This window comes from Prionailurus bengalensis, chromosome C1 (genome assembly GCF_016509475.1).
Source record: "Prionailurus bengalensis isolate Pbe53 chromosome C1, Fcat_Pben_1.1_paternal_pri, whole genome shotgun sequence".
Lineage (NCBI taxonomy): Eukaryota > Metazoa > Chordata > Mammalia > Carnivora > Felidae > Prionailurus > Prionailurus bengalensis.
The window spans coordinates 72,008,641-72,080,729 of NC_057345.1; the positions used below are offsets into that span (position 1 = coordinate 72,008,641).

The following is a 72,089-nucleotide window of genomic DNA, read 5'->3' on the forward strand; positions in this document are numbered from 1 at the left end:
AAGCAGGATTGGTGTGAATGGCAGGGAGGCACACTTTTATGTTTTATTTTCTATCCATACGGATTGCTTGAAATTTTATTCAGGTACATGCACTAAAATTAAGATTGTTTTTAATCCTAAAAAACATTGGGGCAAGTAGACTTAGAAGGGAATGACAGCTGGTAGTCTGTGTAGAGAGATCCCAGGAGTTTATAAAAAGCAGGTATGAAAACCCAAAAAAGATTTGAAGTTAAGAGCCATTTAAAGTAAAGGCGTAAATTACAGAGCACTACTAAACACAGCAAAGTCAACAAAAGAGATTTACAGTTAGGACTCGGTGATCCAGACAAAATAAATGCTTAGTATTTTCTATTTAAGACAGCAGAGATGAAACTATTCCCATCCAAATTTATATAACAAAATAAATCTGGCCTTTAAGGTATTTCAGATTCTGGAAAATTCAATTCTGCACAAAAAGGATTTGTTACATGGATTTATGGATAACATTTGATTGTCCAATACTTTAACATGTTTAAAAACAATGACATTAAAATAAGTGATCCTTAAAATCATGATGATAATTAATAGCATGACACCAAGGTTATAATTCTTTAATAAAACTTTTACATTTCTGGAACAACTTATTCAATTCATACAATATACATGATATAGCAAACAAAGTCTTCCTATAAAACATTTAAAATACATTTCTTTTGACTGTTTCCTCTAGATATATACCTGTCACAAATTCTTTTGGTATTCTTCTGAATTGTTATACAAAGCTTTAAAAAATGAAATTTTCATATAAAAATAATTATTTATCTGGATTTTTAACAATTGAGTTTTCAAATTAAATAACAAGGTGTTCTGTTTATCAGTGTATATTTAACATAGAAATAGTTAAATACTTTAATATTTAGAAAAACATCAAGAAGTGTTTTCTACTGGCTGCTACATCTTTAAGTTGGTAATTCAAATTTTATTTATAATTTTAAAATTACATGTTCTGTGGGTATAAAAGTTTAAAAAAATACATTCCAATTTAATAAAAAGTCTTCTAAATTTACATTTTTCAAACACTGCTGTGACTGCTATAATGCCTATCTGGTAGATACACTTAGCCAAAATAAGTTATTTTTAAAAATCAATAACATGGACTATGCCGGCAAGATTTCTTTAGATACATATGAGGGCAATTATAAAGTCAATGTTATCAATGTACTACTACAAATAAATAATACATTTAAAGCACAATTACTCTGTTTTAAAAAAGCAGAACATAAAAATGCATAGAATAGGTAAAGATTTTTGAAGTGTAAATCACTAGTGCAGAAATCTGGGCACTTAATCCCTTAAGAAGTTAGAGAATTTCAATTTAAAAGATGACTTCTCACTAGGGATACTGTGACTTTCTGTGAATAAAAAAAAGAAAGTCTATTATTTCTATTCAGATGCCTCTAGTGTTTTGGTTCAAGTGTTTCTACAGAACTCCTCCTTTAACTTAAATATTCTTTCCCTGAAAAAGACATTTGAAGCTAATAATTTTGGCCTCATGACATATATACTTTAAAGATACATGTGATTCTGTAGCCCATGCCTCCTCTCATTCTAACATCTATCCATATATGCACTTATAAATATACACATTTCAGGTTTATAAAAATATTTAGTTTTCATAAGCTTAAATAATTACTGAACGCTAATAAGAATACATTAATATTTGTATAACTTTACTTTTATTTATAAAAAGTTTTTTAGAGCAGCATTTGCATTGCAAATGAAATATGATCAAAGGATGCTGCAGTGTACATGGGCTCACACCGCAAACCAGACGGAGCAGCTACCACGTTCCTCTGAAAGAAACACCTGTTTCAGCTACAAAAGAGCAGTTCCTATAAAGTACAAAAACCATGAGGGGCCAATAACTTATCTGAACCTTGTAAGTGCATTTAAAAGTCATCTCCACAGAATTGGCCATATTTGTTAAAATATCCACAAGTCCAAGTTATCTTTGCCCCAAGAAAAATTTTCTATTGAGATAAGTAAAAATTGTATTATTGATAGCATTTTTAATGGAATCACATGAACTTATTAGAAATTAATGGAATTTTTGAAAGTAAAAAAATAAAACCATTGTGAGAGGTATAAGAAAATGAGAAAGACTGATTTAAAATTTAAAACATTACAAAAAAGCAAATAAAACCTCTCAATCTCAAACACTCATATTAAGCTTGTTTTTGTTGAGTTCACGCTCCAGATTTCCAATCAAAGTATCAATACTTTCCTGTAGATCTTTGAGATTGACTTTTCGGTCCACTGTAGACTCAATTGTCTGCATTGTCAAATACGTCTGAAATGTGTACTCTTCGGACAAGGGTACTGGCTGTTCAATCATTATATCTGGTCCATACATTTTGCTACAATTTTCTCCGTTTTCTCTGTCTTCTGAAGGGACATCATCATAATCTACGTCATTTAAATTTTCTTTTGTATTTAAAAAGTAGTTTTCTCCACAGCTGCTCCAGTCGCCTGCATACCGATTGCTAACTGGACTGTCTAATCTGGTTTGTCTCGGTCTAAGTATTCTTGATGAATCAGTACCACTCAAATTTAACATGCAAGGTCGTTCTTTCTTCCTCCTCAAATAACTTAGAGAAGACTTCTGCTCTGGGAACAAATTATCTGTTGATTCTTTGACAGTTAAACGTTGCGCTAGAAACAAACAATAAATTTGCTTAGTCACAGCCATCCAACTGGCCTTTAAAAAACAGAGCTAAAGATAAGCCATTTAATAATCAACTACAAACATGCATTAAAAACAAAACATGCACACTATTTTAAAAAAAGCATTCCATAATTACTTTTTTCTAACCAGACATAATCAAGATTAGGGGCAGAAGCTAGTAGAGTGGTCAATGGTGCTAATTCATGCCATATCATAACATCCCCAAACAAATAAAATTTCCAATGCTGATTAACTTTCTGTGCAAGTTAATTATTATCTAGCTGTAATTCAAACAGTAGCTAAGCTGGTAGCTTCTTGTATATTAAAAGCTAGAGCAAAAAGCAGGCAAGGCATGTTGGTGTAAAAAAACAAAACAAAAAGTTCCTTCTTCTGCAAACATCTAAATGAGGCAAAGACATCTAAAGTGCTCACTCTAACCTTTGTGCTTTTTTGCAATTCTATTAGCAGCTGTGTCATAATTTATTTTACTAAGCAGCCCAAATTTCACTTTGATAAAATGCACAAATACTAAATTTGACCACTGGTTACCTGAGTTTGATTATACAGCATTAGCTACTAATAGTCTTCATTTATTGCCTGAAAATAGTACAGATATTTTATTTTCCCATTCTAGTTAGATATCTAACAATCTCAAATAACATTCCTCATATTAATTTCTTCTAAGAGTATGCATTGTGCTGGCCATATAGATTACCACAGATATACACATACCTTCATGACAAACCAAGGCTTCACTGCTTACCCTTTAGTGCATATTGAACAAAACATTTGCCTATGGCTCTTCTGTATATAAGATGGACTTGAATGTTGAGGCATAGCTTTTGAAAACTACCCGTAATACTTTCCTCTTTTTGCTTATTTTCCACTAATAAATGCCTCTTCATGTACACTTTCTTTCACTGAGATACTTATTTTCAGTATGAATATATTATCAGTAATAACACACCCACTTTACACTCTCCAACATATAACGAATGCTTGTTCCTTACTGTACAAAACAAGATAATTGCAAAGTAATACAAACTTGTATATAGTGCTAGTTTTGCAGACTTACAGTGATCTTAACAGCATTTTTCAGGGGCACCTGGGTGGTTCAGCCGGTTGAGCCTCTGACTTCAGCTCAGGTCATGATCTCACAGTTCATGAGTTTGAGCCACATCAGGCTCTGTGCTGATAGCTTCAAGCCTGAAGCCAGCTTCTGATTCTGTATCTCCCTCACTCTCTGCCCCTCCCCTGCTCACACTGTGTCTCTATCTCTCAAAAATAAACTTAAAATACATTTTTCAGAGATTACATAATTTTTTGTACTTAGATTTTATTAAAATACTTGATAACTATCTATAGGTATGTCTCTAACATTTCCATTTGTCTATATTTTTATGATGGCTATTATATATAATTATGAATAGCTAAAATCTCTTGAGCTAAAATTTTCTGGAAAACAAAGGCCTGATATTTATTTTTTTAATGTTTTATTTTTGAGAGAGAGTGCATGCGAGTGTGCCCATGAGTGGGGGAGGAGCAGAGAGGGAAAGAGAGAGATCCCAAGCAGGCTCTGTACTGCCAGCACAGAGCCCAAAGCAGAGCTCAATCCCACGCCTGAGAGATCATGACCTGAGTCAACACTTAGCCAGCTGAGCCATCCAGGTGCCTCTGATATTTACCTTAAATTGATCTTTAATAACAGTATTAATATAGAATGCCCCATGCCATTAACTGAAGCAACTGCAGAATAAATAGCTGATTTTTTCCACTGCTTAATTATTCATATTCCTTTTTCTCCTCTAGCTGCTAATCTCTGCTAAGTCTCCTGGCTTTTCTCCCTCATTTTCTTGCTATTCCTGTTCTTAGTGCTTAAGTGGCATGCCTGTTGTTTTCATTACAGTACTTTGCTAACCTTGAAGTAATCTGGTTTGTGATCCAACCAAAGTAAAACTTTTTTTTTTCTTTTTGAAGTAAGCTCTATGACTTGGCAACGTGGGGCCTGAACTCATGACCCCGAGATCAAGAGTTGCATGCTCTATCGACTGAGCCAGCCAGGTGCCCCTAAGTAACGCATTTTTGACTCTGGATTGAGCCTGTCTTGTCGTGCTCCCATCTTCTGACATTCACCTTCAAAACCCAGATTTGTTTTGTTGCCAGTTACTTAAACCAAATCCCTATTCAAACATTATTGTTCTGTATTTTCTTGGAAAGGATTTAAGAAACCAATTATAGTAATATTTTATATCTTTTGGACTAAGAATTCAATTTCTGAAAAAATCAACCTCACTGACTTTTTAAACTACTGATGGTGGAATGCTTTCCTATTAAAAATGCAGAGAAACTGGCTAATTTTGACCCCAAAAGTTCTGGTTTTTCTAGTACTATGACTGTCCGTCTTCAACAGAATAAAATTAAAAATGCAATCTATAAAGTTGCTGAAAATGTTTCAAAATGTAATGGTATGTACTAAGAATCTTAATTTTCTTATCTTGTTTTCTACTGGTAGATTTATATTTTCAACCATCACCTAATATTATTAGCCTTTTGTCTAGAGTATAATTGCCTTATTTAATAGAATATATTGAGTGCCTCGTTAGTGCCAAGCACTGTCTTAGGACTTGGGTGTATAAGGGTAAGCAAAATATAGTCCCTGACCTCATAAAGCTTAGTCTAGTGAGAAAAGTGAAACAAAAAGGAATAGGAAAAAATTGATAGCTTTTTCCCAAAAAAACCTGCCCAAAATTTACTCATCATAGAAAATGTGATACAGCAAACAGCTAGTCTAGGAGTTACACTCTCTCTAAAGCTATTTCCCCTTCTATAAAGAGAAAGAGTGGCCTATCAGTAAATTTCAATATTCTTCTTACAACAGCAAGACCATTTTTAAAAAGCAACAATTTATAAAAATCCAATACATATAAAAGATGAAACAAAAACTGTTTTGATCAAAAGGGAAGTGTGTTTCCATTTTGTTCCCTCACCTGTTGCCAATCTGGCTCCAAAGCTGCTTCCAAAGAACCTTAGGGCTTGGCAGAAGACAATCTGAAATACCACTGGCAGGATGATTTTTACCTCTCGGTGCCAATATGCTAGGATTTTAACTGATCACTTTGAAGATAAGATTTTTCAAATGGAAAGCTCAAAGCAAATTTCACTATTGCCCCAAATGAAAAAACAAAAATTAACACAAAAGTTAAAGTAAAAACGAAGGTGGATGGGAGAAATGTGGAACCAACTCTTTTTTTTACCTCCAGAGTAGGGGAAATTCCAAAAACAAAAATATGTAAGATATGCATAGCAAGGAGTCAAACCTTCTATCTAACACATAGAGATGGGCATTTACCAAGTTAATGCGCTATGGCTCATTCTCTGTATCACTATCAACTTTCTCACGCACAGTCACTACACTACTTTTATTTGATGTCTGCCTTCTCTTGAATCCAAAAACAAATGATTTAGAGGGCAAAACTAACTGGTATTTACTCTCATCTTTCCGCCCTTTGTCTGAGGTACTATAACTAAAGTACAGGTTATAGAAAAGGAGGCAGATTTTTTTTTAATTGAAGTATAGGTGACATGTAATGCTATATCACTTTCAGGTGAATCAACTCTATACATTACACAGTGCTCACCACAATAAGTGTAGTTATCATCTGTCACCAACATTATCACAATATTGTTGACTATACTCCCCATACCATACTTTTCATCCCTGTGACCTTATTTATTTTATAACCAGAAGTCTGTATTTCTCCCATCCAAGTACTAACCAGGCCCTACCCTGCTTAGCTTCCAAGATCAGACGAGATCCGGCACGTTCAGGGTGGTATGGCCGTAGACTGGAAGTCTGTATTTCTTAGTCCCCTTTACCTATATCACTCCTTCCTCCATGCCATCTCCTCCCTGGCAACCCCCAGTTTGTTCTCTGTATTTATGAGTCTGTTTCCAGTTTTTTCGTTTGTTTGTTCATTTGTTTTGGTTTTTAGATTCCATATATATGTGAAATTATATGGTATTTGCCTTTGTCTGACTTCTTTCACTTAACATGATACCCTCTTGGTCCATTGATATTGTTGTGAATGGCAAGATCGCTTTTTTTTTTTTTTAATAGCAGAGTAATAGTCCATAATTAGTATATACACCACATCTTCTTTATCCATTCATCTACTGATGGGCACTTTACGCTGCTTCCATATCTTGGCTATTGTAAAGCTGCAATAAACTTTTCAAATTAGTATTTTCATTCTCTTTGGGTAAATACCCCATAGTGGAATTACTGTATTGTATGGTATTTCTATTTTTAATTTTTTGAGGATCCTCCATACTGTTTTCCATAGCAGCTACACCAATTTACATTCCCACCAACACTGCACAAGGGTTCCCTTTTTTCCACATCCTCACCAACACTTGTTATTTCTTGTTTTTTTTGATGCTAGCCATTCTGACAGGTGTGAGATGATATCTAATTGTGGTTTTGATTTGCATGTCCCTAATGACAAGTGATGTTCAGCATCTTTTCATGTGTCTGTTGGCCATCCATTTGTCTTCTTTGGAAAAATGTGTATTCAGGTCCTTAGAGGAGTTATTTTTAAATAACATTAACCTCTGACACAGAAGTAATGATAAAGAAATCAGGTACTGATAGTAAACTGTGTTTATCTCTCCAGGTAAGCAAGTTTTAATTTGTGATTAGAACAAAGATGGCTCCTTTCCCAATTCCTGATGTTTATTACAATTAAAGCAGTTGTAGGAAAAACTATAGAAAACATATTTAAAACTTTAACCTCAGAGATCCCTTATGTTGGGCACCAAATGCAGAAATCAAACCAATTAGCCAAAGAATCTTGATTCAGGATTTTTGAATAATTAATTATATATACCAATTCAGTTAAAAGACACATTAGAAATGACTTTTAAGCTTGTGTTTGAAAGAAAGCAAAAATTTTAACTTTCCAAATTTAAAAGTTGAAGTTTTTTATCCACTTTTTAAAATTAGTTAGATGTATTTTAAGACTAAATCAAGCATTTTGTTGCACTTTGGTCCATCCTTACATGTATCATTAAAAGAGTAACGAAGAGCTAACTTTATGCAAAACACTTTGGTCACTATCTTTGATGCTTTATCTGCAGAATCTTCACAACAACCCTGAGGTAGGCGCTATTTATAGAGAAGCATACTGAGGGGAATTAAAGTACGTGCCTGGGCCACAATGGATCTGAATCCAAGCCTGACTCCAGGGGCCAACCACTTTTACCACTGTATGCTACATAGAGCTCCTAAGTACTTTCATGTTTGGTACTATGCAGGGTAGGGAAGGGAAGCAGGCATTACTATAGGATAAGAAAAATTTGGAACCTAAATACAGCATTAGAACATCTAATTAAACATGTATTCCTTTTAGCTCTGAAACTATATAAGAGATATAGTAGGAAAATAACTGTCAGCTTTTTGTTCTTGACTGGAACAAGGAATGGATAAGAAAGATGGAAAGATCAAAGATAACTGTCAAGTCAAGCCTGGGTAATTTGAAGAATGACCATGAATACAGTAAAAATGTCAGGAAGAAAAACTGATTGAAGGACTAAAGAAGTTAATATTTACAGAGTACCTATTCTGTGACAAGAACTGCACTGAGCAGCTTAACATACGTAACTCCTTATTTTTTTTTAAATTTTTTTTTTTAATGTTTATTTTTGAGACAGGGAGAGACAGCATGAACGGGGGAGGGTCAGAGAGAGAGAGAGAGACACAGAATCTGAAACAGGCTCCAGGCTCTGAGCTGTCAGCACAAAGCCTGATGCGGGGCTCGAACTCACGGACCGTGAGATCATGACCTGAGCCGAAGTCGGACGCTTAACTGACTGAGCCACCCAGGTGCCCCCGTAACTCCTTATTTAACCCTCCTATAAATTCCATAAACATTATTAAAGTCCATATAACAAAAGACGATACTGAGGCTCTAAGATGTTAAAGAACCTGCCCAAGACCAGACTGCTAATAAGTAACACAACCAGGATACAAATCCTGATCTGACCAAATCCAAAATGTGCACATTGATCTATAGGTCTATTATATTATCAGCAAAAGCAAAAAATTTAAACAGAAAAAGCAAAATCTAGGAAATATTTTCTGCAATCATATATGGGCATATTTAGTGATTAGCTAATTCAAACACTTTGTCCTTGAAAGAGAAAAGTATTTCCAGAGAATCATTTACCTGGCCAGAGTTGAAGTAAATAATGAAGAACTTCAATATGTTTTTTGAAATCCAAAGCACTTGCAAGTTCTTCTGAATCAGTAAAGACTCTGTTGTTATGGTTAGTGTCTTGCTTCTGACTTAATAACACCGGTCCGAAGCACACAGCCAGGTTCTGGCACGTCATCTTATTCACTTCATGATAAGAAGCCACCAATTTCAAATGATCCAGCAACATCTTTAGGGTTGCCTAAATTAAGTTAAATTACATTTCACTTAGTAAAGTCATACACAGGAGCAAATTTAAGGACACAATTTACAGCAGAAAATATAAACAGACATTCTGTTACTTTTCAAAAGATTGTTTCAAAGCTTGGACCCTTAGGTTCCAATGACATAATTTGATCGATTAGATGGTTAAAATGTATAGTCTTTATAAAGGCTCATGAATGCATTCCAAATTTCAACAGGCGAACCTAGGAAAATATACATCAACGTTTTCTTCTCTTCCCTCCTCTAAAATGACAATAGCAAAGGCTGTGATGGAAAAGGGATTAGGTAAGAGTGTTTATCTTTAAGAACAGATAAATCCTCTAGTCATAATCAGGGGACTGCCAACCTTAAACTTAGGAAGCTAACAATTTCAAACGTGGCCAGGGTCTATCATGATACAGGATAGGAAAAAGGCCAATGTGCTTAACTAACAAATACTTTAAGTAGACAAACCATGGAAAAAAGAATAGAATAGCTAGAGATGAAAAAAAAAAAGTTTTTTTGTTGAAAAAAAATACTTTTTTAAAGTATTTTTATTTATTTAAGTAATCTCCACACCCAACATAGGGCTTGAACTCACGATCCTGAGGATCAAGGATCCAACTGAGCCAGCCAGGTGCCCCCAAAAAGAATATTTTTTAAAACTTGAAGAAACTAGTAAGGGGTGGAAGGTTATTTAGGTCTAAGCAATTATGGAAAGAAATATGATGTTTTTGAAGTACTGGCATGTGATCAATCATTTAACAAATAAAATGAGTGTATAATTTCTTCTTCATAATTGTATTAAAGAAATGAATGCCAAGTAAAACTGTAATTTTAAAAATTATTAAAAAAGAAAAAATCAAAATGACTTAATTTTAGAGCCAAAAGTAAAAAATGGATTCAGTGATCAGAAGGTCATTAGTAACCTTGGCAAAAATAAGTCCAGAAAGATAGGGTAGGGAGCCAGATTACAATGTGTTGAGTAGTCAAGGGTGGTGAAGAAATAAGGACAGCCGAAATAAATATTCTTCTAATGTTCGGCTGAGGAAGAAAGGAATAAAGAAAGAAGAAAAGTTAGAGGAGACTGTAATTAATATTTTGAAATCAAAACAAATCAAATATATGAATCATAAAAGCAATGTCAATAATAAATATCCATTCTTCATCTCCACTCACTATACATTTGCTAACACAAGTGGGATTCTACATATGTTGACATCTTAAGGCTACTTTCAGCATACCATGCTGTGACCAACACACACACACACACACACACACACACACACACACACACACACACCTGGCTAAATATCTTAGATTTAATCTCAATAGCAAACCAAGAAATACAATTTAAAGTAAAATATTTTTTTGTCTACTAAATAAAGATGAGCCAAAAAGTGCAATTGTTGTGTCCCTTTTGAAAAGTAATATGAAAACATATTAAGAGCCTTTGAGGGGCACCTGGGTGGCTCAGTCGGTTGAGCGTCCGACTTCGGCTCAGGTCATGATCTCGCGATCCGTGAGTTTGAGCCCCGTGTCGGGCTCTGTGCTGACAGCTCGGAGCCCGGGGCCTGTTTCAGATTCTGTGTCTCCCTCTCTCTCTGACCCTCCCCTGTTCACACTCTGTCTCTCTCTGTCTCAAAAATAAATAAATATTTAAAAAAATTAAAAAAAAAAAGAGCCTTTGAATGTTCACATCATTTAAATCAACAATTCCATTATTTCTACTCCAAATAAGTAATTCTAACTGAAAAGAAATCTCTGCATAAAAATATATACAAATAGACTCAAAACCTAAATATTATACAAAAGAGAATAGTGATTAATTATGTCAAATCCACTCAATGGAATATTATGAAGCCTTTTTAGAAAGGATGATAATAGCAAGAGCTTTAGGACCAGAAAGACCTATAAATTCAGGTGACAGACTACAGCACTCATAAAAGCTATATAACTGGAGCAGGCGATTTAAATTTCCACTCATTTCCTCACGTGTAAGTCAAATGATACCTGGCAATCAAACTTTACCTGGCAACGAAGAAGGAATATGTCTACCCCTTCATTCCACCCTTCTAATTCTGCTTATTTCTTTGTAGTTGTTCCCTTCTTCTCACCCACAGGAGTATACTTACTAATCTAACTGGACCGAGCACAGGGAAGGGGACAGTAAAGGTGAATGAAGTTTTGGGGCTTAATATTTTCACACATTCACTCTTGCCCTTTCTACCCTCACATAATAAGAAATATAGGCAAAGTTGACCTCATCTGGACAAGCTCAGCCATCTCTCTCTTATTTTCTCTTTTGTTCTAAGGAACAACAGTTAAAGTTAGGTTGAGACTGGTTCTGCAGACCCAGCTACCCTCTTATCTCCTCTGGTCCTGAGGATACTGGTCCCAAGATTTAGATCGTGAGGAGGTAAATGGGAAGATGCAAGAAGGAAAGCGATGGTGGTGGTGAGGGTTACTTAAGTCTTAAGGCTAAGCCATGTACACTGAAACAGTTACCGTATTTTTCAAATACTAAAAGGAAATACATTAACTACATATAGTTAATTAACTAACACGTTAATTATTGTTGCCTTTGGTTATTGATAATTGCAATTTTCCATTTTCTTTACTATATCCTCTCAATTTTTCTATAATAAGCATATATTATTTTAATAAGGTAGCCATACTCTTTAAAAACATATAGGAAGTACCTGTGCCTAGACTAAAATTATATACAGAAAAGATAAAATTGTCATCTATATTTATGCTGTTTAAGGAGTCTTTAGTAAAGGCAGAGCTTAAACTCCTAAGTGCCACAAATGTGAAACAGCTGAAAAACTATTTGTAGCTCTGGAGCTAAGTATATATTCATTAGCTGGCTTTCAGGGAAAAAGGTATACCACTGATGCTCACCCTCTCAACATCAGGAAGACAATCAAGCAGGTCAACAGTATACTTAGAGTCACTTGGGTCATTCTCACATCCACTTGATGACATTTTCAAAGGATTTTTTGCCATTGCATCTATTACAGCCTCATAAAGCTGCTTTGTTATCAGAGGAGAAGGAAGTTCTCTTAGATAGTCCTTAAGAACACCTTTAGAAAACAAAGACAGATAGCAATTGGTCTTCAAAATAAAATAAACTGTGGTGAATTATTTTTAACTGAAGTATTGTTAACCTTTAATATTCTGAAAATAACAAAAGCAACAAAAAACTATTATGCTAGTGAACATTTTGTATTCTTATAAATTGCTTTGGTAATTGACTTCTTGTTTTGCAACCATGCTAAAAATGCACACACAGAATTTCCAATTATCATACATATTATTAGGTTTGTTACTCATAAAGTAAGCAGTTCGCAGTACATACACTTTATTGATTCTGGCCCTCTATAAATGCATGTGAAACAAAAGCTGAGAAAGCAAGGCATACTAATATAATTGTAAATTATTCCAATTACATGGATTTTTAATTTCTAGACTCTTATTTGGTAAAGAATACCAATTGTCCATGTACAACATGTTTCATAATAGTGTGTTGTATATTTGCAAGTTGTTTTGTTTATTTACTGATGAGAAACAGGATTCTCCCTTACATTATTTTGTAGATTTTGGGGTTGTATCCAAAGAAGGTTGGATCAAAATACCTGTTTGCATAAACTGAAATCACATCTTCCTGCTATGCCATCAGATTTTTTTTTTTAATTTTTTTTTTCAACGTTTATTTATTTTTGGGATGGAGAGAGACAGAGCATGAACGGGGAAGGGGCAGAGAGAGAGGGAGACACAGAATCGGAAACAGGCTCCAGGCTCTGAGCCATCGGCCCAGAGCCCGACGCGGGGCTCGAACTCACGGACCGCAAGATCGTGACCTGGCTGAAGTCGGACGCTTAACCGACTGCGCCACCCAGGCGCCCCGCCATCAGATTTTTTAAAGTGGGGTTGGGAATTTTGATAAATTTGGAGTAACTTATTTTGGGAAAGAATAAATTTTAAATGTTTTCTATTTTCTTCTTCTAAATGAGGCATAACTGACATACAAGAGTAAATCTTAAAAGTTCTCATCACAGAAAAAAAAAAATTCTAACTATTCATGGTAATGGATTTGTAACTATGTATGGTTAAGTAGACTTTTTGTGTTGATCATTTCATAATACATACAAATACTGAATCACTATGTTGTACACCTGAAACTAATATAATGTTATACATTAATTATACCTCAATAGGAAAAAAAGTGGTCAAAAGGCCTTGCAAATAAATGAGTTATATATATTTCCCCTTTAATACTCTTATGTGTCTTAAACATATTTATGAGTGGTTGGATAATCTCAAATGCTACAGCGTTGTATGAGGGGGAAAATCATTCTTAATATCAAATAATAAAACCAAAAGCCAAGAACACAAATCATCACACTTGTCACTATAACAAGAGCGAGGGAAGTCAATTCCAAACACACCACAGCGGTCATGAACTAAGAGAGATCACCTACGGTAGAGGAAACAGGAAAGTGTGATTTATGGTTGTTACATATAAGCAAGGTAGGTAAGGCAGTAGCTAAAATCTACAATGTGATCACAAGGGAGAACAGGAGATTTTCGGACACCAAAAACCTAAAACTAAACAATATCAATTCAGAACATGCTCTCAGCTAAACTGAGAACTTAGACTGCTTTTTGTGGTTATCCCAAATGATTTTATGAATTTCGTAATTTTTATATGCTTGACTGGTATCCATGAAATAACAAAAGTACAATTCTCATCCAAAGAAACACAAGTATTGTACTTACTGAAAGGCTGTAGCAAATTGATTATTTTCAAGAATAAAAGTATATACTCTTTCATTAATTAGATGGCGGTTTAGTAAAATTTTTACAGACTTGTAATGATTTATGGTTTTCCATGATGTTTTCTTAGGCCACATTCCACCAAATTACAGATTTCCAGAAATTGTAGTACTGCTTTATATGTTTTAGTGTAATAATGCTTTAGTGTAATAGCATCTTCATTTTAAAACCAGAATCAGGCTGAATATGGTTTTCACATTTATGTGAAGCTAAAATTTATGCTTTAGTTTTAAGACACTGATATCCTAGTGTCCCATTACCTTTAATCAAAAGTAATTACATTCTTGTTGAAAAGTAAATTATGCATCAAATAAGGAAACTTCAGGTTGTAGTAAAAGGGAAAAACAGTACAGAAAAAAAAAACCTATCTTTTTGATAAGACTTTATGGAACAGAATTTGTATTTAATAAGAATGACTAAAGACCCTTTTTTGGTGATGAAAGCAAAAGAAGCAAGTGGAAGTGTTAGATCTCTTGGTTTTTTCATCTACAGTATTTATATTGCAATCTCAACTAGGTATAGTGCATTAATATAAAATACTTTTGAAATATATCATCTTTTTTTTTTAATGGAACCTATTCAAAAATCACATACTGCTAGATAGGATATTGAAATGATTGGTGTGCATTATTTTTTAAAATCTTCATTTTTGGTCAGCATAAATTTCCTTTAATTTTCATTTCCAGTAGGACTTCATTTTGAGGTTTAATGTCTATGAAGCCAGTATAAAGTTTTACAAAGTAGTAATTATGGATTCCAAGTCATTTAAGATGAAAAATGAAATGTGAGAGGTGCCTGGGTGGTTCAGTTGGTTAAACGCCTGACTTTGTTTGGCTCAGGTCATGATCTCACAGTTGGTGAGTTCAAGCCCTGTGTCAGACTCTGCATTGTGTCAGGCTGATAGCACAGAGCCTGCTTGGGATTCTCTCTCTGTCCCTTCCCTGCTCTCTCTCTCTCAAAAATAAACATTAAAAAAAAAAAAAAGAAAAATGAAATGTGAAATTACTTAAGAAAACTAATTTTATTCTGTAACATCTAAGTCCTCATCATCCTCTTCATCATCATCTTTTGCTTGTTGATCCTTTATTAGTTATCTGTCCTATTGCAGATACACACTTAGCTGACAGTGATCTTTGAAGAGATGACTTTGGATCTGCTCTGACAATATCTAAACAGGATGAAAAATCTGGTTGATATGGACAATTTCGAAAAACCTCTAAATCTTCATCAATGTTTTGTATAAATTGGTAGATAGCAGTGCAGACCTTTAAAACTTTGCCATGAAGTAACATTTCAATAGTGATAAATTCTAAAAATATAGTCTTTATGTCCTTTATTTTCTGCTTTTCAAAATTGTCAATAGTTTCCTCCAGATGACGAGTTGTTCAGGTAGCATCCATTGTGGCTCTCTGCAATTAAGTTTCTGCCTTACAAAACATTTTTTTAAAGATCAAAAGTCAGATGCTCAGTCAGTTGAGCATCCAACTTCGGCTCGGGTCATGATCTCACAATTTGTGAGTTCAAGCCCCATATCGGGCTCGCTGCTATGAGAGCAGAGCCCACTTCCGATCATCTGTCCCCCTCATTCTGCCCCTCCCCCACTTGCACTCTCTCAAAAATAAACAAACATTAAAAAGCAAACAAACAAAACAAACAAAAAAGATCAAAAGTCAAAGGATACAATAATATGTATTCCTTCTGAGTTAACTGATTGGCTTCCCAATTCATTGCTACTAATGTTGCTCTGAGATCCTCTCATTTCATTTTCACAATGGTTCCATAAGCTTTCAAAGGTTCAACTACTCTGGCTTCAAGTCTTTCAACCTCTGCTTGTTGATAATACTGAAGTTTGGCAAACTAATCAGAAACGTTTTCTAGGCCCTGCTTTCTTCCTTTCTTTGTCTCTCTCCTCCCTTCCTTCCTTCCCTCCCTCCCACCCTCCTTACCTCCCTCCCTCCCTCCCTCCCTCCCTCCTTTATTTTTTTCAGGCCCTGCTCTAAACCTGGGGTCTCTGTAGAGGCATACACGTTGATTTCATTCACCAGTAGGTCTGCTTTGTCTCACAGTCTGGCATTTTTCCGCACATAAGCAGCAAAGATTTGGCACAGCTCTCCGAAATGCTTCTCCGCATTTGCGACAGCATCTTGCAGTTGTCTGGTTTGAGTATCCTCGTTTTCCAACCTATGCCTCAACACCCTGCCTTGTGCATGGCCGGGGACCCCGGGCTGGCATCCAATGACCTGGGCTCTGACATGACTGAGCGTGAACTACAGTGCAAGATGCCACCTCCTGGAGCCCCCACCACCTTCTGATAATCTTTTCAATTTTGATAGTAATATGATTCATTAGTTTCTTATGGATCCTTCCATGTTTGTTTATGTAAATATAAATAATGTATTACTATTATTATCATTTGTTACATAATAGATAGTGCATATCATGTCCTGTTCTGTTTCTTGGTGTTTCATTTAACATCATATCCTTGAGATCTTTTCAGTATACAGAAAGCTTCCTCAATCAGTTTAAAGCCACAACACAGTATTTCAAAGCAGCTTGCACTGGGGCCAGAAAAACAGAAAAACAGCTGTTCTAACCAACACAGAGCAATGGGGACCAGATCTAACTTCCTGCCTGTAACAACTGGGAACACCAGATAAAATATCTGAAAAAAAAAAATTAAAAAACTGTGTCCAACATATTAGACATCAGTCAAAGAAGGATAGTGATCCCTAAGGGATGGGAATCTAATGAGGTGTGCTCATAACTGCCTTATTACCCGAAAACCTTTCCAAGTCACTGTGAGGGGGTGCAAACACAGGTAGCTAGTAGGTCCAGCTAAGTTGAGGAGAGGAAGCTAGAAGACTAAGGAAGTCAAAGCAGCTAGAGCTTGCAGGACAGAGTATTAGAGAATAGATAGCTGCTCAAAAAAACAAAAACAAAAACAAAAAACAAACAAACAAAAAAACACCTCTGGAGATTTCCAAGAATCCCCCTGAGTCTCTGAGTACTGATCAGCATGTGCAGGTGAGGAAACTAACCAAGGCTGGAAAAGGAACCACCCAAAAAGATTAAAGGGAACAATTTCAGGAGCTTATACTAGCAGGCAATAAATAGCTCCTGTTCTGAGCAACCAAAGTGAAAAACTTCGTAACTTACGATATTTGGGTATAGTACTGTTACAGCTTGAATTGTGTCTTCCACAAACATATATTTGAGTCTTATCCCTCAGCACTTCAGAATGTGGCCGTGTTTGGAACAGGATCTTTACAGAGATAATCAAGTTAAAATGAAGTCAGTAGGGTAGGCCCTAATACATTCTGACTGGTGTTCTTATAAAAGGGGAATTTAGACACAGAGACAGACATACAAAAAGGCAAGAGGATGTGAAGAAGCAGGGGAGAAGTGTGTGAAGCCAGAGAACTGGAGTGATGCATCTATAAATGAAGGAATGCCAAAGATCGCCAGCAAAAAAACAAAGGCTACGATGAAGCAAGGAAGAATTTCCCTACAGGTTTCAGAGGGAGCAAGATCCTGCTGACAACTTGATTTTGGACTTCCAGCCTCCAGAACCATGAGGCAATACATTTCTGTTGTTTTAATCACCTAGTTTGTGGCACTTAGCAGCCATAGGAAACTAATATGAATGCAAAGAAGGGTTTTGCTTCAGTAGTGAATCAAAGAAATATAAAAAGAGAAGACTTATTTAAAAGCTGCTCTCTTGGGGCGCCTGGGTGGCGCAGTCGGTTAAGCGTCCGACTTCAGCCAGGTCACGATCTCGCGGTCTGTGAGTTCGAGCCCCGCGTCAGGCTCTGGGCTGATGGCTCAGAGCCTGGAGCCTGTTTCCGATTCTGTGTCTCCCTCTCTCTCTGACCCTCCCCTGTTCATGCTCTGTCTCTCTCTGTCCCAAAAATAAATAAACGTTGAAAAAAAAAAGTTAAAAAAAAAAAAAAAAAAAAAGCTGCTCTCTTTCTGCTTACAAGCACACCTACAAAAAATCTAACGGTTCCCAAGTAACTTCATTGTATACTAGAACAAAGCCCAAGAGTGTCTATAAAATTAAAAAAAATATATATATATAGCACCCAAGAAGGTAAAATTCACACCTGACATCCAATAAAAAATGACCATGTGTATAAAGAAGCAAATATGATCTATAATGCGGAGAAAAATCAATTGTGAACCAACCCAGAAATGACATAGCTGATAGAATTAGTAGACAAGGACATTGCAACAGTTATTATATGGTATTTCATATGTTTAAGAAGCTAGAAGAAAGACCGAACATGCCAAGTAGAGAGACAGAATGTTTGAAAAAAAGATCAAATTTCTAATAGTGAAAATTAAAATATCAGAGATTAAAAATACAATGAGTTAAATTAATATTAGCAGAGAAGATTAATGACTTGAAGACACAGCAATAGAAATAACTAAAATTAAACAGAGAGATTAAAAAAAAAGACTGGAAAAATGAACAGAATATAGGTGAGCTGTAAAACAAATACCAGTGACCTAATACATGTGTAAGTCTTTAAAGGAAAACGGGAGGTAGAAAATGGGTGAGTCAAAACCACAATCGTAATTGAAGATTTCAACATGCCTCTCTTAACAAGAAGAAAGAAAACACATAAAGACATGGAAGACTGGAACAACATTATTAATCAACTTGACTGCATTGGTAATTATAGTATATTACATCTCCAAACACCAGAACACACATTCTTCTCAAGGGTTCAAATGAAACATTTACCACACAGAAGAGCATATCTTGACCTTAGAATAAGTTTAAATAAATACAAAAAGATTCAAGTCACATGAAGTATGTACTATGATTATAATGGAATTAAATGAGAAATTAATAATAAAAAAGTATCTGGAAAATTCTGTAAATATTTTGACACAAACGAACATACTTCTAAATAATCCATGAATCAAAGAAGAAAGAAAAAGGAAAATCAGAAAATGAGGGATGCCTGGGTGGCTCAGTTGGTTGGGTGTCTGACTTAGGTTCAGGTCACGATCTCACGGTTCGTGGGTTTGAGCCCTGTGTCAGGGAGCCTACTTAGGATTCTGTGTCTCCGTCTCTCTCTGCCCCTCCCGATCCCTCGCTCTCCCTCTCCCTCTCTCTCTCAAAAATAAATAAACATTAAAAAAAAATTTTTAAAGGGGCGCCTGGGTGGCTCAGTTGGTTGAGTATCCGACTTCAGCTCAGGTATGATCTCACTGCTGGTGAGTTCAAGCCCTACATCGGGCTCTGTGCTGACAGCTCAGAGCCTGAAGCCTGCCTCAGATTCTGTGTCTCCCTCTCTCTCTCTGCCCCTCCCCACTCACACTGTCTCTCTCTCTCTCTCTCTCTCTCTCAAAAAATAAACATTAAAAAAAATGTTTTTTTAATTAAAAAGTGTTTGAACTGAGTGAAAATGAAAACAAAACACATCGGAATTTGTGGGATGAGGTTTAGAATTTAGAAAGAAATCTATAGCACTAAGTGTTTACATTAGAAAAGAAGGAAGGTCCCAAATAAATGATTTCAGTTTCCCTTAAGAAAATAGAAAAAAGGGAGGAAGTTATACTCAAAGTGAGCAGAAGAAAAGAAAATATAAAGATTAGAGTAGAAATTAATGAAATAGATAATAGAAAGCAATAGACAAAATAAAATCAAAATTTGTTTCTTTGAAAAGATCAACAAAATTGACAAACCTTCAACTAAGCTGACCAAGGAAAAAAGAAGACTCACATTACTAAAATCAGTAATGAAAGAGGGCATCATTACCAACCTTCTAGAAATAAAAAGGATTATAAGTGAATATTATGAATAACTATATGGCAATAAATTAGGTAACTCAGATGAAAGCTAGAACTCATAGAAAGAGGTAAACTATTGAAAGTGACTTAAGAAGAAATAGAAAATCTGAATATATTTATAGTTAAACAATTTCTTAAGTTTATTTATTTTGAGAGAGAGAGAGAGAGAGAGAGAGAGAGAGAGAGAGAGAGAGAGAGAAAGAGAGAGAGCATGAGCAGGGTGGGGGCAGAGAGAGCGGGAGAGAGAGAATCTCAAGCAGGCTCTGTGCTGTCAGTGCAGAGCCCAATGCAAGGCTGGAACTCATGAACCATGAGACCATCATGATCTGAGCCTGAATCAAGAGTCAAATGCTTAACCAACTAAGCCACCCAGGTGCCCCTGAGGAGATTTATAATAAGACACTGAATTAGTAATTTTTGAAACTTCGCACAAAAGAAAGCCCGGCCCCAGATAGTTTAAGTGATAGTTGAATACTACCAAATACTGAAAGAAGAACTAATACTAATTTTTCACAAACTCTTACCAAAAATAGAAAACACTTCTCAACTCATTCTACAAGACCAGTATTATGCTGACACCAAAACCAGACAAAGACATTACAAGAAAACTATAGACCAATATCGTGTAGGACACAAAACTCCTCAACAAAATACTAGCAACTAAATCCAGCAACATATTAAAAAGGAAAAAAAAAAAGAATATACATCAGGACTAAGTGGGATTTATCTCAGGAATGCAAAGGTTGGCTTAACATCTGAAAACCAATTCATGTAATATACTATATCAATAGAATAAAGGACAAAACCACACGATCATTTCAGCAGAGTCATAAAAGTCATTGAGCAAAATTCAACACACTGTCATGATAAAAACACCCAAAAAACTTGGAATAGAAGGGAACTTCCTCAACTTGCTAAAGGGGATCTATGAAAAACTCAGTTAATATCGTAAGTAATGGTCAAAAGCTGAATGCTTTTCTCCTAAAATCAAGAACAAAATAAGAATGTTCAGCTCTCGCCACTGCTGTTCAACATTACATTGGAGGTTCTAGCCAGGGTTAATTAAGCAAGAAAAAGAAATAAGAAGGATCCACCTTGGAAAGAGAGAAGTAAAAATATCTCTATTTGCAGGTAACATAATCTTGCATATAGAAAATCCTAAGGAATCCACTAAAAAAACAGAATAATTGAGTTTAGCAAAGTACAAGATCAATATGCAAAAATCAACTGTATTGTGTTTTAATTTTTATTTTAGAGAGAGAACATGGGGAGAAGGGCAGAGGGAGAAAGAGAGAAAATCTTAAGCAGTCTCCATGCTCAGTGCAAAGCCCAGCGTGGGAGCTCTCACAATGGTGAGATCAAGACCTAAGCAGAAATCAAGAGTCAGATGCTTAACCAACTGAGCCACCCAGGTGCCCCTCAACTGTATTTCTATGCACTAAAAATGAACAGTCCAAAAAAAAAAAAAAAAAAAAAAAAGATAATTCCTTTTACAACAGCATCAAAATAATTAAATACTTAGGAATAAATTTAACAAAAGAAATACAAAACTTGTGCTCTGAAAACTAAAAATCATTTATGAAAAAAATTTAAAAACTTAAATAAATGGACAGCTATCCCATGTTCATAGATCACAACACCTAATACTGTTAAAATGAAAATACTCTCCAAACTGACTATAGATCCAACATAAAACCTATCAAAATCCTATGTAGCTTTTTCACAGAGATTTACAAGCTGATCCTAAAATTAGTATGAAAAAGCCAAAATAGCCCAAAAAAATCTTAAAAAAAAAAAAAGAACATCGGTAGCCTAACACCTCCAAATTTCAAATTTTACTATAAAATTTCATTAATCAAAACAATGTGGTACTGATATAAGGATAGACATACAGATCTATGAAACAGAACTGAGAGTCCAGAAATAAACCCTCATATTTATGGTCAATAAATTCTTGATAAGGTGTAAAGACAATCCAATGGAAAGAAAGTAGTCTTTTAATAGATTTTGGATGGGTCATTTGCATGTTAAAATCACTTAGGACAAAGACAGGACTTTCGTTTGAAATATAACCATTGGTAAGATATCCAAATTGTTCACTGGAAGCGCCTGGGTGGCTCGGTCAGTCAGTTGAGTATCTAACTCTTGATTTTGGCTTGGGTCATGATCCCAAAGTCATAGTCTAGAGCCCTGCATCTGGCTCTGCCTTAAATGTGGAGCCTGCTTGGGATTCTCTCTCCCTCTCCCTCCCTCTCTCTCCTTCTCTCTCCCTCGCCTTTTCTCTCTCTTTCCCTCTCCCTCTCTCCCCTGCTCATTCTCTCTAAAATTTAAAAAAAACTTTAAAAAAGTATTCACTGAATAAATGGGAATGTCCAAGAGTTCTGCAGATAATCTTAAATAGGAAAGACAGAGGCAGTGTAGGTATGCACCATGAAACTTTAGAGAGCTTTATTCTCAGAAGAGCGTAAGTTTCTGTTCAACAGTGAAAAGATAACAATCTGGAAATAGTGCTGGGAAACCAAGAGTATATTGACCAGACTTCTAACTGACATATAAGAAGAAACAGAATATGTATAAAGAGCCTGACATATCCCAACAATCAATACATGCTAGATGTACAGTGATGATAACAATAAAGCATTTTATACACCGTAGACATGTAGTAATTGTTTATTCCCATTCCTTAACTTATATCATGTGACTTTTTTTACTACCATCATTAGTTTTGCAGTCTAAACCTATCTACAATGAATAGCAACATGTGGTGTAAAGAGGACAACTGAGTTACAGTTAGAAAGAGAAAACCCAATTTTCTGTAGCTGCCAAATAAAGACAGCTACCAACCCTCTAGGGCATGATTTAAAAAAATAAAAATAAAAAAGATTCCATGTGTGTTCCTTGACAAAAAGCAAGACTTGTTAGTTCTAACGAAACTTAATATGCCCTGGCAGTTTGAGACTCACCCTATAATGCAATTAAATTAAATTAAAACCTAAAAGATCTCCAGAAAAGATAATGTTATAGTTTAGTAAAACACATATTTCAAATACCATTATCCTTTGTCTAATACACTAAGCAACCATTAATATAAATGAAATTTTAAATTAACACAAGTTCAAGATTACTTACTTCACTATAATTTGAGGGCAAATAAGGGAGAATTATTACTAACAAATACTAAGCATTTAAAGTCTGTTCAATGCACATTATGTTCAACAAAGTAAGTTATCGCTCCTTTTCTGTATGTAGACATTAGAAAATTCTATATATAGAATAATTAAGTTCATTAGAAAAATTAAAAGATTTTATAAAATGATATAGAAAGGAGGTATTTTTACTATATGGTGACATATACTATGTAACTACCTATCAATCTAGAAGTTACCTATATGACCTTATCCCAAAAAGTTAGTGATATGAGTATCTTAAGCCATACTGCCAGGTTAACATCTTTTTTTTTTTTTTTTTTTTGAGAGAGAGAGAGAGAGAGAGAGAGAGAGAGAGAGAGTAGGAGAGCAAGCAAGCATGAGTGGGGGAAGGGCAGAGAGAGAGGAAACAGTGAATCCCAAGCAGGCTCCGTGCTGTCAGTGCAGAACCTGATGAGAGGCTCGAACTCACAAACAAGATCATGACTTGAGCTAAAGTCAAGAGTCAGACACTTAACCAACTGAGCCAGACAGGCGCCCCCAACCTTAACATTTTCGAATACTTTGGGGACATAAAAACCATAAGATAACAAGTTTGTGGTGACAGTCTTTAATGCTACAGAAACTATGTAAGGGAGACTTGGGGAAAATTTACATGGAAAAATTTATTTAGTGCAACATAGTACATCTTTTACCATGTACCTGAAGAAAATGCAGGCAATTATAGGTAAATAAAGAAGGGGTTCTTGGCTAACATCTAAGTTGCTCTGTAATAGTTAGATACTATGAAACCATATGCCTCTCACCTTCATTTAGGCACAAGGACCAACACAGGAAAATTCTACTCATCCCCATGATAAAATAGGTATCATCACACTAAAAAAAAAAAAAAAAAAAAAAAAAAGGCATTCTGATAACTAAAACTACTTCTATTTCTCAGAGACTGGTCTGTAGTACCTATATTTTATTAATTCTCAATTTGCAAAATTCACTCTGTTCCTCTACCTAGAACTCTAGCCCCAAATCTTCCAATGGTTAACTCTGTATTATATAGATTTTAGCTCAAAAGGCACTACTCGTATCAATTTTCTTCTCTGATCACTCCAACCATGGGAGTCACCAAGTTGACTACTACCTCCAATCAGTATCATTCCCATTGCCCTACTTATCATGCATAAGTTACTATATCTTACTATTCATTGATTACTGATTCTCTTCCCTTACAAGAATACATATATGAGGACTGAGATACTGTTCATCTTGTTCACTTGTCCCTGGTGCCTAGAAGAATGCCTGACATATAGTAAATGACATCAATAAATATTTAGTAAGTAAACCAATTAACTTCTAGATAGGGAAGGATAAGTGATTAAGTGGACTCTCTATACTGCCTCAGTATATTTTGATTGCTAAATCTATTACTATTCCTCAGTGTTTTGCATTCCTTAGTATTTATACAATTTAGGTGTCTATGTTCAATGCAGGTAAAGAAAAACAAAAATAATTTGAAAGTTAATGTGCCAGAGATCAGAGAACATATAATATGCATGGTGGGGGAAATGCATATTTAATATACATAAATGAAGAAAATTATTAATGGTTTAAAGATAATTTCGGGGTTATTACTGATCAAGTATTCTTCTGAGCAAAATAAAAGAATTAAAGATAATTTGGGGGTTATTGCTGATAAAGTTTTCTTTTGAGGCAAAATAAAAGAATTAAGAATTTAAAAAGAATTAAAATTAGAAAAGTCATGGTCAAATGAATGTCTAAGTATTGAACTTAGATAGTGACTGTATAACCCTGCAATATGATGTCTATTTTATAAAGGGCAGATACATTCAAATTGGATTTTCCTTCTTAGGAGGAAGGAAAGATTATTATTCTTTTCTAATAATCACTAAATAATAAATATTTTTACTTTTCTAATTTCTTGTTCCTTTGATAAATAAGAGCTATAAACAAATATGAATAGATTTCATACCTTAAATTTTGTACCCCATGAAAAATATGGTTGTCTAGAGCACTTCATTATGTGTTTTAGACAAACCAACTACTAATAACACATTAAACTGTGAGTAAAGTACAGGCTGTGTGCTGACAGCTCAGAGCCTGGATCCTGCTTCAGATTCTGTGTGTGTCTCTCTCTCTGCCCCTCCCCCACTCATGTCTCTCTCTGTCTCAAAAATAAAATAAACATTAAACTGTGAGTAAACTCTATCATTCATTAATATCTCATTTTTTTAGAACTACTGAATTGCTAATTATATTTCAAGTTTACTTAGAAATTTGAGTTCAAATGGAACACATGAGGCAACATTATTACCGGCAAATTCTACAAATCAACAATATCCTTTATACTGAGACATGATGAGACCTTGCATATAATTCATTGTAATCTCAATGATATTTGTCAGACAACTTTTACATCATTTCATTGTTGTTGTTTTTTTTTATCAAGAAAGAAAATAGCTCTAGGTTCTTTTGAAAAACAGCTTTCCTGAAATGAAAGAGTATAAACAATAGAGCAAAAAAATACCCAATTCATAAACTATGGAGACACTCAATTTTAGAAACAAATGATACAAATCTAACATTCATTGACCTATTGTTCATATCATCTCCACATGCTGCAAATTTCTAACTAAGGACCTTGTCTTATAATAAATAATCAAATCAAGCCACGTCATGTTATCTTTTTAATTCATACATATTTGCACAATTTTTTTAAGATAATGCCTCAACAAGATTAAATATTTCATTTAGTTATAGAGTGTAATTTCCTGGGAACTGCTATTTATAAAATCTCTCTTTAATGGATTCTTTACTAATTTTGTTAATTACATATTATTAAGGGAAAAATTCTACTTTCTTTTTTGTAGACATAATTCATTTTTTGTAGAAAGAATAAGCTTTTTTCCTTTACAAAAATAAAAGTAACCATTATCTCTGGTTTGCTAAAATTTAGAAGAAAGAAAAAGTTCCTTGATTTATTGTCTGTTAGAATTAAAATGGTAGGATCAAAGTTTTGATTATCTAAGAGTATATATTAAATACATGAAAATATAGTCATTCAGAATTCAGAGATTGGGAATCTCAACTATTTGAAAAGCCTCAATCCTAAAAGTAAGCTTTAAAGGATTCCAACCAACAAAAACCTCTTTAATATGTGAAGGTTGAACCTTCCTCAAATTCTCTCCGAGGCAATTAATTGCATGTAAAATGACAAATCAAATTAGAGAGATAAATAATATTACAGCATGAAAAAAAAATGGCAGTTACCAGTAGAGGGAAGACAAAGAACTATCAAAATACAAAGAAGATCTGAAGATACATACCAAACCATCTATAGGTGAAAGGATAGGATACTGAAGATATACTTCAAAATAATCCATGTCTAGGGGAGAATCAAATGAGGGGTATAAAAGAGACAGGTATGGTCATGGGTTGATTATGGAAGCCAGGTAATAGATATAGAGGGTTTGTCACAGTATTCTACTTTTATATATGCTTGACAACTTTGCTAATAAAATACAACAAAAACACGGAATTATAAGTCAAGAGTCCCTGAAGATATCGATTAGTGATAAACAATCTCATAATGGCCAAATTCAAAGGCCTTATTTCTGTTCCCATCTTATATGATCTCTCCATCAAATGACACTGCCTCATACCTTTCCTTAAACTATTGTCTTTCGTTTCCCAAACTTTCTGACTCCTATCCTCTCAATCTCTTCAGCTGGATCTTCTTTGTCTTCGTGCCTCCAAAGTTTGGAGATCCTCAAAGATCTTGTCTCTTCAAACTTTACCGACAATCACAAAGTGTTAATTACAATTATATGCTAATGACCCGCACATTGCCATTTCCCACCTCCACGTCTCAGGAGTACTAGAAGTATATTTCCAATGTTATATATTGGAATATACTCACCACTTGGTAAATTTTACTATATCCTCTCCTTAGCTGTAGATGAGCACTTTCTACTTTGCCTGATATATCCATGTAGATCACCTACTAGTACCTCAAATTCAGTATATAAGTTTGAAACAAAACCCAATTCATAGTTTTTTGTGTTTTTTTTTTTTTTTTTCACATTTCTCCACCAAAAGCAGTAGCTCTCCTCTCAGCTTCTTAGTTTCTGCAAATGGTACCAAATCAACAAGGCGTCAAAGTCATGCTTGTCTGGGCCCTCTCTTTCTTCATATCTTTTCAGTTCTATTCTTTCCTATTGTTACTGCTACAAGACTCCTTCAGCTCTTATCACCTCTTTGCTGGTACTACTGCTAAGGCTTCCTAATTGGTCTTCTGTCCTCTGGTTTCTTTTAATTACAATCCGTCACATAGAGTTGCCAGATTAATATTCCTGAAGACTATCTCTCTAAAGATTTCACTCCCCTGCTGAAAAATCTTTGATGGGGGGCGCCTGGGTGGCTCAGTCGGTTGAGGGTCCGACTTCAGCTCAGGTCATGGTCTTGCAGTTTGTGAGTTTGGGCCCCGCGCTAACAAACAGCTCCGAACCTGGAGCCTGCTTCAGATTCTGTATCTCTCTCTCTCTCTCCCCCTCCCCTGCTCATGCTCTGCCTCTCTCTGTCTCTCAAAAATAAATAAAAAAATCTTTGATGGGTCCCCTCTGCCTAGTAAATAAATCTGAATTCTCTATCCAAATAGTCAATGCCCTTTACATGACCTGGCGACAATCAAACTGAACTCTGATGGTGTTTTATTTATCCTTCTATGAAGAAAATGTACCTTTTTCCTTCTGCTACCTAGTAATAGCTAATTTAACATAGGTCGTATTTTCCCCCCAATATTTATTGGTTGTTTGAGGGCAAGGACCATATCTTGGTACTACCTCCCCACAGAAAATAATACAATGTTTGTAAAGGAAGGAAAATAAGACTTCAGAATAAAACCCAATTAAATTTAGGCTACAAAATAGTATTTTAAGTCCTTTTCCTACAGATGTATTCTTTCCAGAATGTGTATAGAGAATAAAAACTATTTATTACCTGTTATTACATTTATATCTGGGTACTGGTTTTCACACAGACCAACAGCTTTGCTATCTCTCTCAAAAGCCTCTCGAAGTTCTTTCTTGACTGCTGCCGAACCACATAATCGGTACAGGCCTACTACCTAGAAATAAAATTATGGCCACATTATGATAAATTTGATAAGGAGAAGATATAACAGCACAAAATATTTAAGTCACATGAACTTGGTAATCAAATATGTTCTAATGACATTTAATTAAAAATACCTCAAACAGCTTTTGAAATCTCACCATAGACTATATTCATCAGTTTAATAAAAACATTCTATATTCTTTCATTTAAATTCAGACAATATACTATGATTTCTATAATGCTGGCTATCTTAAGATACAAGCCCTTCCCTTTAGTCTTATATGCTCAACCAATATCTCCATGCCCCAAGGTCATGCCTTTTCACATCTTTTCCCTGAAGAAGAAATGCAGCACAGTGGTTAAACAAGGGTTTGGGATTTCATATGGTCCCACTCTGTAACTACTTGCTTAGTGAATTTGGGCAAATTATTTAATCTCTTTAAACTCAATTTATTTATCCATAAAAAAAGTAATACCATTGAAATAAAATTCCAATATACTATTTGTGTGAAGTTACCTTTTTAGAAGGAAAAAAAGATCCTCAGGAAGAAATGAATTTTTTAACTTACTAAGTTAATTGATTATAAAGGGACAGAGGAAATTCAATTAAAATATATTAAAATTAAAATTAAACCTTTAGTTCAAAATGTATATAAGATACACAGATACCACCCACCCTACATTAAAAAGATTCATTTTTTAAACACAGTTCATATAGGAGATAAAATACTAAGTCTTAGGAAGTTCACCAGAAAGTCACTGAGAAGAAATCAGCACTGTATCTGTAAAGAGAAAACATGACTGATTAAGCAATCAGAGTTAAAAAAAAAAAAAAAAAAAAACCTTCAAGAAAATTAAGAAAAATACGTAGTTGTTGATTATATTTCCACATCAAAGACTGTTTAGGAAGCCAAATCACCTTGAGTTGAAGGAAGTTATAAAGAAATTATTTCAAGACAGAAAAAAGTAAAAACAAACAGTGAGGATCCCCAAAGATTTGAACCAGGAATCACTTTAAAATCATATAAACAATCTAGGAAAAGGAGTACACAAATGAAATTTCCAGGTGTACTTACGACACAAACCTCTCCAAGTCATTATATAACTGATAGAATACAAAAGGTGGGTCTTGATATAGGAAAATGTTACTAATGGACATAGAGAAATATTATCCAAAATAGTTGAGATGATAAGCTATTAAGTATTAATTGAAAGATACTAAGGAAACTACAACTATTTCTGAGAGAAGGTAATGCAAGGTGCTGCTACATTCAAAAGGATCGATGTAATATGGGAAACTAAGGAATGTACTTAGAAGGAAATTTCCTATTCTTATACAAATTCATAGTGCATTTGCATTGAGAATAGCATCTCCTATGTTGGTCACATCATCACAAGACATGGTAGAACCACAGATGATCCAGAAAATGAAACTAAAATTTTAACAGGATCAAAGAAAATGCTATCATATTAGAAGAAACTAATTTGATTGAGTGGAGCCCTTCTGGTGTAGGCACACTTAAGTGTCACAAAATCCCATAATAAAGATGTATCCCCTTGAACTTGGTGAAGGAGGTGAACCTAGAACAAGTTAAAGAAAGCAATACTTCAATAGTAAGTAATAAATTAATGGTAACATGTTGTCCACAAAGCTGAAAATACAAAGGTAATTTTTAAAGGTGAATAAAAGAAGACAGATCTAATACAGAGATTTCAAGGAAAAGACACTTTAGGATATACCCCTAATTTCAGAGGCTGACTTCTTAAACACTTCAAGTACATGCTTAATGCCCCTATCAGGGATAGAATCTGTACTGGATAAATCAGGAGTATGATTTCCATCGTAATTTTTCCCATTGAAAGCAGGGGATAGGTGGTAATAGCCTTCAAAGCATTTGGAAGATGCCACAAACTATTTTTGTATGACTGTTAAAACCTGACGCTCCTGATAACAAACACAAGAATAATTACTGCCTAAAAAGGTAACCAAAATTTAAGCAGCGTGCTAGTCTGTAAAATACAGACACAATAAGCCTCTTTCTCTGGCAGGGCAGGGGAGAGAGAGAAAAAGCAAAAGAAACAAAACAAACAAACAAACAAAAAAAGGTGTTTAAAAATTGCAGTTCTAAATGGACTACTATAAATTTTATTTTTTAGTTCACAGGAAATAATTCTTTATTAAAATAACCATTTCTAAACTTTAAGTATAGAAATAAAAAGCATTGCTAAAAATATTTTCTGGGTATTTAAAATAAATTACAAGTCTTAGTCATAAAGAAAAGAAATGCTCAAACGCTACTGGGGATATAACAAAGCAATCAGTAGCTAGTTGCAAGAGGCACTCCCTAGCCAAACCTGGGATAATTTAAGCTTCATAGAATAATGACTATAATTGATTGTAACAAATTGAATAAATTAAAACTCATGAAAAAATTATAAGTTTTATATACCCATTCTTTATAAACTATCTCAGAAAATAGATTGTAAAAGTACAGTGCTATTGGAGTTACTTATTTTAAAATTCAGTTGTAAAAGTTTGTTTAATAATTTGAAATTGGCCTAATCTCTGACCTTTCTACATATTGCCTGAAAAAAAAAAAAGGGAGAAAAACAGAGAACCTTAAGAAAAAGTAACTGGACCAAAAGTTGGATTGGAAACTAAAAGCCGTATTCTCATATAGAAAATATAAACTCTACCTGAATAATAGAGAAGAGGTTTCAAAAGCTCAGATGTACCTCTTACCTTCAGGAAACTACTGCATCTACTTTTATAGATATAAGCAAATAAGGCCCACAGAGATTAAGTGACTTGCCCAACATCACACAGCTAATTAATAATGGAGGAGAAACCGGTACCCAAGTTTCCTGTATCTTAATACAAAACCCCACTAACTTACACTGTTTCTGTAGTTTCCACATCAAGGTTCAAGGTGAGTTATTTTAAAACTCTTTTCTACACATAAAGAAATCATAATTCTGATTCGTTGACATTTACCTCTGATGTTTTTAATCAATGTCATAAATTCTGATAGTATTAAAGCAGAAATACTTCAGAATATCTAATTTTAGGCTTAATTTTTGAATTTAAACTATTACTTGCACCTCAGAATAACATCCTGAATGATATGCTGTTTCTCATTGTCACAGTCCACATGTATTAATGAAAAAAAGATAAGGTCTACAACTGGTTAACATTACATATCTTATTATATATAACACCAGGGTTTTTGTTTCTTTTAATGGGCTGCTTTTACATTTTATTTTACTATTTTATTTTATTTTATTTTATTTTATTTTATTTTATTTTATTTTATTTTATTTTATTTTACCTTCTCACTTAAAAGGAAGAGAGAATGAGACATGTTATTAGTAGGACCTCTCCTCATCCTCCACACTATCCCAAAGTTTAGACACAAATAAGCTTATGTATGCTTTCTGAAGTGTGGGATGAGGGAGAGTAGGGAACAAGGACAGGGAGTTAGTTTTAGGAGTACAGCAGGGTTTTAAGATTCACTGTTGGAATTTTGTACCACAGGAATGCCAAACCATGCAGAAACATTCCTTAAATGAATTAGTCTTTGCCTATCATAGCTCTGGCTTTTCTTAGGAATGTCATTGTAAAGCAATCCTGATAGCGAGGTATAAAACCCACATAACTCTGCATCACAACATAAATTGTGGAACCATCTAGCATGCTCTTAATTGCTCACTGACAATGTAGGTGAAGATGTGAATTATACCCTAAACAATAATGGGATAAATTTTAAAAATAGGAATGAGAAAATGTCTAAATTAGATTTTTTTTTAACCTTACCTTGAATCCCTTCCCTCAAGACCTACTATAAATTTAATTAATTAAGGTAGATAAATACATCGGGAGGTAGTAGAGAAACTGAAATAATACCTGACAGCCTCTCTTTTCAATTTCCATAATACATTTTTGTATCAGAAGTGGCACCATCAGTCCTGTATTTTCTTTCTCTACAACTTTTCGAATATCAACACCAAATATTACTGGTTCTCGATTTATAGCCAGTCCAGGAAGAGAATTATCCCACTGTTCCAGAAGAGTCACTTTCACATAAATAAGACCTCTAGGCTCAAGTTTGACAGCCAACTGATGTGTCTTTGTCACTCTGAATAAGGTGGGGAGAACAACAGTTCCGTGACAACACACTCGATTTTTTCTTGGAGTCGGTTCCCAACTGAATACTACTAATTTCAAATGCTGCGCATTTTCAATTTCTATGTTGAAAGTATGATCCATGTCTAAAAATGTTGTCCGACATGTGAGCAAAGCTGTTCTTGCTTTGTTTACTGAATCTACCTGAATTGCACAAAAGACATCTTTTGAATCTATCCGAGGTGGTTTTAAATCCTCAGCACCATAGAAATGCACACTCATGAGCCCAGATATGTACTGAGAACACTTAGGTTGATCAGAAAAACTATAATGTCTAAAAGCATCAATGTCTATTTCACTCTTGCTGCAACTACTTGGAATTATTTCTTTTCCCTTTCCAAATTTGTTGTCAGATCCATGTTTGCTAGATTTAGTTATAAGTTCAGGTGAATCTCCATCACTGAGGTAACCACCTTTGCAGGAATACTTGGAACTCACAGATGTTTTCTTCTGGTAGCTGTGCTGAGAAGATACACTGGTATCCAGATGGTACCGACTTATGACATTCCTCTTAGCAGCTGTGGTTGTGTTCCCAGAAGGTAGAATATTGGCATGATGAATTTCTCGACAGGTACATTTAGACAAGGAAGGAGTATTATCTGGATTGTTCATGTAATTCAAAGTTCCTTTAACGCTCAGCTTTCGGCTAAGTTCTGGCAACCTTTTCATTTTCATGGAAAGTTTCCTCACAGTTCGTGGAGATTTTATTTTATCTGGGAAAGACCAGTTAATTGAACCGCTTTTTTTCACAGGGCTAGGGCTTGGAGAAGATAATTCGGTAGCTCCCAATTCAGTCTTATTTGTAGCACCTAGGATCCCAGGACCTTTAAAAAAAAAAAAAAAGATATTATAAGGTGATATGTTTTGATTCCTACTTTATAAATCATCAACTAAACAGACTCTCCCATGGACAGAAATTTCTCCCTTGTTTTATCACACTGGGGAGATTTAGTAAGTTACAAGTTTAGGTAAATCTCCATTACTACCTTCAAACACAATATCAAGGATTTCCAGGGGTGCCTGGATGGCTCAGTAGGTAGAGCAAGTGACTCTCGATCTTGAGATTGTGGGTTTTAGCCTCATGCTGAGTGTAGAGATTACATAAAAATAAAATCTTAAAGAAAGGGGGGTCGGGATTTCCAAATGGCTTAGGGTGGAAAGAAGCATCTTCATCTCCATCTTCTTTTCTACTTTAAAGGTCTGGAGGAAGGGTAATATATATTCCTTTTAAATCTTTCCCACTGCAATATAATTCAGGGAGTATGTTATTTTATAACCATGAACAGTGGATATCAGAGGAAACTAGGAAAGCTTCCTATTTTGATGTTTATTTTGGCATATTATCTATTTGAGTGTTTATTTAGAAATCCTATTCCAATTTTAAAAAGAAAAAAGAAATCCTACTCTAATAAAAGAACATTTGTTTATACTTCTCTAAAAACTAAATTTTATCACATAGCAGTGGTTTTTTTTTTTAAAGTTAAAAACAAAACAAGCTTATTATTATTATTTATTTACTTTTTTTTTTTTTAAGTAGGCTTAATGCCCAATGCAGAGCCCAACACGGGGCTTGAACTCACCACCCTGAGATTAAGACCTGAGCTGAGATCAAGTCAGATGCTTTATGACTGAGCCACCCAGGCACCCCAAAAAACAAGTAAGTTTATAATTTTGACAACTAAGAGCCCTTTCTTTCTTCGATGTTCCCTCAGAACATATCACGAAAGATTATACATAGAATGAAACACAGTTAATCAAGAATAATTGAATATTGATTAATCAGTCAGAGAAAAACAAATATCATAGGACTTTACTCATATGAGGACTTTAAGAGACAAAACAGATGAACGTAAGGGAAGGGAAACAAAAATAATATAAAAACAGGGAGGGGACAAAGCACAAGAGACTCATAAATATGGTGAACAAACAGGGTTACTGGAGGGGGTGTGGGAGGGGGGATGGGCTAAATGGGTAAGGGGCACTAAGGAATTCACTCCTGAAATCATTGTTGTACTATATGGTAACTAATGTGGATGTAAATTTAAAAAATAAAACTTAAAAAAAAAAGAAAAAAAGAATAACTGAATATTGAATATCACAAAGCTAACTGAATAATTTTAAAAACTATAAAGACATTTTCTTTCTTTTATTATTTATATACAATAATTCTCTGGAACTTCAAAAGCTAAATTAGGGCCTTTCCTTGCAATTTCAATATATTAAGTAATAGTACAGAAACATAAATAAGTTTTGTTATCTTCTCAGTTTTCATGAAGAGTAAAGCATTGAAATGTTTTTGATTTTTTTCTCCACACAAAAATAGCTTTTTTCCCCCCTGAATGTCAAAATTATCCAGGTTTACAATAAAAAGTTTTTAAAAGACACAAAGAAATCCAAATAGCCTAAACTGAGCTATTAAGAGATGAGTCATTATAAATAGTGAGGTGAAAATAATATCCAAAGTAGTTTAACAGTAAATTGTTAATATTTATAGCACTAGCCAACATTTATTGAGCTAGACAAAGTATGAAAAATTAATTTAACACTTAGTATGCACAGATTCTGATTTAATTCTTGAAATAGCCCTAAGAGTTAAGATACCACAAGCATCCCATCTTCCAGACAAGGACCTCATGCACAGAGCTGATTTGTTTAAGATCACAAAGCAGCTAAGTGGCAGAAACAGGTACAATTCAAACCTAAGCATAGGCCTTCAGAGCCTATATTCTTAAATACTGTACTTTAGAGTACTTCCATCCTTCTAAACATTTTTCTGTCTATACATATACATTAAATTGATTTTTAATGGTGGCTTCTTAACCATTATTAGTAAGTTAAGGGGCACCTGGATGGCTCAGTACGTTAAGCATCTAACTTCAGGTCAGGTCACGATCTCATGGTTCATGAGTTTGGGCGCATTAGGCTCTCTGCTGTCAGCCCAGAGCCCACTTCAGATCCTCTGTCTCCCTCTCTCTCTGCCCCTCCCCCAACCCTTCCCTCTCCCTCTCTCAAAAATAAATAAATGTTTGCTTTTAAATAAAATATTCCATTTAACCTTAAACTTTCTTTTTTCTTTTTTTTAAGTTTGTTTATTTACTTATTTATTTAGAGAGAGGGAGAGAGGGAGGGAGGGAAGGGGGGAAAAGAGAGGGAAAGACAGAATCCCAGCCAGGCTCCAGGCTGTCAGCACCAGCCGGACGCAGGGCTCAAACTCACAAACTCACAAACTCAAGACCTGAGCCAAAATCAAGAGTCAGACGCATAACCCACTTAACTGACTGAGGAGCCACCCAGGGGCCCCTCAACCTTAAACTTTCAATCCCTCAGTTAAAAAAAAAAAATGTATAAACTGACTAATCAATTTTATTTTAAAATGTGAAACTGTTCCTATTTAAGTGTTTAATAAAGCAAAATGAAAATAACTTCTAAAATCTATTATGTAAGTTTAAACTGTTTCTTTAAAGAAACAATTTAGGGGTGCCTGGCTGGCTCACTCAGGACAGCATGTGACTCTTGATCTTGGGGCTGGGCCTCGAGCTTCTTAAAAAAAAGAAAAAAAAAAAAAGAATGAATGAATGAAACAATCTATGATTTAAATTATTTAAAATTTAAATGAGTTTTTCACACTTCCTCTAACTATTCCTTACAAAGATCTCTAATGACCCTAATATCAGAGGTTACTCTATGAAATACTACATTTCACAATTAAAATAACAAAAGAGAGTATTAATTCATTTCAAAATCAATAGTTTAAATGACCTTTCTTTTAAAGTGCTAATATAATCTCCCTCCATCCCTCTTTATGTGTCCTAAAAACAAAGAAGTGGTTTCTTTATAGAGAAAGGACTATTTTAAGTATGCCTGCGGGGCTTTTCTGGTAAATAACAAATAAGAAATGGAATATTTGATAAACTAGACAAAGCATTCCCTTGTACTGTAAATTGTAGTACAATTCTATTGGTTTACTGGCCTAAAACATTCTTTAGTAATCAGAGTCCTGCTGTAGTCTACAATCTATTTTGTCAACGGCTTAAAAAGCTATCCAGTATATTAAATTGCTCTAGGTTCTATTAAAGTATTACGGAGTTAATTTAACATTTTGACTTTTTTTACACATCATGCATTATTCTTACTGAAGTCTTTAACTATTAAAATGAAATACTGTGTATGTTAGCAATTTCTACTTCAGACAAGACTAAACTTATTAAAATAAAGATGCTCTGTTTTTATAAAACCCAAGAGCTGAAATACTACCAAATTCAATAATTGCTTAAAATTAAACCAAAATTATACTAATCAAATCACAGACTAGCTATACAGGGAAAGTACAAAATGAAAATCTTTGTAAATCCATAAACCAGGCTAGAATCAAGTGAAACTGGCACATTCCTTCAGCACCTAGAACAGTAACTGGCACACAGCAGAAATTGAGCGTTTTATAGAGTAAATCAATTAATCAACCAACCAATTGTCAGTTGCCTGTAAAGTGGTAAACCTTTTAGGAAATATAATATAGGAATTACTATAATAGTTACCAGCCATAAAAACCCAGTAATGATACTAGTAATTAATCCAAATAAAGTGAAATAGATCACGATGATGATCACTCCTCTAGTAGTGGAAATAATCTATTAACACCCAACATAACCAGTCAAATAGATTAGGACACATCAACCCTATTAAATACTATAAAATTGGTAAACAATAATGTTAATCTACATGTAACAATACAAGATGAAAACATCAAGTGGAAATATCAAAAACCAAAAACAGGGGCACCTGGGGAGCTCAGTCAGTTAAGCATTCAACTCTTGATTTCGGCTCAAGTCATGACCTCAGGTCGTGTGATTGAGCCCCAAGTCAGGCATCAAACTGGGCAGGGAGCCTGCCTGAGATTCTCTCTCTCCCTCTCCCTCTGCCCCACCCCTGTACATGGGGGTGTGGGGGAAGGGGCATGCTCTCCCTTTCTCAAACAAAACAAAATCACCAAAAACAGACTGCTATGATCGCAACTAGCTAAAACATAAATATACATATGGGACTTAATAAACAAAATAACAAGTCAAAATTGTGTTAGAATGATTAAAAAATTGTCAGCGATACTAAATATACTCAAGCTTTTTTATTTCTTGATCAGAAAATTATTTTGAAATTCAACCATTATCTTTGCCTATTTCTCAACAGTTCTCATTTTTGATGTTTATTTATTTTGAGAGAGAGAGAGCATGCACACAAGAGCGAGAGGGGGAGGGGCAGAGAGGGAGGGAGAGAGAGAATCCCAAACAGGCTCCACCCTCAGCATGGGGCTCAATCTCACAACCCTGAGATCATTACCTGAGCCAAAATCAATAGTCAAATGCTTAACTGACTGAGCCACCCAGACACCCCTCAACAACTCCGTTAATATTGCTAAAGAAAACAGATCACTTTAGGTAACCTTTCTGATCAAACTAAAACAAAATGATGACAAAGAAATAAACTAAATATTTCCTTTAGTCAACTTAGGACTGTGATTATATTTTAATAAGATGCTAAAAAGAAGAATAAGAGAGAGAGGAAACATAAATAACAGCTCTACCCTACTTTCAAGTCTTTGTTTTTGTTTTTATAATATGTTAGTCTTTCTAGGTTCACAATTTGCCACAAACATAAAATAATAAAGTTTGAAGACAGCAACTTAAATCAAAATATGTGTAACTTTACAGACACTGGCTTTCTAACTTTGCTGTTATTCTTATGCCCTCTTGCCTTTCCTGCACCATACAAACCCATCACTCTCTGCCATACTCCTGCAAGCTTCCCTACCACTCCAATCACAACCTGTATTCCAAACTATTATTTCATAAAGCATTTATTCCTCTTTCCATCTGGCTTACAAAAAAAAAACCCACAAATTCTTCTGAAAAATCAGTCTACAATTAGAAATGCACACACACAATTTTTTTTTTTTTAATTTTAAAAATGTAAAAAAGCAGGCTCTGTGCTGTCAGTGTAAGCCGGACGAGGGGCTCGATCTTACAACTGTGAGACCATGACCTGAGGCAAAATCAAGAGTCTAATGCTTAACCGACTGATCCACCCAGGTGCCCCACTCACAAAATTTTTCATTACCTTCAATCCTAACATGGCAGTGTTGGGGGGGTAGGATACTTAACTTTTCTAGTATAACTTTTCAGTGTTTCTTTCAAACTGACATAATATAGTATACACTGTTATTTAACTCACTTTTTCTCTTATCATATAACATTTATTCCACCTCCACATATCCCTGAGAAAAGGATTCAAATCCAAGTAATTTATTTGTAAAGCACCTAATTATCAGCAAGAAGTGAGAAAATTCAGGGGCAAATCCAAGAACAATCAAGCCTGTTACTACTACAGGCAACTCATGTTCAATATCAGGAGAAAACTCTGGGAAATGATATAGAATTATGACACCCAGGGCATGAGAGAGCTGAGGTGGTTCTACACCAATTCTGGTTGGTGGGCACTCCAACAGTCACTCATTGACTCAGAGGAAGTCACTCTGCTTCCTGCAGAGAAGTTCTCTAACACTCCTGCCAGAATCCTCAAGCAGAGATGCAGATACTGATGTTTGGATGGAGGCTTGTCCCATCTGAATAAATAATAAATCCCAAGGGATAAGGACAAGATACTGACAGCATCTGTTATACGCCACATCTTTGAATATTCTGTATCATTTGAAATTTTATAAATTAAAACAACTTGATATAAAACAGAACTGCTTTCTAGCCAACATTTGATATTTGCAACTAAATATGCTCTCTGCTATTTCCTAGTGTGTCTGGGACCAAATTTTAAAAGAAGCACATCAACAACTCAAGGCAATCAAGGAAGAAAGAAACCATTAGGTTGAACTATTTCATATAGTGTTCTGCAGATCAAAAACTGTCAATTTCATATGGTGCAACCTAATATGCATCAAACTTCAATTATTTTTCTAGGTTCCATAACTATTACAACACCCACCTACTTGCGAGGTCTTTACTTTTACCTCTCATTTATTTTTTCTCTTCTTCCTTTCCTTTGTTCATGAGGAAATGTAGGCATGAAACTGTAAAGTAATAACTACTGATACACGGACTATACAACTTTTCAGCTATAGCCAGGCTAGGTATAAATGAATGAATGAATGAATGAATGAATGAAGCAAAATTAGATTTACATAAAGAATATATCTTGGGGCGCCTGGGTGGCTCAGTCAGTTAAGCATCCAACTTTGGCTCAGGTCATGATCTAACGGTTTGTGAGTTCAAGCCCCGCATCGGGGTCTGTGCTGATAGCTCAGAGCCTGGAGCCTGCTTCAGATTCTGTCTCCCTCTCTCTCTGCCCCTCCCCCACTTGCAGTCTGCCTCTCTCTCTCTCAAAAATAAACCAACATTAAAAAAATTAAAAAAAAATTAAAAACAAAAAGGAAAAGTATCTTTCTCTTCTGCACCTCATGATCCCACTCTTTCAACTAAGAGAAACTAATTAAGGACAGACACACTAACAGTTGGTGTAGAACTACCCCAGCATCTTCACCCCTTACAAAATCAAGTCTGTGACAGGAATAACTAAACCACCATCTATATACAATATTTGTAAACGTTTTTGAAGTTTTCTTTATTTTTATGAAAACACACTCACTTTGTAAGGAAAAGTACATAGCTACAATAGACATCTATATTTAGTTTTAGCTACTGTCCAAGAATTGAATGGAAGAAGAAGGCAAACATGTGACCATCTTTACCTGCAAAAGGAGATTTCAACATGAGACTCTCCTCTACCATTATTCTTTCTTGTGTCTTGTGTCCAAGCCCTTGCTTGTACTGCCGCACGAGCTCTGTGGAGTGGATGGACTCAACAGGATTCACTTCATTTGACTGTGATGTATGAACCTTGCCTCTGTGTTCTGAAGAGTACAGGAAGCCTTCAGTGTACTGTTCTGCTTTCATTAGGTCTGGACCAGACAATACTCTCAAACTAACAGCAGGAAACTTCAGAACAGCAGGGTCTGCCTCACCAAAATTCAAGGCATTTGATATACCAAAGTCATCATCCTCAGGAATGGGGTTGTACCATATTTCTCCTTCATCATCTGCATCATTTTCCTCATTAAAATCTAAAGAACAATTTTTTGATAATGAAGAATTTGTAGCATTACACACCACATATGTACAATATTCTTCAGATGATTTGAGGAAAGGTCGTGATAACTGATGTTTAGGTGAGATGGATAAATGACTTATGTCTTGGCATTTCTTATTTTCTTCTTCCAGGTTAAAAGATCTCAGAGTACTCTGATATAGCCAATTGCGTTTCTTTGACACAGTGATGCTGTTAAGTGGCTTATGACCTCTGATTCCAATATTATCCTTCAGATCTTCAAGTTCTCTTCTCTTCACTGAAGACCCATAGACATTTTCAAATAGATCTGTTTCAAAGAAAAAGAAGAAAGTAAAACGTAATGCCTAGGATACCAGGAAAAACCAGTCACTTGAGATCAGTTATTAAAATACTATTTTTAACAATGGAATATTACTCAGCTATCTAAAAAGAATGAAATTTTGCCATTTACAATGAAATAGATGGAACTAGAATGCATTATGCTAAGCAAAGTAATTCAATCAGAGAAAGACAAATACCATGACTTCACTCATATATGGAATTTAAGAAACAAAACAGATGAACATGTGGGAAGGGGGAAAAAAAAGAGGAGAGAGGGAAACAAACCACAAGAGACTCTTAATGACCAGAGAACAAACTATGGGTTGATAGTAGGAGGTGGGTGGGAGATGGGCCATACCGGCACTTGTGATGAGCACTGGGTATTGTATGTAAGTGATGAATCACTAAATTCTATTCCTTAAGCCAATATTGCACTATATGTTAACTAAAATTTAAATTAAAAAAAAAAAAGAAAAAACTAATATTTTTAAAGTTAAAAAAGAAGGAAAAGTAGTATTACACATTTGGAGACTAAAATGAAACAAGAAACATTTTGGCTTTTTCACTAAAAATAATTTTTATTATTTAGACTGCTAGTAAAAGTGACATAAGAATTCTAAGAAAATGAATAAACAAACTGTAAGATTGTCTTTATAAATATATTTGGGCTAACAAAGACGTACCCCACGCAAAACACACTTAAGCTTATATAGAATGCTTTGTACACAGTATGACTTTAATTCATATTTTGAATAATTTTATTTTTCTTTTTAAACATTTTTTTATCTTATTTGAGAGAGAGAAAATACAAGTGGGAGAGAGAGAGAGAGAGAGAGAGAGAGAGAGAGAGAGAGAGAGAACGAACCTTAAGCAGGTTCTGTGCTCAGCACAGAGCCTGGTACGGGCTAGATCCCATGATTCTGAGATCATGACCTGAGCCAAAATCAAAAGTCATGCTCAAATGATTGAGCCCCAAGTCTGGCTCTGTGCTGGATGTGGAGCCTGCTTAAGATTCTTTGTCTGTTTCTTTCCCTCTGCCCCTCCCACACTCATGTGTTCTCACCCTCTCAAAAAAAAAAAAAAAAAAATGAATTAAGGAATTCATAGTGCAATGAGGGTCATCAAATGCTTGATATGTGTTTGTGTTAATGTAATGTGATAAGATTTTTTTGAGAAAAATGTACACATAACATCAATTCCACATAGAGAGGTAAATGTTTTGCACATCCAAAGAACTGCATAAAGCAGGCTTCAATTACAGTCAATAAGCTAAATATATACCATAACACTAATTCACTAGGCATAGAAAGTTAAAACAGAACCACATTTCTAAAAATTTAAGATCATACTAAAGGTTTCTAAATTATGGAATTATAGTCCTGCTACTTCACGTGTATATATGGTTGATTCATCTTGTATTCTAGCAAATAAAATATGAAAGCCTAGTAACAGAGTGATAAAAACACATTAAACTATGAGGAGCTTAGAAACAACCACAACGTTAGGTTCATGCATAATCAAGGCTTTCAGTAACCTTCCTCTACTGAAAAAAAAAATCCCCTAAAAAATGTAAACTTGTCTTTTTTCATCCTAAATATTACCCAACCAAGTAGATTAATTTTTAAAAAAGCTAATAATAATTTTTAAAAATATCTCAAACACAAACTGGGTTTCAAGTTCATCTAGTTCAGAGGCAGGAATGAACTAGGAATCAAAAGGGAAGAAAGTTCCCGTGAATGTCTACTATGCCAGGCATTTACTTACTCAACAAATATTAATTGAGTACCTATTATGTGCCAGGAATGAGAGATAAAGCAGTAAGAAAGCCCTTAACCTCCACAACAATGTTAAGAAAATGACTATTTCCATAAGGCAGAAAAAGTGAGGAATATGGTCAAGGTGCTAGCTGTAGTATTCAAATTTAAGTCAATCTAATACTAAAATCCATGCTCTTCACCTGTCTCCCCTATACCATGCTACCCACCAAAGGTAGGAAAGCAGGTAACCCTTTCTGAATGTGGTGATAATATCAATCCAGTTAACTGCTCATAAGGATTGAGTAATGGTGGAAATATCTTGAAAACTATATAACTCAGAAAAGTAATTTGCCCAAGATCAACTGGTTCATAAATGGAAGAAGCAGTACTCAAAATAAACTCTTATGACTCCAAAGTTTGTAGCAATACACCTGGGCTACTAGAAAAGAGATACACACCTCTACCCTCCAGGATTTAACATGCAAACATGTAACGAATATTCGATAAATAACTTGAATTAATTTAGTTCAATTTAATTAATGAAAAACGTGAGGATTCAAGTCTTTCTTTGGTTCTGTCTCCTTTAAAATTAAAGAACTGATTTAAGAACTGAAAATCAACACATACTCAGGAATCACTGGGGCTTCCAGGTTGTTAGTGGTAACATCTTTTTGCCAAGTGTACTAAAGTCCAAATCTATTTCACATTTAAGCCCAAGTCCCCTATTATTTAATAGCATTTCAGATGATCAAGGGACATTATTGGTAGTTTTTACACAATTATAAATTTGAAGCCAAAAGTATAAAATTATACAACTCATGATAGCTAGGAGTCACATATTATTTTATCATTTTCTCAGATGTCTCTCAGCAGATCCAAAATTTTATATAGTTAAATTATTTTGAGTCCTATTGAGTTTTTGACATACATTTAAAAAAATAAACATGCTTTTACTTGTACTACACTCCAAGGAACTGTAATGACAAAAACAAAGCTACTAGCAACCCGTATTTAAGCAAATTGATATATCTATTGATATAAGTAATTAATAAATGTGTAATATTAAAAGGAATAATTATACCATGAGATACAATGCAACTATTTTTCATGAAACTACAGACCACAAAAACTTGAAACCAAATAATCTGACTGCTATTGCTGAATAATTCAATATACTACATGATACTGAAGTTAAAATTTAGAGATAAATAGGTACATCATTATGATTTCTGATAAAGGCCAAATTCATTCATTTATTAAAACTGAATATAAGCAACACATTCAGGACCCTAATTTTAAACATTTCATTTTTATCTCAGGTAACTAAACAGATGCATATGAATGTAAATTACACAGAAAGCTATCTGCAATCTTCCATTTACTCCCTTTTATGCTAAAATTAATGTTAAACCCTACTGGCATAAATTTAAATTATCTTTAGCTCCTGTTAGCTTTACCTACAGCTATGTTCACTCACTCACACACAGTCACAATGAAAAGAAAATATAAGTAAAAAAAGATATCAAAATAAGTACGCAAAGCTGCAAGTCAAAAATGTCTTTATTCTCTTATAATTATACATGTTGTGGTATAATTAATGAAATGAATAATTAAAATAACTTTACTTTGAAAATCCATAAGAGAATGCAGAAGTGGTAATTAAGTTTTTCACTCAGAAAAATATCCTACATAGTAGTGAACTACTCAAGCCAATTTTTTGTCCTCAACTATTATTTCATAATAAATCAAATGACTTACTATTACTAAACATTTAACTAGTGCCCCACCTCAAAATCATCAGCAAACTGAGAAATTATGGATTTCAACCTTCACTGAAATTGTACAGTATATACAGACATCTTTTCATCATTTAAAAAAGCCCTACTGCAGAAACAAACTTTGTTGCTTTTGCTTACATCTCCTTAAAAAATCCTAAATAAAAGAATTCTTACAACATTGTATTAGAATTTAAATAAATACAAGCAATCCTGCTTAGAGTCAAACCTGGCAGCCCAGATGAAATGACTAGAATAAATACAAGCCTTAGGTTTGTACATGAGTTTTTATATACATGTGCCTTTCTCTTTTCCAGATACATCTAAGTGGGGAGATGGGTACAATGAAAAGGAAGTAAGTTATTTTTCTGTTTTACATTTCCTCCCTTGTGACTAGCAACAAAACCCTTAAGAAAAAAAAGCTGTGTGCTAGCTAGCTTTAGGGACAGTAGAGAAGAAAACTCTGAGACTGTTTGCAGTTCCACAAAGTAAGAGGGAACAGCAAGACAAAGATGCACAAAAGAAGGGCAGGATAAGTAAGTGTCCCTAAACAGGTGTGTGTTAGCTCGATTGCCAGTGTTCTTCAAGGCAGTACTCCTTACCTTCTGATCACTTCACTCTCTATCCAGAATCCTAATGATCTGGGCAAGGTAGCATTCTCACAAAGCCTGATTACCTTTCTCTTGGTAACAGCTAACTAAGCACCAAGCACTGTACAAAATAGATTATCCTTTTTCATCCTCACAGCAACCTGAGGGCTGAGTGACCTGTTCCAGGTCACAAGCCTAGTCAGTGATGGGGTCTGATCAGACAACTAGAGGCTCTATTCTGTTAACCAGCATACTACATAGACTCCTCTCTAGTACATTCCACAATCTCATGTTTATTGGTGCAAGATAAGACCAATATGAAGGGAACTGCTTAAACTTGTCACATGTAAGCAGTAAGTATAAATATACATAATAAAACTGAAGCTGAAAGACCTCAACTGCTTTGTTCTAATAGAATTTAGTTTAAGTATCAAGTATCAGAATAAAGTAGAATGCTTCTTCAAAACTTTAATAAATGTATCAAGATAGGTGATTGGGGCACTGGGAACTCTAGAACCTTGCTACTCAAAGTACATACCAAACAGCCTCATCTACACTGGAAGTTTGTTAAAATGCAGAATCTCAGGTCCCACCCCCCACACCTATAAATCCACATTTTAACAAGATTTTCAGAGTTTGAAAAGCACTGCTCCATAACCACACTTTGAGTAGCAAAGGTCTAAAAAATAACCTTAGTGATTCTCAAAAAATAAATTCCACTTACAAATGTAGGACTTTCAAATCAACACACTATTTTCTGCTGAATTTGTAATTCTCAGAGTTTTCCTGCCACCAGCAACTTCAATGTTCTGTGGCACTCTTCCAAAAAAAAAAAAAAAAAAAAAAGACAACTGAACTTGCTTCCAGGGCCATAATGGCAGAATTTCTCAGAGAGGGATTTAAAGTTAGAAGACAGCCAAACATTATATGCCTATTGATACTAATCATGAATAGGGCTAATGCATAAAAGAATTTGTTGAAAAAATTCATAAAGATCATGTAGATCATAAAGAAATTAGAGCTACAAATACTTCAGGAAATAGATGAGAATCTGCATTATAAATCTCAACCTAACAAAGTATAATGCATGAAATCACACCAATTAATACTATTTTAAAAGAATTACCTAAAATTTTCAGACAAAATATTAACAAGTTACATGCCCTAATTTTTTTCTTTCACAGATCGTGTAGCAGCAAAAGTAGAGTCAAGGTAGGCTAATTATTTTTTAAGGCAATAAAAGGCTGAAATAGCTCAACCTAGTGCCTTTGAATTTATTCCTGAGTACTATATGCTAATTAAATATATTTATAAAGACTTATGAAGTATAGCTGGCAAACAGATTAAAATTCCTTTGTAATCTACGGCTTGCAGAAACTTGACAATATTTATCATGTGTAATGACTTTAGATTTCTTAAATAATCATCTCAATTAAGTACAAATTGGCCAATCTGTGAACATCACACCCAAAACACCAAATCATTGGCATTATTATACTACCTAAAGTTTTAAAGGTTCTCAGTAGCAGACAGAAATCAAAACAAAACATCATTTTGGCTTCCAAAATGAATTTAAAATCATTCCAAATCATTTAAAAATGATTGTTATGTGGTCTCAAAAATTTTCAAAATACCCAAGTATTAGATAGATTAGGTATCTCCATCCCATTAATTATTCTGTTATAAATTCTTTAACTTCACCTTGAAAGAAAACATTCTCATAAATAATACTGAGTAGAAAAGTGTGATATAAACCTTTTGGTGTATTTAACACCTTTATACAATCTAGAATGAATTACTTCATCTGGAATGCCCAATTAATTTTTTAGAAAACATGATTTAGGGGCTCTTGGTGGCTCAGTTGGTTAAGCACCTGACTTCATATCAGGTCATGATCTTGCAGTTTGTGAGTTGGAGCCCCAAGTCAGGTTCTGTGCTTACAGTTCAGAGCCTGGGGCCTGCTTTGGATTCTGTGTCTCCCTGTCTCTCTGCCCCTCTCCCGCTTGTGCTGTCTCAAAACTAAATAAACGTTAAAAATTTTTTAAAAAAGAAAAAGGAAAACAGGATTTTTTTCTTTTAATTTTTTTTTTAATGTTAATTTTTATTTTTGAGACAGAGAGAGACAGAGCATGAACAGGGGAGGGGCAGAGAGAGAGGGAGACACAGAATCGGAAGCAGGCTCCAGGCTCCGAGCCATCAGCCCAGAGCCCTACGTGGGGCTCGAACTCACGGACCTCGAGATCGTGACCTGAGCTGAAGTCGGATGCTTAACCGACTGAGCCACCCAGGCACCCCGAAAACAGAATTTAAAAGTAAACTCTAGAGGGGTGTTTGGGTGGTTCAGTCAGTTAAGTGTCTGACTTTGGCTCAGGTCATGATCTCATGGTTCATGAGTTTGAGCTCCGAGTCTGTGCTGACAGCTCAGAGCCTGGAGCCTGCTTCAGATTCTGTGTCTCCCTCTCTCTCTCTGCCCTTTCTGGGTTCACACTCTCTCTCTCTCCCTCTCTCTCAAAAATAAACACTAAAAAGATTTTACTAAAAAAAAAGGTAGAATCCAGGTAACATCAATCTTAACTAAAGTAAACACTTAAAGGTGAAGGTTTAAAATAGATATACTGATTATTTTTAAGTTTTTTTTTTTTTATTTTGAAAGACCGAGAGAGCAAGCACGAGTGGGGGAGGGGCAGCGAGGGAGAAAGGGGTAGAGAGAGAAAGAGAGCGCATGCGTGAGAGAGAGAGAGAGAGAGAGAGAGAGAGAGAGAGAGAGAGAGAGAGAGAGAATGAATACCAAGCAGGTTCTGTGCTATCAGTACAGAGCCCAAGGTGGGGCTTGATCCATGAACAGTGAGATCATGACCTAAGCCAAAATCAAGAGTCAGACACTTAACTGACTGAGCCACCCAGGCCTAAAAATAGATATATTCACTTAAAAATTATCTTAATAGGCCACCTGGGTGGCTCTCAGGGTTAAGCCTGGGACTCTTGATTTCAGCTCAGGTGGTGATCTCACCCTTCCTGAGGTTGAGCCCAACACCCATCCCGGACCCTCATCCCCACCTGTATCTCCACCCATCGTGGGGCTCTGCCCTGAAGGTGAGAAGCTGCTTAGGATTCTCTTTCTCCCTCTTTCTCTGCCCCTTCCCACCTCGAGAGCACTCTCTCTCTCTCTCTCACTCTCTCTCTCAAAATAAATAAATGAACATTAAAAAAAAAAAAAACCCTATGAGAATTCCCCCATCTTCTTTGCAATTTTGAGGTAGTTACCTACCCTCTAAGCCTTGTTGAAATTCCATTCATCTCCTCATTTCAAGCAACTTAATATAATTAATTGGATCAGGCTTCTAAGGAACTTTAGCATGTGTTTAACCTCATATAAATAGGGGTTTTGGAGTCATTGAGACCTGAGTCTGAATCCATATAATAGTTTGAATCCCTACACTAATATATACAAACCATATAATACTAGTTTGTGCCACCCTGGGTAAACTTCTTGACTCCTGTTTCTTTTGTTGTTAAATGACAGGTGTTGGGGGGGGGGGGGATATGCAGGGGGATTATGAGAACCACATAAAGTATCCAGATGGTTTTAATAAGTTCAACTAACCTTCATGAAAAATAGTTAAAAAAAAAAAAACAAGATTAACTCTCCAAATCTATACCAGATATGTAAACATTACATAAGTTATTTATATCTTTCCTAAAAGATGATTTGAAAGGAAATAACATCTGAGAAAGTTTAAACCAGAAATAACTCAAGCATTTGCTTAGATTTCTTGTAAAATACCTAAAATACGATCACATCGTAATTCTAATGTTTCATTTTAATTTATTTTACAGTTACTTCAACTTAATTACTTTCTCAATGAAAAGAATCAATGAATTCATTCTTGAGCATTATTACATTTATTATTACTTTAAAAATCCTTGAATGTTTATTTACAGTATAACTGAGGATCTTAAAGCCATCACATAGTAAATGTTTCCTTTGCAACAAAAGGGTAAAAAAAATTGACTAAAATTTTATGCAGATTTTTGTTATGGGTGAAATTTAACGATCTTACAAAGAGTTAACTGAACCAAGATCATGGGAAGTAAAGATACAGTAGCAATAAAATATAAAGATTACAAATACTTTACTCCTGCAAATACGTATTTTTTTAATGTGAACTTAGCAAGTACACCTCCCTTTACAAAAAAAAAAATGTACATTCTGTTATCCTTTATTCAAAAGAAATGGAATAAGTTTGGGGCACTTGGGTGGCTCAGTTGGTTAAGCATCCAACTTTGGCTCAGGTCATGATCTCACAGTTTGTAAATTTGAGTCGCTCCTCGGGCTCTGTGCTGACAGCTCAGAGCCTGGAGCCTGCTTCGGATTCTATGTCTCCCCCTCTCACTCTGCCCCTCTCCTGCTCATTCTCTCTCATTCTCTCTCTCTCTCTCTCTCTCTCTCTCTTTCCCTCCCTCCCTCTCTCTCATCCCCTCTCCCTCTCTCAAAAATGAATGAACATTAAAAAAATATTTAAAAAAAAGAAATGGAATAAATTTGAGGATAAATAGGATAAAGAAATGGGATAAATTTTGACAGGTATGGATTAGAGATTTATAGACTCAAAAAAAAAAAAAACCTTTTCAAGTTTGTATATGCTTTAAATGAATCATTTGATTTGTCCTCACTGTGCGATTACAAGTTTTGTGAACTTTGTTTCTCCCCAGTTTTGTATTTATTGGTTAAACAAAGTTAATGTGTATAAACCCCAGTCCTGGAGGATTTGTAATTCTTACCAGAGAAAATGCTAAGTACTGTGAATCCTTTTATATGTCATCATTTAATATTTTTTAAATTAATGACATATATGTCTTTTTGTTCACTAAAAGTCTTTGTATTTAAAATTGTAGTTCAAAGGATCGTGTTGTTTTGGACTCAGTTTGAAAGTACTGTCCTTCCTTCAGAAATGAATTTTTACTATTGACAACATAATTACCAAATATACTTAAGTTCGCACATGACTTTAAATGAATGCACTTTCTTAGAAGTACTAGACATCTTTCTCTTGATTAAAATACTGGTGCCCTTATTTTTTCACAATAAAAAGATTACTCACTTTGTTGGGTTTTTGTTTTTTTTTTCTTTTGTTGTTGTTGTGGAAGGAAGAAGGGAGGAAAGGTGGAGAGGTGAAGTACGTGAAATCCTAGTGACTAAAAAGAAATTTTGGTTGGTAGTTTGGTTTGTTTTTGGGTTTGGTTGTGTGTCTGTTGTGTGCACGCGGGCCTGGGAGAGAGACGGAAAAGAAAAAAGAAAACGTGTAATGAGTAAAATGACAGTTTATGAAGCCCATAAAGTCTCCCTTGAATCAAATTCAAATTCACAAACTCCACAAAGTCTACGGATTTGCCTAGAGCCACAAAGAATAAAAATGAAGGCAGCACCGCCCAACTCTTACAAAAAGCGTGCGATGAACTTAACCTTTACTCAGTGTAGTATTCAGGAGTATGCACGCCGGTTTATGGAAGAAAAAACAAAAACCCCAAGTTCCTCATGCCACTGTCTTTTAAGGGGAGTGGGGAGACAAAACAAGCGAATGCATTATACTAAGTAACCTGGTGCATGCAGCTAGCTGCCACTTACGTGTCACTTACTTTGGCACCGGCACGTACCTGTCTGCAAATGCATACCTTATTCTTGTCTCTTAAGACAGAAGCCCAGTTGGTAAACATTAAGGCTCAAAGAGTTAGCATTCTGATCGCAAAGTATCTTACCTGTTAGCGTAATTCTTTGGTCTGGAGGCACGGAGAGGACTTGGCTTTCACGCATTTTCAAGGCGCCCAGATTTGGAGGGTTCGCCTGCGCTCCAGAGATTTTGGGGGATGTCCCACGGGAGCGACCCTTCATTCCCAGGGACAGCAGACGTCCTTTGTACATCCACTTCTGCAGCTTCTTGACTGTCACCGCAGGAGGCTTGAGGAAGGGAAGCCCCTCCTGGCCATCTCCTTTGCGGCTGCGTGCCACAGCTGACCCCGCAGGATCCCTGAAGGGGCTTCCCGTGGAGCGGCCGGGGTCCTTGGAGCAGGGAGGCCGGAGGCCGGAGGGGGCCGCGGCCGGGGCGCTGCCTCCGCTCCAGCCGTCCATCCCGCCTCCACGTGGCGGGGGCTCGTCCAGGTCCCCGCGCACGCCGCACCTGATCCAGCTGTCGCTCGGCCACCGCTGGAAAGAAGGAGGCTTGGCACCCACCCGGAGGCTCTCGAGGCTTCTGCTGCAGGACAGCCGCATCCGAGGAGTCCGCAGGCGGCCTCCCCCCGACTCCCTCGGAGGAGACCGGGGCGGAGACACCTGCTGCCAAGGGCGGCCACCGCCTCCCCGCTGCCAGTCTCGGGGGCAGGATCGGCGGTCCGCAGCGCCGCAGGGGGAAGGCGGCTGGCCCAGAGCCCGGGCTCCCACAAGGCAGCCGCGATCCGCCCAACCCCTGTCGTCCCGCCGCGCGCCCGAGTCAGGGGGCAGGTCGTGCATGGCCTGGATCAGCAGATAATAGGCCTCTCGCAACTGGGTCTGCAGCCTGCCTGTCTCCAGGCGGCCGCCCTCCGCCCCCGGGGAGGAGCCCGCCGCCGGGGGAGGCGGGGGCCACCGCTCCGCCTCCGCCCCCTCGGGCTCGGGCGCGGACTGGGAGCCGCCGGGCACGTTTTCATAGTAGTCGGCGTCGTCCTCCTGCTCGGCGTCGTCCTCTCCGCTGCCTTCGGAGCCCGGCGGGGCGCGCAGAGAGGCGCGAGTGAGCCCGCCACCCGAAGAGACGGCCTCCTTCCCGCCGCGCGGCCGAGGCCCGAGCGCTCCCCACCGCTCCGGGCGCCCTCCCGGGACCCGAGCTTCGGGACCCCACGCCTGAGGCGACGGCGGGGGCCGCTCCAGGCTCGGCCGGGCTCCGCCGGCGTGCTCGCACGAGGAGGCGTCCGGGGCTCCCTCGGCTACCGCGGAGGCCGCCACCGTAGCTGCAGCCGCCGCCCGGAGCCCGAGCCCCCCGGCGGCGCGGGGACTCCGCCTCCCACGGAGCCTGGACAGCGTCCTCCTCAGAGGGTCCGCCATCCCCTCCGCCTCAACAGCCAGGCTCGCCCCCGCTGCGAGAGGAGGACGGAGCCCTGTTGGGGAAAAATCTGCGCTCGCGGAGGCGGCGGCGGCGACGGCGGCGGCTCCCCATGACCGGCGCTGGCCCTCGCGGGCTCCTCACATACTTGGCATAACTCTGCCGCGGGAAGGGGTGGGGGAGGGCGGCGGCGCCGCAGAGCGCATGCCCCGGAGCCTCGGGCCGCGACGGGACGCGCAGTCTGCGGGCGGCTGCGCTGCGTTCCCTGGGTGGGCGCGCGGCGCTCGGCGTGCGGCGGGGCGGAGGGCAGGGCCGGGAGGTCCGCGAGAGTGAGCTAAAGTAGACGCGGGGAGGCAAGGGGAAGCGCACGGAGCGCGCTACGGTCGGAGCGTTGGGGAAGGGGGGTAACAGAGGTGAGGCAGAAAAAGAACGAGCAGGCAGGTGAGTCTGGGCTGGAAGCCTGCAAAGTTTTGGAGAAAGGGAAAGTGCTCTCCTACCTGCCACCCCGTCGCCTTCACCACCCTCCCTCCCCATTGCCACCAGTGCACGAGGCGTGTCTATTACAGCAAGTTCTAGCTTGAGAGAAAACAAGGATGGGTTTGACGGACCCGGTGTGAGTACAGGTGTATCTCACTGAGTGTAATGTGTTCTAGAAACGTTCCAAATCATTTTAATGACCCCGGAAGCTAGCTATTTAAAGGAAATTTGCAGCGAAGTTCAGTTAAGAAGAATCCTTTTGTCCAAAATATCGCCACACGTGTGTCCCTGTTTTTCTTTTTTTAATGAATGCATGCTAACACAATTCTGATTATCAACCAAAAATAGTGCCCACCCCATCACCCTGCTAACGCTGCATTTTAATTAAACTTGGTTGAGAAACGATTGGGTTGAAATTGGGAAACAACTTTATTTGGAAATACCAATTCTCTCTCAAAAACATTAAATCCTGTATTCTGTGTAACTCCGAGTACCTTGAGTTGCCACAGATGACTGGACCTATCCCTGATCGGGAAGAATCAGGGTTGCTATCACCCCTGATTTCAGTTACATTTTTTAATGTTTACATGTTAGAAAGGGCCTTTGTCTGAGCAGCTCATGAGTGTACTCCTAACTCCCAGCACAGTACCTGCACATAATAAGAACTCAAGAAATGTTTGTTGAATAAATGAATGCTTGCATAACTAAATAATAGCATTTAGTCCTGGGGCACCTGGCTGGCTCAGTCCATAGAGCATGGAACTCTCAGTGTGGTGGGTTGGAGCCCCACGCCCCACGTTGAGCATAGAGGTTACTTTAAAAAAAGAAGATATAGTTCTAACCCCATTTCCAACTATGTTTATGTAAGTTTTTCTTTCCCCACCAAAGTCTTCAGTCTCGAAATGTGGTTTGATATATATACCACCTTCTTTAGTACCTAGTCTCTGCCTCCTGGAATAATTTTACTTGCATCTCTATTTGCAGAAATCTTTTCCATCTTTTTAAGACTCCACTCAACTGTTTTCTCTCTGAAGTCATCTCTGATATTCCAGAGAGGCATGATCTCTCATCCTTCCCAACTCCAAGAGTACTTTAGTCATATCCACTCATAGTATATTTGTTGGGTTTTGTTTTATACAAAGCATGCCTTATCTCTGGTACGAGAAAATTCATAAGCTCCTTAAGGGCAGAGACTATTTATAATGGGCTTTGGTATTCTCCACAGAGTAGAAGTATAGCATCTTATGTATGTATGTGATAAATATTTTTAAATTAATGTCAGTTTTGGGGCGCCTGGGTGGCGCAGTCGGTTAAGCGTCCGACTTCAGCCAGGTCACGATCTTGCGGTCCGGGAGTTCGAGCCCTGCGTCGGGCTCTGGGCTGATGGCTCAGAGCCTGGAGCCTGTTTCCGATTCTGTGTCTCCCTCTCTCTCTGCCCCTCCCCCGTTCATGCTCTGTCTCTCTCTGTCCCAAAAAAATAAATAAATGTTGAAAAAAAAATTAAATTAATGTCAGTTTTAGTTTAGAGGAAACAAACGGCTTCCATTTCCAGTCTGTTGCCTCTCTCCACTAGTCCATATTGTATTAGTGTCATTTTAAAATTATTTCAGTGATAAATAAGAAGTCGTTTATTAAATAATCTTAATCCTCATCTAGTAAAATAGTGTGAAATGTTAAACTATAATTTGCATGCATTACTATTTCTAATTCTAGGTATTTCTGTTCCATGGAGTAAAGGCTATTTAATGAATAATCAAGGCATAAAATTATGTCCCAGTGAAATATTCCCACAGGAAATGACTGACAGTAAATCTGCCAATAATGGTGTCTATAAACACAATTTGATCTCTATCTCAGAAATTGTTTCCATTCCAACTCTTGGCTGCAAAACCTTTTTATTCTTTGTAAGTTAACAGAGTTGTTAAGAGTACTGTAAATTGTATATATGTGTAAAAATGAATACAGAAATATAACCTTGAAGATCTAGATTGAACTTCATCTTTAATTCAACTTGTCAATTTGTTGAGTTCAGGAATTATAAATACATTGGCCAATAACAAATACTACACATTGTTCTACACATTACCCAGAACTAAGTCTGATGCTGCATTGCACAACTGAACTTAATGCCACTTTGAAGCTGAGGATGTTCTATCACATAAATTCACAGTTTTTAAGAGGTGTTTTAAAGGGTCACAACAATTTAATAAGGCAGTCATGGCTATATGACACTAATGACCTTAAAAATGCAAATCCCACTGTACTGTATGTGTGTTACACTTCGATAAAAAGTTTATAAAAATGTAACTCTATGAAGGCATTACCCACAGAATTTACATTACACATATTATAATTAAGACAGTGACAAGATACAAACGTAAGTTATACTTTGTAAAATCCTCTGTTTTAACAGAGGATTTTTTGCCCTATTCCCTTGGTTTTGCCCTATTCCCTTGGTTATCTCAATTTCATATATTTCTATGTAAATTAAATGGTGAGAATACATTTTCCAGTGTTTGTACTTGTTTCTCACTGACGTGGAAATCATTTTGATATCCTGTGAATTAACAACTATGTTGGCACAGTCACAAAAGATGAAACAACTGTGGGATAATCAGGCTCCAGTGAGGCAGGAAGCCAACCTAGGGATGGGGTAGTACCGACTCAGTCTGGGAAAAGGGGTGGGAAGCAGGGCAGGTTGAGACAGAGGACTAAGTTTAACAGTAATACAAGAGAAATGTCTAGGTATGTTATGGTTATTTTCTAAGCAATTTAGAGTATATTTCTGTCTCACTGCTGTTCAGTCTTCATTATACTCTTAGTGGAACCAAAGACAGGTTTAACTCTGGCATTTGCCCTGTTCTCTCTCCCTAAACTGCCTTTAGGGATCCCCTGGTGTAGACCTGCTTGGTCTGCCATGCAGTTCCATCAATATTGAGTTAAAAAGTGTTTTACCCTAACACCGACCACACTGCCACTGCCCTGGGAATCAAAGATGGCATGTTCTCAATACAGCATTTTTTACTGTTAATTTTTTTTTTGGTAATTAACAATATTTGGTAATTGGTCATGTCCTTTATCCCCTACCTTTAGCCAAAGGAATAAAAAGGAGGGTTTTGCCAAATACATATGTATTTTCTAATGTTTTAGGATATACACTATTTCAGATTCTCTTATATATTTAGGATATGTAGAGTAACTTCCTCAAGGTCACCATAATAAGTGAAGAGAGATTCAAACCCTATTATCTGATTCTAAAACCACTATAGCCTACAGCCCTAGAACGTTTCCCTGTCAAGAAAAACAGAATACACATTTGCTATAATAGTACTTGCATTGACTTGAAACTTTGCTTTCATAAATTATTTAGTTGGTCACCTTTCAGAAGAGTTTAATATTTTATGAGCTTTTGTGAAATGCAGCTGAACAGTGGAAAAATGCTTGTTGAAGATTTCAGTGCTTTTCTGTGCAGTCCTCTTCAAAGGTGTTAGAACTAAATCCTATAATATATTCCCATATAACTACAAATATTAAGCCTCAATGTGCAACTGCATCCTGTAAATGTAGTCTAACTTTTAAAGTAGGACAAACTACAATTAAATACATTAAAGGCAAAGTATATACATCCTTAAAACCATAGGAGCTCTCAGCTAAGCCGCTTTTAGAGGTTCAATGATGGTGTAGCCTCCCTCCTAAGTGACTTTTATCTCAGAGTTACTCATATTTGATGGAAGGAAGTAGCTTTTTCTCAAAGCTGTTCATCTAATTAAAAGAATTGATGGAATATCAACATTTTTCATTCTGATGAAATACTAGATCTAATTATGGAGCTACACAAAAATCACCAATGGCTATTCACATCACAGAGAGTTGGCCTGACATTACATGGCCTATGGTCAAGTGAAGTATTCTTACCAAAAATGAACCTGGGTTTGATCAGCCTCAAGATCTGACTACCAATTTTCAGGAATTGCAGAGAACAGAGGAGCATGTTAAATAACACCATGGGGATGCAATTATAAAATCCAGACTATGGGAAACAAGAGGCCAGAAGATTCAGTTTCTTCAACCTATTAACCAATTGCAATGTATGGAGTTTTTTTGTTTGTTTTAACAGGAATCCAATTTTTAAAATAGATCTTGGCAACTATTTAAAGCAACACAACTTTGAGGGTAGCCAAATGATTTCCACTGAAGGGATAGCAAGAGAATATTGAAATCTAGGTCTAAGAACTGTAATTCTAATCCAAATCTGAAGTGGCATAATAGAAATTATATGAAATCAGATAGACCTAGTTCAAATCCTAATCCTAATCAGTCATACACCCCAAAATCACAGATCATGGCGAGTTCTTATTCGTCTTTGCAAATTCCAGCTCATTATTCCTCCTTCCTTCCGAAAATCCACTTTTCATTTGAAATACATGACATTAAACTATACCACCTGCTGCCTCTGCTTTTTGTAGTCATTTGCCAACTACCCCTTCCTTCATTCTAGCATCTGCCTCACTAAGTCTCTGCCATTTTTCTTGACATCACTATTGGTGATTTATTTACAAAATGGATCCATCCAATACCCTGACCTACTGTTTTTTTTTTTAACTTTTCTAATAATCTTATCCTCCACCCACCTCAGCCATGCAGTCTGAGTCATACATTAGAGTTTGTCATAACCAATAACTGCAAACTCTCTAAACACCACTTCCTATTTTCTAGCTCACTCCTGCCGCCACTCAGTCTCCCACAATATTTTGATCCCAAAACCCCTCCAGCCAATCACTCGTCTTCTGTCCTTTCTCCTCCCAGTTTAGATTGCATGGTCCTTTTATACACACATCCTCAGGTCTCTTGTCCCTCTCTCCCATTGTCCTACTTGGCGAAACTTCAACCCTGGTTACAACGAACTTCACATTGATACTTGGATGACTTATGTGGCTGGAGAAAAACATGTTACGGACTTCAAGTGGTCTCTCAGTGCTGCCAGAAAACTCTACTAAATATCCTTAGTCCATTCATTCTCATCTCTTTCTCAACTCTTTGACACCACCACCCCCTCCTCACAGTCTGTTATCACTTTTGTTTTTGTTACATTGAAATAACAGAAACTTTCAGGAGAGAACTGTCTCATCCTCCCACCACAAGATCTTCCAGCTGGCATTATTTGCACTCTGCTACTCCACCTGCCACCTTCTTATGACAGATGATGCTGCATCTGTGCCTGCCCGAGGTCAACTCTCTGCCCGCCTACCTTTCTCCTCTCCTTCCTGCTCTCATTGCCTTCCAGTCACACCGGCTTCCTTGTTCCTCCAACACACCAAACACACTCCTGCCTCTGAGCCTTTGCATTTGCTGTTCCCTCTGTGTGCCTTCTTCCCTCCCTCCCTTCAGGTCTCAGCTCAAATGTTACCTCCTCAGAGAACCCTTCCCTCATCACTTTCCCTAAAATAATACCCTTGATACTTCGTATCCATTCATTTTGCTTTATTTTTCTTCATTGTACTTATTACTAGTTAATATTATATTAGATGTCTATTTATTTTATTTTTTTTTTAATTTTTTTTTTCAACGTTTATTTATTTTTGGGACAGAGAGAGACAGAGCATGAACGGGGGAGGGGCAGAGAGAGAGGGAGACACAGAATCGGAAACAGGCTCCAGGCTCTGAGCCATCAACCCAGAGCCTGACGCGGGGCTCGAACTCACGGACCGCGAGATCGTGACCTGGCTGAAGTCGGACGCTTAACCGACTGCGCCACCCACGCGCCCCATAGATGTCTATTTATTTATGTGACATGACCACCACCCCCAAATGCCATAACCCTACTTTATAGAGTATTTCTGGCATATATAGATGTTCCGTACATATTTGTTGAGTGAATGTGTGATTTTCATGCCCAAGAGCAACTTAACATATATATGTTTCCATTTCCTCCCTGGTAAAATTGATTGCTATTTTTCCATGGGGTATTGTTAAGAGAAATAAAAGAGGTAACACAAATGAACCTTGAACACATTTTGCTAAGTGAAAGAAGTCAGTCACAAAAGGCCACATATTGTATGATCTCATTTATATGAACAGTCCAGAATAAGCAAATCAGTAGAGAAAGATTAGTGGTTTCCTGGGGCTGGGACAAGGGGGGAATGAGGAGCTATGGCTAAAGGGTGTGAGGTTTCTTGTTAGGATGATGAGAATGTTCTCAAATTAGATTGTGGTGTTGTTTGCACAGCCTTGTAAATATACTAGAAACCACTGAATTGTACATTTAAAATGGTGAATTTTATGGTAAGCAAATTATATCACCATGTTTTAAACCAAAGAACATTATTTTCCTGCCCTTTTAAATATTCTCTCAGCTAATAATCATGGGAAATGTCAATGAAAAAGAAAATGTTTTGGGGAGCCTGGGTGACTGTCAGTTAAGCATCCCACTCATGATTTTGGCTCAGGTCATGGTCTCATGGTTCGTGGGACTGAACCCTTCTTCGGGCTGCACATGAACTTAGGGCTACATGAAGTTTCCTTGAGATTCTCTTTCTCTCTCTGCCCCTCCCCCGCTTATGTTTTTTCTCTCTCTCTCTCAAAATAAATAAACTTAAAAAAAAAGAAAAAAAATTTTAAACTAACCTTTAAGAGAAGATTGCAGATGCAAATAAAAACAACTTGAAATGTGTTTCCTTGGATATTCACTGTCAGAAATGTTTTCTATACCAAATCCCACTCTTTCAATAGAACTTTCTGCATATTCAACAAATAAATACAAGTGGCTTGGTATTAAAAAAAAAAGTTTACTTTTTTTAATCAGTTAATAAGCGGGTTCAAATCTACCCTTACAAAATTAAATAAACAACCTCAACCTCTCACTTCCACCAAAAAAACCAAAACCATTTTCAGCATTTAGAAATAACTTCCTTTAAGGGTCCCTGGGTGGCTCAGTCAGTTAAGTGTTCAACCCTTGATTTCAGCTCAGGTCATGATCTCACAGTTTGGTTCCTGAGATTTGGCCAGTCGTGAGACTGAGATTGGGCTCTGGGCTGACACTGTGGAGCCTGCTTGGGATTCTCTCTCTCCCTCTCCCTCTCGGCCCCCTCCCCTGCTTGTGCTCCTACTGGTACTATCTCCTGGGTGTGTACTTTCTCTCTCTCTCTCTCAAAATAAAGAGTTAAAAAAAAAAAATAACCTCCTTTCATCTCCTACTGGAAACTCATAGCTCTTTCATATAAACAAAACAAAAGAGCATTACTTACAAGCAAGAAACTACTGAGAAAACCACAATTAAACTGAAAAAGGTAAGTAAGAAAACACATATTTAGCCTTTTGTAGTCTTTTACTGGAGGATTTTCTCTCAGGCACAGAGTAAGGAGCTACATATTACTTAACATTTTGGAATAGCAGGGAACCAATTTAGGGGAAAAACAAACCATAAACTCCCTGATAATGTCTCTCCAGATTAAAAATCATCTTCTGATTATTCAATTATATGTAAAGAGGAAACCTCAGCTATGCACTTATTTTTTAGCTATTTCAGGTAATCCTGCAAGTATGCTAGACTCTTTTTATTACACAAAATTATGCAAAATAATCATATTATTCTCCTCCCAACCTCATTTTTTATAACAGCACACGTAACTATTAATACCCCCATGGTTTTCCTTTAGAAAAACCAAAATTGTATTTCGGTTTCTAATTTAAACCGCGGCAATGCATCAATTATGACGCATACAAGAAAAGGGAAGGTAGTATATACAAGGATAGAAATATCCATTCAGTGTAGAAATGGTAGATTCCAAGAAATGCATTTCAAGTGCTGTATGGAATGTATAGTTGTGTCTTCCCAAATTTTATATGTTGGCCCCTCAATGTGATAGTATCTGGAGGTGGGCCTTTGGGAGGTAATTGTGTCGTGAGGGAGGGACCCCGGTCTGATGGGGTTCGTGTTCTTATAAGAAAAGACACCAAAAAAAAAAAAAAAAAAAAGAAAAGACACCAGACAGCAGATTCCTCTCTGGCAGACCAAGGAAAGTCCAGGTGAGCTGTCTTAGTGCCTCTGGGCTGCTATAACAGAAATATCAGAGACTGCATGGCTTATAAACAACAGACATTTATTTCTCATAGTTCTTGAGGCTGGGGAGTCTAAGACAAGGCACCAACAGATTTGGTTTCTGGCGAGAGCCCACTTCCTGGTTCATATAGGGCTGACTTTTCTCCATATCCTCACATGAAGGAAGGGGTAAGGAAGCTTTCTGGAGTCTCTTTTATAAAAGGGCACATGGGTGACTCCGTCAGTTGAGTGTCTGGAGCTCTTGATTTTGGCTCAGGTCATATTCTCAAGGTCATGGGATTGGGGGGGGCGGGGCCTGAGCATGGAGCCAGTTTGGGATTCTCTCTCTCTGTCTCTGCCCCTCCCCTGCTGGAGCTCTCTCTTTCTCAAAAAAAAAAAAAAAAAAAAAAAAAAAAGCAAAAACCAAAACAACAACAAAAAAACACCACACACAAAAACACTAATTCCATTCCACCTTCAGGATCTAATCACCTCCAAATACCATTCAAATATGTTGGGCATTAAGATTTAACATATGTGGGGCGCCTGAGTGGTTCAGTCAGTCAAGCGTCTGACTCTGGTTCACAGTTCGTGAGTTTGAGCCCGCATCGGGCTCTGGGCTGACAGCTCAGAGCCTGGAGCCCGCTTTAGATTCTGTCTGCCCCTCCACTGCTTGCACTCTGTCTCTCTCATTGTCTCAAAAATAAATAAACATTAAAAAAAAAAAAAAGATTTAACATATGAATTGGGGGGCACATAAACATCCAGTCTGAGCACACAGTGAGAAGGCAGTCCCTCTACAAGCCAAGGACAGAACCCTACCAGAAACCGACTGCATTGGCACCCTGACCTCGGACTTGCAGCCTCCAGAATTTTAAGAAAGTTAATTTTTACTGGTTAAGTCACCCAGTCTATTGTATTTTGTCACAGCAGCCCAAGCAGATTAAGGCAAGTAGGTTCTTCTAGAATAAAAGAATTTTTAACATGTTTTCAAAGGGTTAGAGAGATAAGTAAATTAAATTAAATTTATTTAATTAAATAAATAATTAAATTAAATAATTAATTTATTAAATTAAATAAAATTCTAAAATATTTAGCTTGATGTATATTTATGAGAATACTGATAAATCACACCATGAAGTCACGACAATTTTTTTGCCCTAAGAAGTTCTGCCTCCAGTTATTAATCATACAACAGTAATCACCAAAGAAATTTTTTTCCTGCATTATACTTTCCTTGAAGTCTGGGATTGTGTTATTCTTTGAACCCACAGGGCCCAACACTTCACATCTTTACCCATCTTTTGAAGTCTGGACACCAGTCTCAAGTCACATTCCTGTTCACAAAACACACCTTCTTACCATTTTTACTAAACAATTTATCCAAGGGTGAATAAAGTTCTCTTTCTCACTAATAATGCATTCAAGATAAAGAATAAGATTTTTCTATCTTATCACCAGAGTAAACAAAATCATCCTTTTTTTTTAATTAAAAAAAAATTTTTTTTTCAACGTTTATTTATTTTTGGGACAGAGAGAGACAGAGCATGAACGGGGCAGGGGCAGAGAGAGAGGGAGACACAGAATCGGAAACAGGCTCCAGGCTCTGAGCCATCAGCCCAGAGCCTGACGCGGGGCTCAAACTCACGGACCGTGAGATCGTGACCTGGCTGAAGTCGGACGCTTAACCGACTGCACCACCCAGGCGCCCCAAAAACATTTTTTTTAAGAGAGAGAGCATGAGCAGAGGAGGAGCAGAGAGAGGAGAGAGAAAATTCCAAGCAGGCTCCTGCACTGTCATCGTGGAGTCTGATATGCAGCTCAACCCCACGAACCTCGAGATCATGACCCAAGCCGAAACCAAGAGTCGGATGCTTAACCGACTGAGCACCCAGGTGCCCCCAAAATCATCATTTTGTATTGATTCATTTAAGATGAATCATGGTGACAGTTTTCCTGGGTGTACCTAGACATGCAAATAAGAATAACTTGAAAGCTGTTTCATTGGGGAATCACTATTAAAAATGCTTTCACATATTACATCCTAGTTTTTCAATGGAGCCCTCAAGTCTATGTATTCAACAAATATAAGTGGCTTCTGAATTAAGATAAGAGTCTACAGAGTCATTGTCAATCCTGTGATGGTCAATGGAAGCCCAGTACCCTATAAAAACTTAGTATTACTCTGGAAAAAAAAAAAAAAAAACTAAAGAAGAATTTCATGCAAAGACAACTTAAAGCCACACATCTACAACAGCATCCAAACTTAGAGCCCACTGGAATCTGATAGGTCCTCTCAGTGAGTGGATCAACGCATGTATAGCAACCAGAGAACCATGCCTACCTATTAAAAGGAAACAACTGCTTTCCCAGCTCAAGGAATGAAGAATGACAAAGAACCACTGCCTCATCCTTGTGTCCTGTTCCTTTTTTAACCCTTTAGCCAGGGAAGTGAGTTTCACATTAAAAAAAAAAAAATACTATAGAGACTAACTCTGGGTGGGCAACCCAAACACATATACTAGTTGCCTGTTTTTAACTGCTCACCTTCAGGAAATATTACACATTGTTTCTAAAAGAAAGCTCAGAGGTACCTGGGTGACTCAGTCCTCTGAGTGTCCTACTCTTGATTTCAGCTTAGATCATGATCCCAGGGTTGTGAGATCAAGCCCTGTGAAGGTCTCCATGCTGAGCATGGAGTTTGCTTAAGGTTCTCTCTCCTCTGCCCTTCTTCCCCAGCACCCCACCTCCCCCCCAAAAAAGAAAAAAAAAACTTAAAAAATAAAAGGGAAGTTCCCTATCTTAATTTTAAATAATGTGTTGTTAGCCCTATGACCCAATAGGCTAATGTCAATGGTGATAATGAAATGTCCTTTTCTTGCCTTATTTTTCATTATTATAATCTCAGTATCAGCATGAGTCTCATGAGTTTTATGAATGTGAGGTGCTTTTTCTTTATCTCCTAGTCTGATTCTCACCAAAAATCTTTGGGAGTAGGTAGAACAGACATGGTTACAACCACATTCAGATAAGTAGCTGAGAACCATTCAATCATGGCTATTAAGACCTTATAAGGATATAAGCCTAGTTTTCCAAACTTCTAATACAAATCCCTTAATTTTTTTTAAGTCTTATTTTTATTTTAGGGGCACCTGGGTGGCTCAGCCTGTTGAGCATCTGACTTCAGCTCAGGTCATGATCCTGCAGTTCGTGGGTTCGAGTCCTACATTGGGCTCTGTGCTAACAGCTCAGAGCCTGGAGCCTGCTTGGGATTCTGTGTCTCCCTCTCTCTGTGCCCCTCGCTCACTTGTGCTCTGTCTCCCCGTCTCTGAAAAATGAACATTAACAAAATTTTTTTTAAAGTTTTATTTTTACTTTTGAGAGAGAGAGAGCGTGAGCAGTGGACTGGAGGAGGAGTGGGTGGAGGGACAGAGGATCTGAAGCAGGCTCTGTGCTGACAGCAGTGAGCCCAATGAGGGGCTTAAACTCCCGAACCTTGAGATCATGACCTAAGCTGAAGTTGGCCGCTCAACTGACTGAGCCACCCAGGTGTCCAAATCCTTTTATTTTTAAAGGCACTTTTTAATCTAATGAAAGTGATTCTTTCTTTAAGATCATAAATAACTTAGGGGCGCCTGGGTGGCTCCGTCAGTTAAGCATCTAACTCTTGATCTCAGCTCAGGTTTTGATCTCAGGATTGTGAGTTTAATCCCTGCATTGGGCTCTGTGCTGGGCGTGGAGCCACTTAAAAAAAGAAAAACTCAGGGTGCCTGGGTGGCTCAGTCGGTTAAGTGTCCCACTATTGATTCAGGCTTAGTTCACAATCTCACCATCGGTGAGACTGAACCCTGTGGCGGGCTCTGTGCTGACAGTGCGGAGCCTGCTTGGGATTCTCTCTGTCTCCCTCTCTTTCTGTCCCTCCCCAGCTCGCTCTCTTTTTCTCTCTCTCAAAATAAATAAACATCTAAAAAAAAAGATTTAAAGAACATAGCCACCCCAAAACATACCCCCGCCCCCACACTTCAACGCGAGGGATAGTTGCTGCTGGAAAACCATGTTTTTCAATATTTCAACAACCTTATTAGAAGTATTAAAATAATATTCTAGTAATACAGAACAATTATCTTAGAGTACGGTGTTTTATTATAAACATTGACATGGTACTTGCTAGTGTATTTGATCCAACATGTCTGAAGAAGGAAAAAATAAAAACTTATTTTGCAACAAAAATTTTTAATGACCCAATAGGGAATGTCATTTTTACCAGGATCTCTGTAAAATTACACTGGGGGGAAAAGAAGTGTTTTCCTTTAAATGCAAGAGAAGTTTACTTATCTGAAAACTTTTTTTTTTAAACTATGCACACCAGTCAGCAACCTCATAATTACATACCCAAAGGTTGTTCAAATAAAAAGGGAACAAAGCTCCTTAGCAAAGTTCAATGCATATGTCAAGACTGCCTGGAGGTATAAGAAGTTTTATGTCTCTGTTTACCCCAGGAGTAAATTAAATAAATGCATATTTAGTAGATGAATCACGGTTATATTTGGTCCACATACTAGAGACAGGGAGAAACAAGAGATTCCTTTCTCAGATAAAATGTATTAATGAAAACTTGACACACTCCCACAGGTCTAGGTAGTTCCCCTTAGAATGCGGTCATGACAAGTACTATAAAATATCATCTGCCAAGCAAAAAGTCCAACTAGGGTTGTGGATGAAATGTTCATTATAAAACATGGACAGAATCCATACGGCACCTCTTTAAGGACTCTGAAAAGTAAATAGTAGCTGGATTGGGAGGCCCAGGGTTCAAAATACTACCAAACTGGTGGTGACTTTACCTTTTATTTTTATTTCTCTAGTATTCCTTGACCTGAATGCAATTGAGCTTCACACTTAGAAATGACACTGGGGTCCCCAAAGGGAGAGTTTCAGGAGAGGCCTTCCACTCTCTCATGGAGGTGAAAGGGAACTTCTAATGCCCAGAGAAAGTACAGAAATCCCTAGGGTTTTGTCTTCTCTCTATTCTCTTGCCCTCTGCCTCCCAAGCACTCCTGTGATGGTGATGCAGAGGTCTAAAGGAGGGAAACCTTTCTCTTTGAATGGTGGAGCTGTGGCCTCAAAGAGAATGGGACAAACTTCCATTGCCTTTTTCTTTCTCTCCACTTTTCTTGATGGTTGGCCCTGGATGCAAGCACAGTAATAGTAGTGTGCAGTGGAGTGAGATAACGAGAGCCTCATGTTGGTGGCTCAAGGACCAAAATGGGAAGCACCCAGAAAATAAGAGGGGCCTGAGAGATTGTGCCATAGACTGGATGCTTGTGTCTCCCCAAAATTCACATGTTGAAATGTAACCCCAATAGGAGGTGGGGGCCTTTGAGTAGTGACTGGGTCACACAGCTATGGGATATAGATCCCTTATAAAAGAGACCCCAGAGAGCTCCTTCACCCCTTCCACGTTAGGACACCCAGTGAGAAGATGGTCATCTGTGAACCAGGAAGCGATTCCTTATGAGACACCAGATCTGTTGGTGCCTTGCTCTTGGACTTCCCAGCCACCAGAATTGTGATAAATAAACTGTGAAAATAAATGTTTGTTGTATAAGCCACCCAGTAGATCAGTCTATGGTATTCTTGTTATAGCAGCCTGAGCAGACAAAGACAGAATTTCTATGTATGCCTGGGCTCACCACTGAGCTATGCATGTGTGGATCTGATCTTAATCAGCATACTAAAGACTTTGAGAACTAAACTAACGGATACACCACCACCCATATCCCAAAGTGACTGTGAGACAGCCTGGAGGTGGGACAGATCTGAACTCTGTTGCAAAGCCTGGAAAAGCTGAGCTGATATTGGCACCACAGCCCCCATAAGGTGGGTTGAACCCTGCAGCCTTAACCTAGCCGGATCAATTGTCTGTTAAAAAAAGCAAAAATCAACATTCTTTATTCGGTTTAAATAACCATTTAGACCTAGAATTTGACATAATATTCAATAGGTCCAGGATATAATCCAAAATGACTCAGGATACAAGGAACCAGGAAAATCTTAATTTGCATGGGAAAAGACAATGATAGGCATCAATACCATGGTGACACAGATGTTGGGATTATGTGATGAAAACTTTAAAACAGCTATTATACAAGTGCTTCAACAAACAATTGCAAACACTCTTAAATGGAAAAATAGAAAGTCTCAGCAAAGAAATCAAATGGAAAAACTCTAAGCAGGATAAAGCCAAAGAAGTCTATGTCCAGACATCATAATCAGCTTACTGAAAACTACAAAGCAAGAAATCTTTCAAAGCAGTGAGATTAAGATATCACTGGATAGGATCAAAAGAATAGAGATGACAGAAAAAGAATCAATGGGTATGAAGATACATCAATAGAAAATTTCCAGTCTGAACAACAGAGAAAAAATATTTTTAGAAAAATGAACAGAGCTTAAGGGATCTGTGGGTTAATAACAAAAGGTCTAACATTCATGTCACCAGAGTCTCTGAAGGAGGGGAGTGTGGTGCTGAAAAAATATTTGAAGATGTAATGACTGAAAACTTCCCCAACTTGATAAAACATGGACTTTTAAGAAATTTAGCTAACTCCAAGCAGGATAAAGCCAAAGACATCTATGTCCAGACACCATAATCAGCTTACTGAAAACTACAAAGAAAGAAATCTTTAAAAGCAGTCAGATTAAAATGATTCACTACCTTTAGTCAAACAATGATTCAAATGACTGCAGATGTTTCATCAGAGCCATGGAGATCAGGAAGTGGCACATTTTTCAAGTGTTGAAAGACTGTCAACTCAGAAACATATACCCATCTAGGTATCCTTCAAGAATAAAGGTGAAATAAAAACATTTTCAGATGAAGGAAAACTAAGAGAATCCATTGCCAGTATACCAGCTCTAAAATAATTTTTTTTGTTGTTTTCTTTCTTTTTTTGTTTTTAAAGGTTTTTTTTTTTTTAACGTTTATTTATTTTTGAGACAGAGAGAGACAGAGCATGAATGGGGGAGGGGCAGAGAGAGCGAGACACAGAATCGGAAGCAGGCTCCAGGCTCTGAGCCATCAGCCCAGAGCCCGACGCGGGGCTCGAACTCACTGACCGTGAGATCGTGACCTGAGCTGAAGTCGGATGCTCAACCGACTGAGCCACCCAGGCACCCCTAAAATAATTTTTAAAGAAAGTTCTTCAGGCTTGGGAATGCAAGCTGGTGCAGCCACTCTGGAAAACAGTATGGAGGTTCCTCAAAAAACGAAAAATAGAACCACCCTATGACCCAGCAATTGCACTAGTAGGTATTTATCCAAGGGATACAGGTATGCTGTTTTGAAGGGGCACATGCACCCCCATGTTTATAGCAGCACTATCAACAATAGCCAAAGCACAGAAAGAGCCCAAATGTCCATTGATGGATGAATGGATAAAGAAGATGTGGCATATATATACAATAGAGTATTACTCAGCAATCAAAAAGAATGAAATCTTGCCATTTACAACTACATGGATGGAACTGGAGGATATTATGCTAAGTGAAATTAGAGAAAGACAAATATCATATGACTTCACTCATATGAGGACTTTAAGAGACAAAACAGATGAACATAAAGGAAGGGAAACAAAAATAATAAAAAAAACAACAACAGGGAGGGGGACAAAGCATAAGAGACTCATAAATACAGAGAACAAACAGAGGGTTACTGGAGGGGGGTGTAGGAGGGGGGAGGGGCTAAATGGGTAAGGGGCACTAAGGAATCTACTCCTGAAATCATTGTTGTACTATATGCTAACTAATTTGGATGTAAATTTAAAAAAATAAAATTAAATAAATAAGTTCTTCAGGCAGAAGAAAAATAATTCCAGAAAGAAACGTAGAGTGTTCATGCCATTTACATCTAAGAAAATTACTTACATGTTTGGATTTAGGTCTACCGTTTTATTACTTCTTTTCTTTTTCTTTTTTAAAGCTTTGTAGTTATTTATTTTGAGAGGGAGAGAGTGTGCGAGTAGAGGAGGGGCAGAGAGAGAGGGGGAGGGAATCCCAGGCAGGCTCTGCACTGCCAGCGTGGAGCCTGACATGAGCCCAATAAACCCACGAACTGTGAGATCATAACCTGAGTCAAACCCAAGAGTTGGATGCCCAGTCGACTGAACCACTCATGCGCTCCTTATTACTTAGTTTCTGTGTATTCCCTCTCTTGATCTGTTTTCCCTTTTCCCCCTTCTTTCAGGGTTCTGAGCACTTTTTAGTATTCCATTTTTTTTAAATCTTTAGTTATTTTTGAGAGATAGAGAGAGAGACAGAGTGAAAGCTGGGGAGGAACATACAGAGAGGGGGACACAGATTCCAAAGCAGGCTCCAGGCTCTGAGCTGTCAGCACAGAGCCCGACGTGGGGCTTGAACTCGCGAACTGAGAATTCCTGACCTGGGCCGAAGTCAGACGCTTAACCGACTGAGCCACCCAGGCGCCGCTAGTATTCCATTACAACTTACGTATGGTGATTTTAACTCTATCTGTTGTGTAACTTTTTTTGTTGCTGGTGGTTTCTCTAGAGGTATCATATGGATGCTTACCTTTGCATAGTCCACTTAAAATCAATATTTTACCACTTCAAGTAGAATGTAGAAATCTACCAACATACAGGTCCTCTTCCTCTCTTTATATTATAATTATCTTATCTCTTACATCCACATTGAAATTCTATCAGAAAATGTTGTAATTGTTACTTTCAACCATCAGATGCATTCTGAAAAACTTAAGAGGAAAAGAATAGTCTGTTGTATTTACCTGGGTATATACTGATTTTGTTGCTCTTCCTTCATTCCTTCAGTGAGATTATCTGGTAGAATGAGGTGGATGTTTTCCCCTCGGCAGGGCCGACCCGGCTACCAACTGCTAAGAGTCTAACGTTCCATCAAGCTAGTCCACACTATGACAGTATGACAACTGTCCAAGGGGGGAAAATGTCTGGCAGTTGATGGCAGATTGACTATGTTAGACCCTTCCATCATGCTCTCCCCACTCTAATCACTACTTAACCATTTACCGAATGATTTTGTGGCTTCTGGCTGTTGTCCTCAGGAAATTTGAACAGGTCATTGCATGGGCTTGGGAAAAATGCCCAGTGAGAAGCCAAACAAAGACCTTTGATTAAAGCATTCTGAAAAGGCTTAGTGAAGGAGGCAAGAAGCAAATGTTGGCTCATAGAAATGAGTAGAAAGGCATCCCTGCTAGTGGAACAGCATGAGGAAAGGCACAGAGCTAGGAAAGTAAAGAATCTGCTTGGGAACAGCAAAAGGTCTGCTTTGAGAAGAATAGAGGGTTCGCTCCTGGATAAAAGGAAGAAGAGTTGTAACATCCTGTTGGGAGGAACGTCTGAAGCAAGACTATGTATGAAAAGAGAAGTGAGTGCTTTTCTCCCAAATGGAAATCACAATGAAATAAGTAGCAGTTACTGCCAAGACCTGTCAAGGCTGAAGGGAAGCAAAGATTTCATTCCATAGCATTATGCTAACAAAAGAATGAGCCAAACTATAAACTAATTCCCTGGGTAAACATTCCAAAACAGCTCTCGGTGAAACACAGGGAGGTTGGTATGCTAAAACTTCCGAGGAAAGAAGTGAACAAGTCAGTTACAGGCCAAGACAGAAAGGCAAAGAGGAATTAGGAAGAGGAGCTATAACTAAAAAGGCAAGCAGTGAAGAGCCCACTAGAAATCTCCCTTCGGGAAGATGTGGAACAGGTGTTCATCAACATCAGCAAGATGAATAACAGCAAGTACAAAGGCTGAAATTGAACTCATAATTAAATGAAAGGTTATTTACAAAAATGTAATGCATTTCTCTCAGAACACTGAAACATCCTAGAAATATAAAATTCCATCTTGGTAATGCAATTTTGACACATAGAAATGGACACTTGCACCATAAATTATCTCCTGCAAACTTTAGAGAGGCAGACATTTCTGAGTCTATAAAACGTAGAAGGATTATTAACGGATCCTGATTCCCTTTGGCCGAAGAAAAGGAAGAGAATGATACTGTTCCATCTTTTGAAAGATAAGCAATGGATCAAAGTTGCCCTCCTCTGAGCATGATAAGTAAATTTCAAAAATAGGGGTTTGTTTTCACTGGCATAGTGCAATGTTCCAAGGCTTTGGACTTAAGAGGCTTTCGTTTTTGACTGGAGGCTTAAGAGGCTTTTCGTTTTCGTTTGGTGCAGAAAACTGCTTTAGTCATCATATTCATCTCCATACAAGATTCTAAAGGTGATCCTCTTTCCTGGATTTTCACAATCGTGCCACGCTTTTTCATAACTCTGTATCTTTGCATCTGACTATCTGTTGACCCTGAACGCGACACTTCTCCCATCCACACTCACCTGACCCTCCCCTCCTTAAGCTTTTTAAGGTCATATTGCTCATAGAGTACATCCCAAACTTCTTTCTTCAGCCTATGAGGGCCTGAATGATGCGGGCTGGGCCTGCTTTTCCATCCTCTTACACTTCTCTGCCACTCCCCCTCCAGCCGTGCTGGTCACCTTTCTGTTTCTCACACCTGCAAAGCACTTCCCCATCAGACCTTGCACGAGGATTCCTCTTTGCACAGAGTGCATGCCTGGCTGAGGCTCATCCTTCAGGTCTCAGCTTAAATGCCACTGCAACAAAGGAGTCTCTGGTCATAACAGGGATCACAAACTGTAATTGTCACTTTTATTGATATATTTTACTTGTCTACTTTCTATCCCCCTGACTATGAGGCAGGATCCGTGGGGGCAGGGAACAAGCTTAGACAAAACCCAAATTATTCTTCAAGTTTCAGCTCAAATACTACTGTTTTTTTAAGTTTATTTATTTATTTTGAGAGAGTGCCCATGCACGTGCAGCAAGCAGGGGAGGGGCGGAGAGAGGGAGAGAGAGAATCCCAAGCAGGCTCTGTGCTGTCAGCACAGGGCTCCATCTCAGGAACCGTGAGACATGACCTGAGCCAAAATCAAGAGTCAGACACTTAACCGAATGAGGCACCCAGGTGCTCCTCAAATATTTCTATCAGAGCATGGAGCATGGTCAACAGTTGGGGGATGAACCCATGAATGAACGAAAGGAAAAATGGAAAAGGAGTGAGCCAAAAGGCAGTGGTCTTGACATAGAAACATAAGTCAGACTGAGACTGTGAGAAAAAAGGGATTTCTAAAATTGGGATGACATTCTAAGAAATCCATAGTGTCCATAATATGGTATCACTAATAAACCTTGTAGTTATTTATAGTAGGATAAATAAATAGGGCATCTACTGGTTCAGGTTGTTACAAAATAAACTGCTTCGAAGTTGTTCATTTAATATAAAAATTTTTATTTTTAACCTTTTCAGGCCCCTGGCTGGCTCAGTCCATAGACGTAGAGCATCTACATGATCTCAGGGTCATGAGTTCAGCCCCACATTGGGCATAGAGATTACTTAATAAAATTAATAAGTACAAAATGAAATTGTAGCAAGTTATTTTAAACATGAAAAGTTGATAATACTTGCCACCTCCCTCTATCACAAAGCTAATGATGAGAGCAAATGTAAAGTTCTTCCAACTTGTATAAGAACCCCTAAATACCATCTTCCAAAAGACTGTCTTTTTTAAAAAAAGAAGGGTAAGTCATTGCTTAACA

The 72,089-nt window shown here is 37.2% G+C and overlaps 1 protein-coding gene across 2 annotated transcripts; it reads right to left on the minus strand.

Moving 5' to 3' along the window:
- Positions 1–320: 320 nt before the first annotated feature.
- On the minus strand, positions 321–53,195 carry SYDE2 (synapse defective Rho GTPase homolog 2). Of its 2 annotated transcripts, XM_043575465.1 has the most exons (8): positions 50,587–53,195; positions 40,010–40,693; positions 31,978–33,080; positions 27,957–28,083; positions 12,064–12,245; positions 8,929–9,157; positions 3,254–3,301; positions 2,576–2,691 (listed from the first exon to the last, which is right to left on the minus strand). In XM_043575465.1, the coding sequence occupies exons 1-7, from the start codon at positions 51,899–51,901 to the stop codon at positions 3,291–3,293; spliced, it is 3,651 nt and encodes a 1,216-aa protein (XP_043431400.1). In that variant the 5' UTR covers positions 51,902–53,195; the 3' UTR covers positions 2,576–2,691; positions 3,254–3,290. The 2 variants fall into 2 exon arrangements, with proteins under 2 accessions (XP_043431399.1, XP_043431400.1); XM_043575464.1 differs by lacking the exon at positions 3,254–3,301 and having other exon boundaries at positions 321–2,691.
- Between the last annotated feature and the right edge of the window lie 18,894 nt (positions 53,196–72,089).

What these genes read in the sequence shown, in the direction of transcription:
- SYDE2 (XM_043575464.1), bottom strand. Translation starts at nt 51,901, where the DNA reads ATGGCGGACCCTCTGAGGAGGACGCTGTCCAGGCTCCGTGGGAGGCGG. An exon ending in CCAAAGAATTACGCTAACAG is followed by an intron (nt 40,694 to 50,586) that starts GTAAGATACTTT and finishes TCTTTGAAACAG; the next exon opens with ATCTATTTGAAAATGTCTAT. An exon ending in GTTGAAATCTCCTTTTGCAG is followed by an intron (nt 33,081 to 40,009) that starts GTAAAGATGGTC and finishes TTTTTTTTAAAG; the next exon opens with GTCCTGGGATCCTAGGTGCT.